This window comes from Urocitellus parryii, chromosome X (assembly GCF_045843805.1).
Source record: "Urocitellus parryii isolate mUroPar1 chromosome X, mUroPar1.hap1, whole genome shotgun sequence".
NCBI lineage: Eukaryota > Metazoa > Chordata > Mammalia > Rodentia > Sciuridae > Urocitellus > Urocitellus parryii.
Window position 1 is genome coordinate 89,838,368 of NC_135547.1, and position 72,089 is coordinate 89,910,456.

At 39.7% G+C, this 72,089-nt stretch overlaps 3 protein-coding genes across 11 annotated transcripts; 1 reads left to right on the plus strand and 2 right to left on the minus strand.

The window, feature by feature from the left end:
* Window positions 1-454: 454 nt before the first annotated feature.
* On the minus strand, window positions 455-36,682 carry Znf182 (zinc finger protein 182). 6 transcript variants are annotated; one of them, XM_077794041.1, is made up of 6 exons: window positions 36,624-36,660; window positions 36,178-36,323; window positions 35,298-35,356; window positions 15,813-15,939; window positions 15,471-15,563; window positions 455-3,276 (listed from the first exon to the last, which is right to left on the minus strand). In XM_077794041.1, exons 3-6 carry the CDS (start codon window positions 35,310-35,312, stop codon window positions 1,649-1,651), a joined length of 1,863 nt encoding a protein of 620 aa, XP_077650167.1. In that variant the 5' UTR covers window positions 35,313-35,356; window positions 36,178-36,323; window positions 36,624-36,660; the 3' UTR covers window positions 455-1,648. The 6 variants fall into 6 exon arrangements, with proteins under 6 accessions (XP_077650167.1, XP_077650166.1, XP_077650168.1 ...); XM_077794040.1 differs by lacking the exon at window positions 36,178-36,323 and having other exon boundaries at window positions 36,624-36,682; XM_077794042.1 differs by lacking the exon at window positions 36,178-36,323 and having other exon boundaries at window positions 36,593-36,681.
* A 5,077-nt stretch (window positions 36,683-41,759) lies between these two features.
* On the plus strand, window positions 41,760-44,336 carry LOC144250847 (sperm acrosome-associated protein 5-like). The gene is made up of 4 exons (XM_077794045.1): window positions 41,760-41,904; window positions 42,322-42,480; window positions 44,058-44,136; window positions 44,237-44,336. Exons 1-4 carry the CDS (start codon window positions 41,760-41,762, stop codon window positions 44,334-44,336), a joined length of 483 nt encoding a protein of 160 aa, XP_077650171.1.
* A 210-nt stretch (window positions 44,337-44,546) lies between these two features.
* LOC113195249 (uncharacterized) lies at window positions 44,547-54,280 on the minus strand. Of its 4 annotated transcripts, none has more exons than XR_013342597.1 (6): window positions 54,066-54,280; window positions 53,517-53,575; window positions 49,104-49,230; window positions 48,761-48,853; window positions 45,291-48,171; window positions 44,547-44,656 (listed from the first exon to the last, which is right to left on the minus strand). XR_013342597.1 is itself a non-coding variant. In XM_077794037.1 (6 exons), exons 4-6 carry the CDS (start codon window positions 49,135-49,137, stop codon window positions 46,466-46,468), a joined length of 1,833 nt encoding a protein of 610 aa, XP_077650163.1. In that variant the 5' UTR covers window positions 49,138-49,230; window positions 51,248-51,320; window positions 53,517-53,575; window positions 54,066-54,280; the 3' UTR covers window positions 45,002-46,465. The 4 variants fall into 4 exon arrangements, 3 of the variants coding, with proteins under 3 accessions (XP_077650163.1, XP_077650162.1, XP_077650164.1); XM_077794037.1 differs by lacking the exon at window positions 44,547-44,656 and adding an exon at window positions 51,248-51,320 and having other exon boundaries at window positions 45,002-48,171; XM_077794036.1 differs by lacking the exon at window positions 44,547-44,656 and having other exon boundaries at window positions 45,002-48,171.
* Window positions 54,281-72,089: the final 17,809 nt, after the last annotated feature.

Genomic DNA, 72,089 nt, shown 5'->3' on the forward strand with positions numbered 1-72,089 from the left:
AAAGTATGTGTGGGGGACAATTTAAATCATTTCAAGATATGGAAAGACTGTGGTGAGCATTAACACAGAACGTTTTCACAGATGTCACTGTGCATACTAAAGAAGAAATGTGTTCCAATCTCAATTACTTTAGGTTTAGGTAGTATGGTCTCAGCTGGCCTGAGAATTATTAATTATTTGGCACCCTCAGGAAAATAATGCTTATGTGCTTTAGGAATTTAATATTGTTCTGTCTGATTATTCTGTTTATCCACTCAAAACAACTGAATTTCACGGCTGGGAGCATAAATCAGTTAGAGCACTTGTCACATCATGCTTGTGGCCCTAGGTTTCACCTGCAATGTCACAAAAAGAAATTCCACATTGAGCTTATCGATATTAAATGTCAATAAGCTATGTCTTAACTCCAACTTCATTACAACAGAACAAAATTATGCTTTTTAAAATTTTATTTGTTCATTGAAAAGGCAGTACATCCACATAATACAGTTTTCTAAAACTATGAAAGGATACACAGCTATCTCCCTCCCAGTTCCCTGCCCTCAGCACCCACTGCCCCTTCCCCAAGGGAATCAAGGTTATCAGCATCTTGTATCTCTTTTCAGAAATGGTTTGTGTATATACAATTATGTACTTACCATTTTCCCTCTTTATATACACATCGTGACATACTATGCTGCACCTTGCTTTTCTTCCCTAATAATTTGGAGGTTGCTCCACATCAGTAACATAAATGATATCCAAGTTTCTTTATCATTTTTTTTCTACTTAGGAATCTGTTGTACAAATACATCACAATTTCGGGAAGCAGAATCTGGGGATTTCATTTGGACAGCTTCCAATATTTTCACAAACAGTGCATCAACAAACACCTCTGTGTGTTCATCATTTTGACAATCTTGAAGTTGAGTTGATGTCTTGGAAAACATTTGTGGTTTTGATTTTCTGGGAAATATTCTCTTTGAATGAAAAGTTTTTCCTGGACTTGCTATTCGCTGGAGGTTCATGTTGGGAAGATACCAGGAGTATATTCTAGGAAGATCAGTTTTTCTAACAAATGAGCTCCACACATACATTTGTTAGTTTTTTCCCTTTACTTTTCCCAAGTTACTAAACAGAAGATACTACAGGTTCTTCACAAGGAAAAGTCCCTTCTTTTCTCCAAGGTGCCCACAACTATTCCTCCTATCAGTACAGGCTACTTTCTGTAAATAAGGCTTGTCTGAGTATCTCCTTGTTGAGGCCCCTGCCTGTTTCTCCTCAGATACCAAATAGTCTAGGAAGCCTCCTACCTGCTCATGAACTCTGTTACCATGGTTACAGCTGCCTGTGGTGCTGTACCTTGGAGTGTATCGCGACCCTCTGCTAAGAGTCCTAACCCATGCTGCCTCTCATCTGTGGCCCTGCACTGGGTCTTGGTTTCCTCTGCCTCTGGAGGCCTCTGGTAGCAGTTGTCTCCTAATTTTAACACATATGGAGCTCACACTTTTGCTTCTTTTTCTCCTGTTGCTCTTGGGTGAAAAATGAGACGAAAAGAAGAAAGGCCATCTTTACTCCCTGTGTTTAAACCAGAAGTCAGAAGTACATTTAAAATATTAAATTGACACAACTTTCCTTTGGGGTACCTAACAGACACTCACTTTACTCCTTAGTGTGCCGTGAGCTTTGACTTCCGGGTCTGGCCTCTCCCGTGGGCCTTTTTTCCTGTATGGGTTCTCTGATGTACAATAAGGTTGGATTTTTGGGTAAAGGCTTTCCCACACTCTGTACACTTATAGGGCTTCTCTCCAGTGTGAGTCCTTTGATGGACAGTGAATGTTGACTTTTCCCTGAAGGCTTTGCCGCACTCTGTGCATGCATAGGGTTTCTCTCCTGTGTGTGTTCGCTGATGGATTATGAGCTGGGACTTCTGGCTAAAAGCTTTCCAACATACAGGACATTCATAGGGTTTTTCTCCTGTATGAATTCTTTGGTGTATAATGAGCTTTGACTTTTCTCGAAAGGCTTTGCCACACTCATTACATTTATAGGGTTTTTCTTCTGTATGAGTTCGTTGGTGTATAATGAGATAGGACTTCTGGGAAAATGCCTTTTCACATTCATTGCATTCATAGGGCTTTTCCCCTGTGTGACCTCTCTGATGTAGCATGAGATAGGACTTCTGGGAGAAGGCTTTCTCACATTCATTACACTCAAAGGGTTTCTCTCCAGAGTGAGTTCTCTGATGCACACCCAGATTTGACTTTTGGGTAAAGGTTTTTCCACACACGTCACATTCATAGGGCTTCTCTCCTGTATGTGTCCTCTGATGTACAATGAGAGTCGACTTCTCATTGAAAGACTTCCCACATTCCGTACATTTATGGGGCTTCTCTCCTGTGTGAGTTCTCTGGTGCGTAATGAGGGTGGACTTGTCACTGAATGTTTTCTTGCATTCATGGCATTCATGGGGTTTTTTCCCTGTGTGAGTGCTGTGGTGTATAATCAGATCAAGCTTCTGGATGAAAGATTCCCCACATTTAGTGCATTCATAGGTTTTCTCCCCTGTGTGGGTTTTCTGATGAACAATAAGGTTTGACTTCTGAGTGAAGGCTTTTCCACATTCATTGCATTCATAAGGTTTCTCTCCTGTATGAGTCCTGTAATGTATAATGACAGTTGACTTTTCTCTGAAGGCTTTCCCACACTCAGGACACTCAAAGGGTCTCTCTCCTGTATGAGTTCTGAGGTGTATAATTAGCTGAGATTTCTGGCTAAAAGCTTTTCCACATTCGGTGCATGCAAATGGTTTCTCCCCTGTATGAGTCCTCCAGTGGACAATGAGGTGTGACTTCTTGCTGAAGGTTTTCCGACATGCAGTACATTCAAATGGTTTCTCTCCATTTTTAATTCTCTGATGAAGACTAAGACCTTTCTTTCGCCTGAGGACTTTCCCGCATTCTTTATATCCATAGGGCTTCACTACAGGATTTGATTTCTCAAACTCGGTATGGAAGAATAATTTTGCACGCCTATTATCATGTTTCTTTTCCACAGCACTTCTAAATAAGTCTACATTATCTACCATATCATTTCCAAATGTTTCAAGTTTATGAGTTCTTTGTATTGGAATACCAAGGCTTGTACTCAGATGAAGAGTGTTTCCAAATTCATTACAGTCATGGCCATTCTTGGTAGTCATTATTTTCTTGTCAGGGAATCCAACTTGCATCAAGAGACATTGATCTTGGTCATCCTGATGCTGGCTCTCAATCTTTTCACCAACTTGGCAGACTTCTAGAAAGAAGTACAATAAATCATCTTGATACTCTGAAATTAGGGAATGGACCTTCTTTAGAAATACCCTGCTATATGACACTCTTACCTCATTTTAGCAAAGTCCCTAGCCTAGGAAAAAATCTTTTACTAAACTTCCACCTACTATCTTTTTTGTTGCCAATATCCATCTTAACCCTGATACCTCAGTTTCTTGCCTCAACTTTTACATCAGCTCTGGGGACATTATGGTCATGTGGACTATACCTGACTTATCCTGTTTCCACCTAGGAAGAAATGCAACAGTGCAATTCCTAGACTCAAGTCTTACAACAACACCGAATTCACATTCTCAGTGAATGACAGAAAAATCTTGAATAATTAGCCTGAAAAAAAAAACAAAACTCTAAAAAATCACTGCCCAATATGGGTTTGCCAGTATATCCATCCAAGCTTGTATTCACAGTCCTTCAACACAATTATCTCTACTCCTGTGTGAGCTACTGCCTCTTAAAATACTTACTATTAATGCCAAATCCTCATATTCCATACCCACATAACCCTGCTGTCCTCCATATTTTGCTATATTCAGAATCTAGATAACTTTCAAGAGGCAATTCTGTCTTTTCAAAAATTTTACTCCGATTCTTCTATATAACGTAAATTTTTAATAATTTCTAATGTATTTGGTTATCTTTACCACTCATTTAGGTAGTTAAAACTGCAAAGCTTTGCCTATATTTTCATATTTCATCAACTGCAAGATGCACAGTATTTCATATTTTAACGTGTCTAAACTCAGATAACCCAAGCTTGCAAGCAATAATTAATTACTGGCAATATTTCTTTCTTAGTCATGTGTATTAACATTAGTGGTATCTTGAAATCACTAAAATATGGTGATTTTTGCATACCTATATATTTTTAAATCATGTTTTGTAACGTACTTTTTTCTTTACACTTTTCCCAAAAAACATGAAAATTTTCAAGCATGGAAAAAAGTTGAAAGAGTACTATAACTGCTCATATTACTGCTCAGATTCCATAATCCTAACACTTTGTCATAATAGTCATGGATTTTAAAATGGTTCATGTAGCTGTGGTTCTCCTTCCTATGACTTCCTTTCTTTGGATAGCAAAGCACTAGTTTTTAGCCAGGGATTAATACAAAATCACAGAAGAGCCCTTTGTAAAATGTACTCACAAGGACCCAAGCTTCACCCAAGGTCTGCAGCATCTGAACCTCCTTATGCGTTCAGAAGCAGAATGCCATCATGGGCTTAAAACAGACTTTCTCTGAGGGGCTGGGGTTGTGGCTCAGTGGTGGAGCCCTTGGCTAGCAAGCATGAGGCACTGGGTTCGATCTTCAGCACCACATAAAAATAAATAAATAAAAACAAAAGTGTTAACAAAAACAGATTTCCTCTGAAATTAAAGGCAACTTCCTGATAACTTGTTTGTCTCCAAGATTCAAAACAGTCTCCTTTGATATTAAAGCTCCAAATTGTTATAACTTCTGAACTTCCTCATACAGAAAATAAAAACTCCCTCCAGCTGATGTCAGATTCTCTGGCTAACTAAATCTGCAGATGTATGTTTCCTGCCTTTTGTCCCACTTTGCCTCTTATAAAAGCTTTCCTTACCCTTGAGTTTTCTGAAAATGGAGATTTGAGATAGAAAATGTCTCTTCCTTCAGTGTTGGCTATTTACTCGCCAGCATGACTCTAAGCATTTGTGGAGCAGTGAACTGCCAGCAAGGATCATCCCTTGAGCAACATAGCTCAAGCTTGCAGTGATCCATAAGGATCCAAAAGGAGGAGGGAGCTCGAATTTCAAGGAAAATCCCAGAAGCCATCTAGAGACACTTTTATATCCTGGGATTCATGCCCCCCACAACCCCCCCAACTCACATTCTCCCATATATCTTGCTATAGCCTCAAGCACTAAAAATTATTTGTTGGTAAGGGAAAAAAGGTTAGTTTGGCAAATGCCAGGTTCCCACTGGTTGTCCTCATCAGGGTGCACACGGAGAATTTTATTTTCGCTCTTTGAGTCTTTGGACCTTGAGTGGGTCATTTTGTGTTGACGCTTAGATAAGCCATTTGGTTGCAGGGTATTGGTTGACGAGGTTAAATTTGAAGGATGAAAATTTCCCAGCAATTCTATTGGTTTGTTTGGAGAGCTCTTTTAGGTTGGGTTTTGGTTTGGAAAAAGATTATAGCATTGCTTATATATCTAAAAATGCATGCTGAGTTAATGTAACTGTTTTATATATTGGTTACTTGGTGATTGGCTTAACAGGCTAACACTGATGTCTGCAGCAACATATTAATCTACTAAAATAGGGAATTCCATTTCAGAAGAACATATACAATTCCTGGGTTGGAAGGAATTATGGGCAGCTCTTTTGGAAGGTGCATATAACGAAGGTCCTGATCACCTTGAGGGATGTGTAGAAGGGCATAGGCAGCCAGAGCAATATGGTAAGTGAGAAGACTGGGGGCAGGGCCAGAACAAAAGAGCAGGAAGAGAGTCTTCCAATGAGATCAACTTCCTGCTTGACAAAAGTGCTCCTGGACACAAGTGGGGGATCCATTCAGACAAATACTTCTGTAATCATGTTCCTAAGCAGGAGATCCAAAAGAAAAAAAATAAAGCAGACATGTGGACAGAGGGGGCAGTAATCAGAAATAGTGAGGAGTGCATGGATAAAGGAAGAGACAGGGAAAGGAGGAAATTCGAGAGACCATAAAAAGAACTGGCCAAAACTCCCCCACCAGATTCCCAGTTCTGGGGCCACTTTTCTTCAGAGAAGTCTATCTGTATCTCTGTCTCCTCCACTTCTTGCTTGCTTCTTCTGTGTCCTGTTCTTTGCTGAATGGAGACAATGAACCCAGCACCCCTAGACAGCAAGAACATCTGTACCTTTAACTGCCCCATTCACCCCTAGGTGTTTAGGAGCTTTTTTCCAAGTACACTTTACTGACCCAAAACATTTCCCAAGCTCCTTGTATCATTCACCAGATAAGCCTCTATCAAAATCTATCCAAACCGGGTATGGTGCACATGCCTGTAATCCCAGCAGCTGGAGAAGCTGAGGCAGGAGGATCGCAAGTTCAAAGCCAGCCTCAGCAGAAGCAAGGTGCTAAGCAACTCGATGAGACCCTGTCTCTAAATACAAAGTAGAGCTGGGGATGTGGCTCATTGGTCTAGTGCCCAGAATTCAATCCCTGGTACCCCCACCCAAAAAAAAGATCCACTTTAATTTGAACTCATGAGTTTACTTTTTAAAATTCTGCATGCTTAAGTTATAAATTTTTGTTTTGATTAAAGGTTTTTTTAATTTTATCTAAGGGTCCCTCCACCCCAGTAAGAAATTGGTTATTCCAGTTTGTTGGTCTGAGTCTTTGAGATGTAAATTTTCTACCTGGCCTCAACTGAAAATGCAAAATTAAGATTTGCAGACTGCTTAAAGCTATATCAGATAACAGTCAGACTTTTAAAATGGCAAATATAAATTTTAAATTTTGAGATTTTCTTGTGTGCACCTGCTTATATATTATTTATTTGCATGGTACTGAAGTGGCTTATAGATAAGTAACATAATTTATAACCTATAAGTTACCCCAAATTCTTTTGATTCACACTTTAGTAAATCTGTGACAAGTTAATTTGAACTTATTGATAGTAAGGCTTTTGTTAAGATTTGGATATGAGTTGTCTTCCAAAAGGTCCTCTGTTAATGCAGGAATATTCAGAGAAGAAATGTTTAGATTAGAATAGCTGTAACCTGATCAGTCCATCCTAATTTGAATGGACTAACTTCCTGGTAACCATGGGAAAGCAGGGCATGGCTGGAGTGGGTGCATTAGTGAGGGCATGCCCTGGAAGAGTTCATCTTCCCTTAAGCCCCTTCCTTTGCTCTCTCTGTATTCTGGCCATCATGAGAAGAGCAGTATTCCTAAACCAATCTCTTCAACCATGCCTCATCATGGTCCCAGAGCAATGGAGTCAGTCCACTATGAACTGAACCTCTGATACTATGAGCCAGGTATTTTGGTTATAGCAATGAAAACCTAACACAGAAGTGCATACCAAAAACTGGGGTTGTTGCTGTAAGTAACATGACCATGTGATTCAAAAGCCTTTGGAACTTGTTTGTAGAATAAATTTAGAAACATTTGGAGATGCAGGCTTGAGAATGTTTACTCTGACATTATATATTAGTCATATGTAACTTGCTTTCGCTTTTTACAGAGGCTCACAGCTGAGAGCATTTGAATGGACCAATTGCTTGGAAACTGTGGGCAGATGGTGTGTGGCTGGGATGGGGTGGTCAGTGGGGGTATGCCCTGGAAGAGTTTATCTTCCCTGAAGCCTCATCCCCTTGCTCTCTCTGCTTCCTAGCTGCCATGAGCCAAACAGCTTTCCTCTGGCTGGCCCCTTCTGCCAAAAAGTTCTGCCTCACATCGCCCAGAGCATGGAGTGGACTGACCATGAAACTGTGAACCAAAATAAAAGTTGTTACTGACAAGTATTTAAGTCACAGTGACAAAAAGCTAACTAACATAGATGTCTTTAAAATCTGATAAATCATTTTTTTTCTGGCCTCCTAATCAGTTGGGATATTTGCCTAAGGTTTTTTTATTAATCCTTTGTTTTGCTGTAAATCCATTAATGAAAGCTTTTCTAAGTAGAAGTGATGATTGACCAAAAATGTTTATGTGACCTAATGTCAACACTCCGACAAAAACTGGAAGAGCTTATCTGCTTCTTTGTAATAAATGAGCTATGCTATTTTCCTATCCTTTGCTTAGATTGAATTCTTTTAAAATGCAGCTTTTTAAATAGTTTTCTTTTTATAAGGAAACCCTGAATTAAGAATTTGAAATCTTAGGGTTTTCATACCTCAGAAATTTTGTTTGCTTTTGCTAAATATGGAACCCCTTTATCTCTGTATGATATCCATGGTTTATCTAAAATATTGTTCAATAGATTTGAAACTTCACAAGTGAGCCTAAGCATTAAAAATATCTAGATAGAGTTTGAACAGAGACCTAAAAGGTTTAAAATTAAGCATAAATAATTTTAAATAAAAATATATTGACAGAATTCTTAAAATTAAGGAATTTAACTTTATTTGGTAACACATGACTTAAAATGCTAATTATCTATGCATGGTTTCTAATTTCTGGAATAATATCATTTTATAAGGATAAATAAATCACGGGTGTTTATAAATCATGGAATATTTGTTGTTGTAAATTGATCATAAATTTTAGCAGCACTCCTTAAAAAGCTTCTTCCTAGTTGTAGATGAACAGGATGTCTTTATTTTAATTGTTTATTTTTATGCTGTGCTAAGGATTGAACCCAGTGCTTTACTCATACTAGGCAAGCACTCTTCCACAGCCCTTTAGCAGTAGTCTTAAAAATTAACTATTGGTCTGTCTGTACCTTCATTCAGTAACCTAAATGTTATATACATTTCCATAATTTATTATATTATTTATATTGGATATGAAACATTTAATGTTTATCAGTTTTTAGACATTTGCTTTTAAAACCTGTTTGTCTCTTTTCAGTTTCTTTTTACAACTTCCTCCTAAAGATTCATGTTGGTATCCAGGCCCTAAATTCAAGATTATTAAAAATAAAACTGATGTTAATTAGCCTCAGTAAAAACAGACTAAAAGCCTGTTTACAATTCTCTGAACTAACATTAGTCTCTTCACTAACCTAGAGTAAAAAATGAGTTTGTATGGTGTTGCATATAGAATACCTCAGGTAATTTCCATTTGTGTTTCTGTATTTTCTGTACAAATTGCCGGGGTTTTATAGTTCTCATCAGCAAGATTTTTTTTTACTGCCTTCTTCAAAAGTGTCCCTCAAAGCTGTGAAGTGGATTTTACACCATATTTTATGTTGAAAATCTAGTTTGTATTATTAAATGTTACAGAAATTTTTATTAAAAAGATATAACAATAAATGTAGATCTATATTTCTAATATGTCATCATACCTCTTTTCTTCAGGATCTCCATTATTTTGAATGTATTTTATTTTCTCCACTATTAATTATCTAAAGACACAGGATAATAATTTTACTTTCTAAGTCAGAATTTTAGCTTGGAAGATGTTTTAGGTTTGATGTATATATCTTCTATCAGTTACAAGATTTTTAAAACAATAAATATCTGGATGAAGTGGCGCATGCCTGTAATCCCAATGGCTCATGAGACTGAAGCAGGAGGATTATGAGTTCAAAGCTAACCTCAGCATCAAGCAAGGCCCTATGGCTGGGATGGGGTGGTCAGTGGGAGACCCTATCTCTAAATAAAATGTAAAAAGGGCTGGGGATATAGCTTAGTGGCTAAGCACCCCTGGGCTCATCCCTGGTACTCAAAACAAAACAAAAACAAAATGAATATTAGATTAAAATGTCTGCTATTTTTTCCAAAGTAATGTTCACTAGATGAAAACTTGTACTCTATTAGATAGTACCAGCAGTCAGAGCACACCTATTTTGTTACAAATGAGAATATTTGATATGAAAAATTTTTTTAAAATATTGTTCACTTTCTTGTTTGCTTGATTAATATTTAAATTCTAGAGGAACTTCAAGTATTTCTTAGAATAATAGTCCACTCTTAGCAAAGTTTACAAAGAACTGGCTTAAAGAACAAATATCCAAATAATCTTGGATAATTTCCAAGGTTTTCAGCTGATTTTGTTAGATTTCTGACTGCTTAAAAGAAAAAAAAATTAAGTCTTACAAGAATTTGAGTTTAATCAAATCTTTTTTTCCTAGTTGAGTTTTTTGTTATTGCTGTTGTTTTGTTTTTCATACCAGAAATTGAACCCAGGGACACGTAACCACTGAGCCACATCCCCATCCCTTTGTATTATTTTTATTTTGAGACAGAGTTTTGCTAATTTGCTTAGGGCCTCATTAAGTTGCTGAAGCTGGCTTTGAACTTGCCATCCTCCTGCCTCAGCCTCCTGAGCCACTGAGATTATAGGCATGCACCACTTTGCCTGGCTCCCAGTCTCTTCTTGCTTAAATGAACTAGTATTTTTATAATGATGGGATGTTATAAATCATGATATCTTTACATGTTATAAATAAAACTAAATTATTTTGCTAAGTACTCTAATAACACCTTATAGATTGCCTGTAGTCATAGTGAGCCATGATCTCTAAAGTTGATAAGGGGCAATCCTGCTTTATTCATCCTTCATTTTAAGACAAATTTAAGGTTGAATATTTTGATACAGGGTAAGTATGACTTCTGATTATTTTAATTTTTCAGTTGTACTGTTCACATTGTGAATTATTTTGCAAATAACATTTTAACATATATGTATTTTGAAATAATGACATGAATTCTTGTAGACTGTATTCAACATTCCTAGGATTCTATGGAATGTATCTAAATTCTAGAGATGTTATGAAATGTAATGTTAAATTTTACCTAGATAATGATTATCCTTTATTTAGATAAGTAAAACTATCTAATAGGCATTTTTCAGTGCAGATCTGACTGGACTGCTTTTGTTTTTCTACAGACAAGTTGGTTTTCTTTGATTGGATAAAAATTTTAGAACTAAAGAAATTGTGTTTATTAGTCCAAATTATATAAACTGGATTATTAATGTTTGGTATTTTTCCAGCCTAAGAGCTAATCTTTCCAAAAACCTTCCATTGCTTAAAATTGGCAAAAAGGGGTCTTGTGACACTGACTCATAAACTGTCATTTCCCCTCCTACATGAGACCACTCAGATCAAATGAGACAAGGCTTCTGCAGCGTGGGACAAAGATGCTTTGCAAGTAATCCACAGTGTCTTCAGAGAAAATTGTTCAGAGATGGTGGCAGGGGGCGGGTAGATCACATGGAGCTACTTGTCAAACCCTACCAAAAATAAATGGGGGAGGTTATGGAAAGGGAGTTCTTACACTCTTATGTGAGCTAACACTAAAGCCCTTCCCCCAAGTAGAACTATTAAATATTTCAGACTATTTCAGAAATAAGCATCTAACTCCTTATGTTCAAGTCCCTTGATGTGATTTGCACACCAATCCAACAATGGACTGCCAGCCAGATGGCATGGAGCCCCAATTCTCTCAAGATTAAGGGGATGAACTTAATGGGAGATTTGAAATAGACTCCTTCTAAAATTAAGGGAAACTTCCTGATAACTTGCTCTGCCTGCAGGAATTCAAATATCCTCCCCCTTTGGCAGGGTACTGGGGATTGAACTCAGGGGCACTCGACCACGGAGCAATATCCCCAGCCCTATTTTGTATTTCATTTAGAGACAGGGTCTCACTGAGTTGCTCAGCGCCTTATTATTGCTGAGGCTAGCTTTGAACTCTTGATCCTCCTACCTCAGCTTCCAGCACCTGGGATTGCAGGCATGTGCCACCACACCTAGCTGAAACAGCCCCCTGAAATAGCTGTTAAAACAGCTACAAACTATTTTAACTTCTGAACTTCCTCCCACAGAGGAAAGATGCCAAGGAAGTTGAGACTGACAGGTTCTATAGCTAACAATCTGCTTATATACATTTCCTGCCTTTTTCTTTGCCTCCTCTTATAAGAGCTTCCCTCGCCCTTGAGCTTTCTGAACATGGAGATTTGAGATGGGAAGTCTCCTCTAACTTCCTTGAGAGCTGGCCTATTTTCCTGCCAACTTAACTCTGCATGTTAAGCCTCGCTTCTTATCCCTGATAGTAATAAGCTCTCTAGTCAATGAACAAATCCTAGCTCAGACTTTCACTTAATGAGTGGCCTTAGGCAAGTGACCTAATCTATTTCTATCACTTTTCCACCTATTACAAATTGTAACAGTACCTACTCAAATGAATAATGGAAGGATCCAATTACATGTGAAATCTTGCACTGCACAAAGGAACTGTTTTAAAAGTTTTACTCCAGCCGGGCACGGTGGCACATGCCTGTAATCCCAGCGGCTGGGGGGCTGAGGCAGGAGGATCCCAAGTTCAAAGCCAGCCTCAGCAAAAGCAAGGCACTAAGCAACTCAGTGAGACCCTGTCTCTAAATAAAATAGAAAACAGGGCTTGGGATGTGGGTCAGTGGTCGAGTGCCCTTGAGTTCAATCTCTGGTACCAAAAAAAAAAAAAAAATAGCCTGACAACTGTTGTGATTATAAAGAGCCATTACATTACTATACAAAGAAATAAGGAGTATCTTTATATATTTATCATGTTCCTGAATGTGTGAAAAAGAAGGTAGACAAAACTACATAGTATGCTACCATTTTTTTAAAGAGAGAGAAAAAAATATTTAATATTTATTTTTTAGTTTTCAGCAGACACAACATCTTTCTTTGTATGTGGTGCTGAGGATCGAACCCAAGCTACACACATGCCAGGCGAGCGCACTACTGCTTGAGCCACATCCCCAGCCCAGTATGCTACCATTTTTTAAGGAAAGAAATGAATATGAATGTATATTAATATATGCTCATATTGTTAAAAATGATGGAAGGTTAATCCTTTAAATTTCACTAAAGGAAATGGAAGGAGGAAGGGAGGACGTAAGATGAAGAAAGAAGCTAGATTACTCTGAATATACTGTGTTTTCTAGATTTGACCTTGGAACTAAGTAAATATTTTTAAATGTTTTATAGAATCTTAAAGAAAAACAATATAAAATAATTCCTAATAACAGTAAACATCCTTTTTGTCTGCCTTTCCTAAAGACCAGACAGAAATGTCTTGATTCTCAGTTCATCAACATGAATTAATTTGACTCAGTATACACATACAACAGTCTCAGACTAATACTACAATAGTAACCATCAGATATAAAATGAATAAATTAAAATTTTAAGTCCAGAATTTCATTTGGAAGTATCATTTTTGAATATATGAGGTATTTTTTCTTTTAAAAAAACTTATAAATAGTTCTTAACTCTGTCAGTGAAAGGGCCTAGAAATGATTCCCTAACATCCATGCTGTGATATTAAAAACTAAAAAGATCCAGGGCTCCCTAGAGGAAATGGTCAATTCCAAATCAGAAACAGGGAATATACAGAATGAGCCATGAACTTGTAGCACCAGAAAGGAAGGACAATACCAAAGGCTTGGGGGCCAAGTTGAAAGAGTTTCTACCAGCCAAACACAGGATAGTTTTGACTCCTAATAAGGATAATAAGGCAATTGATTAAGAAATAAAAATATTTAAATCCTTAAGTCTGAGAATGATACATTAAAAAGGGCAAATTATTGTTTACCTTTGAATTAAGCTATAAAATCAACTCATTTCAAACTTAAAAAAAGTCACTTAGCCCATCTTTTCTGTATAATATGTAGCTCGTGGTATACAAATAATATATGCAGGGCAAAATCTCTATATAAGCATTCCATCAAGAAAATGACAGAATGAAAACATCACCATTTTGCAGCCATTAATGAACTAATGGGTCTAAGCAGTAATCACCAATAACTGGTAGTTACAGATAACCATGCATAACATGCCTCCTAGCAGAAATTTTTAAATCTTCCAAATATGATCCAGCTTCTAGATCTACCAACTGAAAGGAATAACTGGGGAGAGTAGATTATGTCAAATACCACCATGGGGTATTTAACAGAAAAATCCAGAATCCATAATACTAAAGGACAAATCACCTAGTTGCTTAAAACAACAAATGGAAAGAGATGAAGGGGAATCTATAGGTAAGAGAATGAATAACTATAAGCACACCCAGCTCCCGGTGCAGATTTTTAAGTACCAATCCCATTAAGAGGAACAAAAGATCCTTGCAGAAGTTGCTGATTCCAGGTTTAAAACAGAAAGGTGATGTAGAATGTGTATTTGTGCTAGAATGTAAGCAAGTGCTCCAAGAATGATAGGAACATGGGGAAAGGACAGGGGAACTACCCTGAAAAGAATTCTGCTAGCCAAACTGAGCACAGTTTGAACACAAAAATGAATAATGACAGTAATGGATGGTAATAGTGAAAAAAATAAACATTAATAACTGCTTCAGGCAAGAATCATCAGTGAATATTAAAGCTAATGGGCAAACATAAAATTATCACAGGGTACAACAGTTCCATTGCTATGTATCTGCTCAAATGAGAACATACGACACCACAAAAAAAAAACGTGCAAATAAATGTTACAAGCATTTTTCATAATAGCCAAAAAGTAGAAACCACAAAAATGTTCAACAAATGAATAAATAATGTGGTCCATACATACAATGGAATATTATTCTTGTGTAAAAAATAAAGTGCTGGTTCATGCTGTAATGTGAATGAACCTTAAAAACAGGTCACATGAAAGAAACCAGACATAAAAGGCCATATTTTATATGATTCCATTTATATGAAATATCCAGAGTAGGCAAAACCATAGAGGCAGAAAGTAGATTAGAGGTTACCAGCAAATGGGGAAAAGAGGGAATGGAGAGTAAGTGTTAAGAATAGGGGTTTCATGGGCTGAGGATATAGCTCAGTTGGTAGAGTGCTTGCCTCACATGCACAAGGCCCTGGGGTTCAATCCCCATGTACCACACATGAAAAAAGAAAGAAAAGGGTTTTTTTTTAGAGACAATGAAAATGTTCTAGCATTACTAGTGATGGTTGAACAATTCTGAATATACTAAAAACCACTGAACATTTGAAAAGGCTAAATTTTGTAATAGTGAATTATATCTTATTATTTTAACAAACAGATAATCAAGGAGCTCAGTGGTAAAGCACTTATCTAGCATGCACAAAACCCTTGGTTCAAACCCTAAATACCACAAAAAAAAAATCAAGATACTTTAGAATATCAAGTCTGACAGGAAATACCTAAGTCAAACAAGAAGTATGAACTGGAGAATCCAATATGGAATTAGCATTAGTATCCAGTCCTGTGACTAATGTGGGCCTGGCAGATAAGTCAGTGATGCGTGAGTATCATAGAAAAGGTAGTGCCAGGGAGTGACAGCATTTAAAAGATACTTACATATAAAAGGAATTGTGCAGAAACTTGCTGGGGAGTACCAACTTAACAAGAGCAATGTGGCGTGTGGGGACAGGGTTAGGGCTATCAATCTTATATCTGTGGTGTTCCTATCCCCATCCAACAGCATCAAATGGTCACAATTTTATCCTAGGACATTCTTGGAAGCCCTTTCATGAGAATTTATAGGCTAGGGCCTCGTACTCAGAGCCTTAGTCAATCTTATTTACCTGGAAAGCTCCAAATTGGAATTCTGTCTTCTGCTGGGCATAGCTCTTCCACCTCCAACTTGAGGATGAGGTCTGGTTTACAAACCTGTTGCCCTGTTAATGACAAATGACAGATAGCTTCTTGGTATAATTCTTCAGAGCCAAGACAAAAGAAGTTTCAGTTTGGTGACAGCACAAGGGAACCTGTTGCTTGACATAATGGTAATGTCAAACCATTTAACCTGGATTTTTAGTTCTCAAATACCTTTTCAGGAAAGAAAAGTGGGAAATTGAGAAACAAAATGTCCTTCATTTGATGCAGTAATCATAAACAGCAAAATTACCAGAGGAAGCCATTCTTACCCATGGAGACCAGGTTGCTGTAGGTCTCTAGCATCACATCTCGGTATAAGGTCCTCTGCAGAGGGTTCAGGTACTGCCACTCCTCCTGAGTGAAATCCACAGCCACATCCTCAAATGTCACTAGTCCCTGTAATGGCACATTCCTTTTATTCTAAAATGCTGACCACCAGGTGACAAGAACACAGGAGAACTTCTAATTGGGTTCCCCAGTCCTCATGATGACAATACACAATATCTACTTCATATCAAGTTAGTGATCTACTGTATGAAAATCACAAATCATGAGAGCAAAACTATTCCATTAAGAAATAGAGGGTTTTTTGTTTGTTTTTGTACTAGGGATTTGGCACCAGGAATGTAGCTTAACCAATGAGCTACATCCCCAGCCCCTTTTCTTTATTTTGAGATAGTCTCATTAAGTTGGTTAAGGCCTTGCTAAGTTGCTGAGGCTAGCTGTGAACTTGAGATCCTCCTGCCTCAGCCTCCTGAGCCACTGAGATTACAGGCATGCACTACCACATCTGGCAATAGAGTATTTAAGATGATGCAATATTAGCACAAGGATAGACAGTCTGGTGGGAAAAAAAAGAATCCAAACATGTACAGACAGCTGACTTATGACAGTTGGCATAGCAAAACAATGGAGAGAGTATGATCTTTTCTTTTTTTAATATTTAATTTTTTTAATTGTAAGTGGACACAACACCTTTATTTTATTTTTATGTGGTGCTGAGGATGGAACCCAGGGCCTCATGCATGCTAGCTGAGCACTCTACCTCTGAACAACAACCCCAGCCCAAGAGTATGATCTTTTCAATAAATGTAAATGGATTATTAGATATCTATATGGGGGAAAATGAAATTTATCCCCTAATACATGCAGGTAAAATATAAATCTAATGTAAAAAGTGACACAATAAAGTGTCCATAAAATAACTGTAGGGTCACCTAATCACCCCTCCCCTTTCTGTGTCTTGACTACTCTGTGACCCAGACAGCTGTAGGTATTTCCCTGCAGGTTTGAGCCCAAACTGGTGCCTTGAACATTCCCAGGCACTGACAAACTGGTTTAGGTGGTGGCCCAAATCCTTAAATCCTCATGTCCCCCTCACTGCAGACAAATCAAGCTAGGTAGGACATCCCTGTCTCTCATTGTCATGATGCTGAAGCCCACTCTGTAAGTTTTAATAGATGCTCAGGAATGATCATCTGGCTTTTTAGTGCTTCTTTCATTACAATCCCAACAGGCCCCATAGCAAGACAATTGGGGCACTCCCCTTGTAGGAATTCCCCTGCTGCCTTTTTTTTTTTTGTGGTGCTGAACATTGAACCCCCTTCCTTGCACATGCTAAGCAAGCACTCTGCTACTGAGCCACATCCCAGCACATGCTGCCTCTTTGGGGGCAACATCAGACTGGATTCAGCAAAATAAAACAATAATATAGAAAATGTGTTCATAAGTCTAGGTGACAAATTCTAAATCAAGACATGAAAAGCACTCATAAAAGGAGAGACTTGGAGTGTTACAAGATTGAAAGGGTAACAGTGAAAAGGCAAGCCATTAAGGGAGATCACCTGCAATATTCATGAAGAGAACAACCACTGTCCTATCTGTAAGAAATACACAACACAAAAGAGCAGACAAGAGAAGTGAGTAGGTACTTCCTTAAAAATGAGAACCAAGTGACCTATGAACAGAAGAAAATGTACTTGTCCTTGGCACTCAGATACATTGCAATGTATTCAATCTTATTAGCACTCGGGAAATGAAAATTTAAGCTACACTGAGACACCTGTATGTACTTGCCAGAAAAGGTATAATTAAGCAGACTAATGCACCATAATGTTACATTGAAATGGGAATTCTCATGTCCCATTAGTAGGAATGTAACCTGGTATAATCACTTGAAAAACACATGGCATGATTTACTAAAGTTAATGATTTGTATACACTATGACCCAGAAGCTCCTTCCCTAGGTACTCACAGAAAATTGTGCACATGTGCTCTAGGAAACAAGTCCAGGGATACTCAAAGAAGCACTGCTTCTAATACTAATTCATGGAAAAAATCCAAATGTCCATTACCAGTAGAATGAGTAAACTGTGGCACAGTCATTCAATGAAATGCTGTATGGTGACCAAAAGTAATGAAGTACACCTGCTTGTTGTAATGCAGGTTCACTCTTCACTTGTTACCAATTTGAATCATGTGCAACTGTTCACACAAGTTATATGGAGTGGGATTATTCTTTAGATAGGCATCAGGGGACAACAGAATCCTAGGATTCATTGTGAGTTGGTACCCCAAGTCTCAGGAAAGCTGATCAGGGCAGATGGAGTTTTCTGAATATGCCTCACTTGCACCATAGTGAACTGACCTCAGAAAACAGCCAGTCCTGTGTTTTCTATGTTGGGGGCAAATGAACCATTGAAAGACATCCTGTTTCTAGGAGGGGACTGGATCAGGGTTCAGGTTACTCTGGCTAGCTCCCTACTTATCTCAAATATTACATTCCCAGCACATTCTACAGTTATTCTTAAGAAATATAAATAAGAGTCAGTGTGATGGTGCACACCCATAATCCCAGCGGCTCAGGAGGCTGAGACAGGAAAACTGCAAGTTGGAGGTCAGCCTCAGCAACATAGTGAGATCCTGCCTCAAAAAATATGAAAGGCTGGGGATGCGACTCAGTGGTTAAATACCCCTGGGTTCAATTCCCAGTACAAGGGGAAAAAAAGAACTACAAATAACAAAGAGGTGAAAACTAGTCCATGGCCACCCAGAGGACCTTCCTGCACATATCCAACAAAGATTAATATAATAAATGTACTAATGAGAAAAAGAAGCCCCGAATATACTCCATATTTCTATTTATAAATTGTAAGAGAACAAGCTAGGCTAGTTAATCCATGATGTTAGCAGTGAGGATAATAATTACTTCTACATATGGCAAAAATTTAGGGAAGGGAATGAGAAGGGTGCTGAGGTCCTAATTATGTTCTTTCTACATCTTAGCCTAGGTGGTAGCTACAGAGTGTGTTTTCATGCTTGTGATAATACATCCAACTGTATACTTATGCACTTTATATCTTTATTCATAAGAATTATTTGCAGGGTTGGGGTTGTGGCTTAGTGGTAGAACACTGGCCCTGGGTTCAATCCTCAGCACCACATAAAAAAATAAATAAATAAAGGTATTGTGTCCATCTACAACTAAAAATATTTTTTAAAAGAATTACTTGCAATAGAGCTGGGAATGTGACTCAGTGGTAGAGCATTTTGTCTAGCATGTTTGAGGTCCTGGGTTCAATCCCTAGCATCAGACACAAAAAATATTTTCAACAAAAAGAGGCAAATCAATGGGAAAATGGGACTTTCTATGTCAACAAGTTATTCTGAAACAACCGGATATTCTTCTTTTTTTAAAAAAAAATGTTTATTTTTGAGTTGTAGTTGGACACAATACCTTTATTTCACTTATTTACTTTTATGTGGTACTGAGGATTGAACCCAGATCTCACACATGCGAGGCGAGTGCTCTACCACTGAGCCACAATCCCAACCACTGGATATTCTTTAAAAACCTCAATAACTCCAACATAAAATTAACTCAAAGTGCATTATAGATGTAAATGTAAAAACTAAACCTATAATATTTCTTAGAAGAAAATACAAGAGAAATTCTTTGAACCTTCAGTTAGCCAAAAATTTCTTAGATGTGACACCAAAATTCAAAAGACACTGTTAGAGATTGAAAAGTCAGAGAATGAAAGAAAGTATTTATAGATCAAACATCTGGCAAAAAACTTGTATTGAGAATACAAACAAGAACTATCAAAATGTGAGGGGAGGGCTGGGGTTGTGGCTCAGCAGTGGCACACTCACCTAGCACGTGCGAGGCCCTAGATTTGATCCTCAGCACCACATAAAAATAAGTAAACAAAATAAAGGTATTGTGTCCAACTACAACTAAAAAATAAATATTTTTTTAAAAAGTGAGGGGGGTTACTGGGGAATTTGTCAAATTACATTATGTGCATGTATAAATATGACACAATGAATCCCACCATTATGAATAATCATAATGCACCAATAAAATGGGGAAAAACCTAAAAAGTGAAGCAAAAGCTAGATACCTCACCAAAGAAGAAATATAGTTAGCAAATAAATACATAAAAATTTTCTCAACACCATTAATCATAAGGGAACTGCAAATTAAAACAACCATGATACACCAGTGTACACTTATTATAATGTGGGGGATGACAATACATAGGGCTGGTAAGGATATGGAGCAACCAGACTTCTACTGGCAGGAATGTAAAATGGCATAGCCCCTTTGGAAATGGTTTTCCAGTTGTTCATGAAGTTAAGCGTGTACTACTACATAATCTGGCAATCCCACTCCCAGGTATATTTACCTGGGTGAAATGAAATCTATATAAATCTCAAACCCTATAAAGGAACATATATATGTACACATGTATGTGTATATATACGTGTGTGTGTGTGTGTGTGTGTGTGTGTGTGTAGATAGATAGATAGAGAGAGAGAGAGAGAGAGATTGAACTCAGGGCCTTGTGCATGCTAGGCAAGTGCTCTACCACTGAGCTATACCTGCTAGCCCCTAGCAGCTATATTTTTTATTTTTAATCACCAAAACATGGAAATAACCTAAATGTTTTTCAACCAATTGATAAACAACCTGGATTACACACAATATAATATTACTCAGCAATAAAAATGAAAGAACTACCAGGCATGGTGGTACACACCTGTAATCCCAGCACCTCAGGAGGCTGAGGCAGGAGGATCCCATGTTTGAGGCTAGTCTGGGCAGCTTGGCAAAACCCTGCCCAAAATAAAAAATAAAAAGGGCTGGGGACATAGCTCAGTGGTAGGGCGCTCCTGGGTTCAATCTTCAGTACCACACACAAACACACAAAAGAACTAATAACAGTCAACAATATGGATGAACCTCAATGTATTCTGCTACATCAAAGAAGCCAAACTCAAAATGACACTTTGAATGATTCCATTTATATATGGAGTAAAAGCAAAAGTGCAGAATGGAAATACAGTATTGACTAGGAGACACGGTGCAGGAAGGGGCTGACTACAAATATGATACATTGGGAGGTGACAGAACTCTTCTTCAGTCTACCACTGATGGTGTTGGTAACATAACTATGGGTTTTTAAAAATTCATAGAACTGTATACTTTTTAAAAGGGCTCATTTTATTATACATAAGTCATACCTTAATTTTTTAATTTTAAAAATAAGGAGCCTCCAGGTAATCTAGAATAACACCTCTGTATAAATCCAAATCTCTCTATATATCCTTCAAAAGACTATATAAATCAACCCAAAGAGTATATAAAATCACACATAATCAATACCTTTAGTATAACTTATAGTACAAAATAGAGACTACTACAGAGTTTTCATTGCCTATAAGTAAAAAAAAAAAATCAGAAAAACAAGTATCAAACCATTCCTGTAGTGTGAGGAGGATATGAACAAAACGGAACAGAGGAAGGGAATGGAGAGACTAAGAGTGAGCTGAAATCGTGCTTAGAGAAAATCCACTGTAAGTAGGAAAATGCAGAAAAGCTGGCCAGAGATATGAGAGTACCAGCTACAGGAAAGGTAGGTGGGACCCAAGGAGGCAGTCACAGAGCGTGCATCTAAGGGAGAAAAGGATAAAAAGAAATAAGGAAATATTATTCCGAGATTGGGTGGTGATCTAAAAACAAAAAGAGAGAGGGAAATTTAGGATCATGTAAGACAAAAAATGGCTAAAACAAAATCAGACCACACACAATCCTTCTCCACAGTGCCAAAAGAAAAAGTCATCCATTGGGGGTGCTGTACTCCATCTCACTGTGAAAACATAAGTGCTCTTGAACTAAAAATCTCAAGCAACCTCAACCCCTAAACCTGTCCTCAGAACAAATAGACGAAACAGTCTGCATCAATTCAAAGCTTTCAATTTTCTGCATCAATTCAAAGCTTTCTCATTTTCAAAGGAAAATGAGAAAACATTTCAGGTGACTGGGACTGGGGGGCAGCTTAGTAACAGAGCACTAGACTAGCATGTGTGAGGCCCAGAGTTCTGTCCCCAGTGCAACAAAACCAAAAAAAATCCAGGTGACAAAAAATTCACTCCACAATGAGAGCACAGGGAGGCTAAGCAGCTTCAAGCTCTCATCCTCTCACAGAAATATAAAAACAAAAAGAAACTATCAGAATCATCTTTGCTAGAACTCTGGAAAACAGCCAAAGATTTGTAGTAACCAAGCAAAGATGGAATAAAGAAAAAGGCAATTTGAAGACGGTAAAAAAGCTTTGTGGCACTTTTATTTGCCCTTCTCTTCCAATAACAGTGTGATGAAACAAGAAATTAGTAACAGAAATGGATAATTTCTGTTATAATTTCTGTTATAATTGAACACAACTTATCCCAGCAAAGACAGTAAGCTTGGGCTGAGGATGTGGCTCAAGCGGTAGTGCGCTCGCCTGGCATGCATGCGGCCCGGGTTCGATCCTCAGCACCACATACCAACAAAGATGTTGTGTCCGCCGATAACTAAAAAATAAATATTAAAATTCTTTCTCTCTCCCTCTCTCTCTCTTTAAAAAAAAAAAAAAGACAGTAAGCTTAAGCAGCTCTGATTACATTCAAAGTAATCAAAGAACTAATCTCTAAAAGTTTCACATGGAAATTTTATTAAACCATCAAGGAGCAGACAATCCGAACACTACAAAAATTCTTCTGGGCTGGGTTGTGGCTCAGAGGTAGAGCACTTGCTTTGCATGTGTGAGGCACTGGGTTTGATCCTCACCACCACATAAAAATAAAATAAAGATATTGTACCCACCTATAACTAAAAAATATTTTTTAAAAAATCTTCTTGAAGACACAAAATGAAAAACTTCCAAATTCTCTACATAAATCTGTTAGAGTAGGTAGGTAGGTAGGTAGGTAGATGTGAGCAGGGGGTGGAGGAGGAAGAGGGACAACAAGGCTCATTCCATCTTAAGTGATGAAAATTCATTCCACCATAGATAACAGAAACACTGTCCATAAACTCACTTCCCTCACAGTCAGATACTACCTTCTTAAATTAAAAGAATTGGGTGTAACCAGCTTAAGAAACTTTCCAACTTCTAAGCATGCACAGAGCACTGAGGCACTGTCATTTAAGTGACTCCAATTCATTGTAACTATTACATCAAAGCTTAAAACCCCCATCCCCTGTAGATTTCCCTTAGATATTGATGGGAAATTTTCAACATATTGAAACCAGTCATCTATCTATGGTTTGTTGAATCCACAGATATGAAATCCATGCATACCAAAGGCTGACTATATTCAGACACTGATATTCTGTTGCACTCTCGATGAGAAGGTGACCTTGTTAACATTTTTAGAAGGGAATTTGGCAATTCCTCAAAAATTGAATATTTTTTAGTCTGGTTATTTCACTGAAAATGATGCTCTTCAATTCTATCTGTTTTCCACAAATGGAAGTCAAAGGTTATATGTTTTATCTAAGATAGAAAGGAAAAAGCAGGAAATGGAGTTCATAAACATAGAAGGGAGAACAGTAGCATAGAAGAAGAGGACCAGGGAGTGAGAAAGGGAGGGCAAGGGGAGGTGCTATGGAATGAAATTGATCAAAGTATGTTTTGTGTATGTATGAATATGCTATAATGAAACCCACTATTCTGCATAATTACCATGTATCACTAAAATTAAAACAATATCATTATTTCAGAAATGTCAGTTATAGAAATCTGTCCTACAGGAATGTCCCCTCAAGAATACAGGCATTATGGGGCTGGGGTTGTGGCTCAGGGGTAGAGCACTCACTTAGCATGCTTGAGGCACTGAGTTTGTTCCTCAGCACCATATAAAATGCAAAATAAAGATATTGTGTCTACTTAAAACTAAAAAATAAATATTTTTTTAAAAAAAGAAAACAGGCATTATGGGGCTGGGGTTGTGGCTCAGTAGTAAAGTGCTCACCTAGCATGCATGAGGCACTGGGTTTGATCCTCAGCACCATATAAAAATAAAATAAAGATAAAGTGTCCACCTAAAACTAAAAAAAAAAAAATATTAAAAAAGAATATAAGCATTACAGATATTCATTCACTTCCTAACTTTCTAGATAGGATAAAATTGGAAGTAACACAAAATTAAGGTACATATTGAATATTAATTGTTATAGGCTAAATGTCCTCCCAATTCCCCAAGGTACTGACAGGGCCTTTAAAGGTAATTAAAATTAAGTGAGATCTTATAAGGGTAGGACCTAATCCAACAGGACTAGTGTCCTTAAAAAGAAGAGAAAGAGTCACCAGAAACCAGCAACTTCCCCCTCCCACTTTCTAGGTAAATACACAAACTAAAGGTCATGTCTTCACATGTTAATACCAACCATTAGCAAGGCAAGGAGAAAGTCTTCACCAGAGAACAACCTTGCTGGCACCTTGATCTTAGACTTCCAGCCTTTAGTACTGTGAGAAAATAAGTTTCACTGGTTAAGCCATCCAGCCTGTCATATTCTGTTATGGCAGCCTGAAATGACTAATACAGGCTGAATACCCTTCTCCAAAATGCTTATGACAAGAAGTGTTTCGGATTTTAGATTTTTTTTTCAGATTTTGGAATATTTGAAATGATATCTTGGGGACAGGACCCTAGTTTAACCATGAAATATTTATGCTTCATAAATACCTTATATACCAGCCTGAAGGTGATTTTAAATAATAATGTTAGTTCATCTGCATTTTGACTGCAAATGAGGTCAGGTGTGGAATTTTCCATTTGTGGCATCAATGCTGCACTCAAAAAAGTTTTACATTCTAGAACATTTTCAGAGTTCAGATTTTTGGATTAGGGAAGAAAATGGTAGTTTTCTAATCTGATGTGGAAAAAAAATCACTTTAGTTACTCATTCAAGAAGTATTTGTAAATCATCACAATAAGTGAAAACCATAAACTGGCAATCTGTATATTACATGCTTACTTTGTTTCAAAAGAAAGAAAAAGGGCTGGGGATACAGCTCAGTGGTACAGTGCTGGCCTAACATGTGTGAGGGCCTAGGTTTGATCCCCAGTACCACAAAAAAATTTTTAAAAGATATTAGATACCAATAATGGCATAGACTCCTCTGTCCCTGTTCTTCCCCACTAAGTACAAGTGGAAGCCCTGGAATTAATACAAGAGATGACCAAAAGAGGATCCTGAAAGGAGGAAAAAGGCAAGAACTCTGATTAGGGTCCTAAGGACTTAAAAATAATAGTAGAGGGGGCTGGAGTTGTGGCTCAGTGGCAGAATACTCACCTAGCATGTGTGAGGTACTGGGTTCAATCCTCAGCACCACATAAAAATAAATAAAATAAAGGTTAAAAAATAATAGCAGAGCATCTTACAACCCAACAACAGAGAGCCACACAGATGATGTCTCTCTAAACTCATAACCTAGCAACAGAAAGCAGCCTAGGTGGTCTCAGCCTGCCCCCAAATCAACAAGGGTCCCTCTAACAATACCAGACAAGCCTGGGACACCAGCAAAGAAGATTAGTCAGGAACTGGGAACTGTGCTGACAATAAGCAGGATGGAAAGTGGTCTTGTTCTCCACTGAGCCACAGAGACTTTCTAGGAGTCAGAAAGCACTGACGGGGGAATCCCCATATAACAATCACTCAGCCTGGAAAAGCTCTTCATCCCTGCTGGCCAAGAACTCCTTCTCCCTCCAGGAGATCAGGTACCATGCAAATTCAGCAAAGGGGAAACTGACACAAGAGGCACCATTTTAAATATAAATTGGAACTACTCTAATCATAAGCACCTTTGATGCTGTTTCCAGTTATCCACCTCCTCCAGGTTCTTCAAAGTTGTCAATTCAGATATCTACCTTATACAACCACCTGCTAGTGACCACTCCCTGTGGGACAGCTAGATACAACCTCCACATCCTACACAGACTGCACATATGCCACAGTGACCACCTCTCAGTTACAGTGCGACTGCGGGGAACCATGCCTGCTTGCTTTAAACACCCTACTTAGAACTCTCCTGAAGAAAACCCACTTAGGTGATGTACTAGACCCTAGTAAAGGCTTCAGCTCACAGCTTATTCCCTCTTTCTTTTACCCCTCACCCTAGTTGAGCATGTTGTATCATAGATGGCTCATCCCTTCCTGAGAGGCATGCTGCACTCCTCTCTGGGGTCTGTAAGTAGTAAACCACTTCTGATAGATGGGAGGAGGAAGACGCGCCAGGTGCCCAGCCAGACCTTAGGAGGAAGACGCACCAGGCGCCCAGCCAGACCGGAGGAGGAAGACGAAGTCCGGCCCAGCCCCAAGTAAACCACTTCTGATATTTTGTGGGTTTTGTCAAGTTGTCCTTTCTGTATCAACTGAGATACTTGAACATGACTACTTTCCCACTCTCCTAAGAGTGACTATCTTAGCAGAAATAAACTGGACATAGGACAGATAAGAACTACAGAGAATCTGCAGTATAAAGTTTCCTCTAAGAGGGTCACCTGGTCACAGCACAAACACCAGGTCTGGCATTAAGCCATCCACCAGCATAAAGAAAAATCCCAGGAAAGGCACACTGTAAACATCCACCACAATATTCCCCAGACCCCCCTCACTGGAGGGCCGGAGTTTATAACCACTCTTGTAAGAGATCTCAAAACCAAATTAGAGAGCTAAGTATATAGTTCAGTAGGTAGAGTGCTTGCCTTGCATGCACAAGGCCCTGGGTTCAATCCCCAGCACCAAAAACAAAACAAATTTTAAAAAAAGCAAAAATACAATACCCCATGACATAATAAAAGTAAACATTTCCCACAGTTGCAAAGGACTCCCCAAACTCTTAGAATTTACTGTCCTTTGTAGCTCGTGAGATGACTCATAAGTGGCCCTAGAAAGCTTCATGACAGTCACCAGAAAAACTAAGCACATGTCAGGAGGGTTGAAACTTTCAGCCCCACCCTCAGATCTCTGGGAAGAAAAGATAAGCTAGAGATTCAGTTGGTCTCCAACGGCCAATGATTTAATCTTTCATGTCTATGTAATAAAACTTCCATGAAAATTTCTGAATGATGGAGTTAGCAGAGCTTCTGAGTTGGTAAACACACTGAGTTGCTAGGAGAGTGGCACACCAGGAAGGAAGCTCTGTACCTCCTCCTAACTAGCTTTATATAACTCTCCCATTTGGTTCCTGAGTTGTATACTTTATAACAAACCAGTAATCATAATTATAGTGATTTCCTGAGTTTTGTGAATTGTTCTAGTAAATTACTAAACCTATAGAGAATATTATATGGGAACCCCCAAATTTGTAGTTAGCTGAGCAGAAGGGCAGGTAGCCTAGGCACCCCACTTATGGTTGGCATCTAAATTGGGTCAGTTTTATGGGACTAAGACCATAACTTATAGGGCCTACACTAATGCTGGTGTATACATATGAGTTTTGGGTAGACATAATTTAGCCCATAACACCTTAACAAGATTTAAAGCAGCTAACAAAAAATGCTTCAACAATTAAAATTTCTCCTGCAACAAATAAAAACAGGAAATATCAACAAATAAATAGAAGTTACAAAAGAGAGAACCAAACAGAGATTATAGAGCTGAAAAATACAATAAACAAATTACAAACTCACTAAATAGGGTTGGGGGTGTAGCTCAGTGGGAGGGCACTTGCCTATCATTCACAGGCCCTGGGTTCAATCCCCAGCACCTGAAAAAAAGTCAAAAAAACTGTTTAGTGAAGATGGAGATGAAAAAGGACAGAATCTGTGAATCTGAGGATGAATATCAATAGAATTTACTCAATCTATTTTTTTTTTTTTTTTTTTTTTGGTAATGAGGATTGAGCCCAGGGACACTTAACCACTGTGTCACATCCCCAGCCTTTTTAATTTTTTTCTTTAATTTTGAGACAAGTTCTTACAAAGTTGCTTAGGGCCTCATTAAGTTGCCTAAGCTAGCCTTGAATTTGCAATCCTCCTGCCTCAGCCTCCCAAGCCACAGGGATTAGAGGCTAGTACCACCATGCCCAGCCAGTTTATTTTTTTAATATTTTTAGTTGTAGATGGACACAATACCTTTATTTTATTTATTTGCTTTTATGTGGTACTGAGGATTGAACCCAGTGCCTCACATATACTAGGCAAGCAAGCACTCTACCACTGAAACAGATTGAGCTAGGTGCAGTGGTACATACCTCCTATAATCTCAGTGACTCAGGAGGCTGAGGTAGAAGGATCTCTAGTTTAAGGCAGCCTCAGAATCTGAGTGAAACCCTGTCCCTAAATTTAAAAAAAATGAAAATAACTGGGATGTAGCTTAATGGTAAAATGCCCCCATAGTTTAAACCTCAAGACCACAAAAAAATAAATAGAATGAAAAAAAAATGAGCAGAATCTCAGAGGCCCACAGGATTATAACAAAATATCTAATATTCATATTATTGACATCCTAGAAGGAGACTAGAATGTGACTAAAAGGGTATTCAAAGCAATAATGACTGAAAACTTTCCAAATTTGACAAAAGTCATAAACCTACAGATTTAAGAAAATGAGAAAACCTATGGGTTTAGGAGAAATCCAAAGAAATCCTTGCCAACATATGTCCAAACTAAATTTCCGAAAACTAAGTACAAAGAAAAAGAATCTTAAAGACAGCCAGAGAGAAACAACCCTGTAGAGGTTAAAAAATGTGAATGATAGATTTCTCACAGGAAACCAAGGAGGTCAGAAAGAAATGGCTTAATACTTTTCAAGTGCTGAAAACAAAAGCACAGTTAACCAGTTTTGTATCTGGCAAAGTTATCCTTCAGGAAATAAGGAGAAATCAAGACATACTCAGAAGAAGGAAAACAAAGAATTTGTCACTGACAGACCTATTAAAAAAAAAAAACTACCTATAACAGGCATGATAGCATGTGCCTATAATCCTAGCAATTGGGGAGGCCAAGGTAACTTACCAAAACACTGTCTCAAAAAAATAAATAAGGGCTGGGGATGTGGCTCAAGTGGTAGCGCGCTCGCCTGGCGTGCGTGCGGCCCGGGTTCGATCCTCAGCACCACGTACCAACAAAGATGTTGTGTCCGCCAAGAACTAAAAAATAAATATTAAAAAATTCTCTCTCTCTCTCTCTCTCTCTCTCTCCCCTCTCTCACTCTCTCTCTTTAAAAAAAAAATAAATAAATAAATAAATAAATAAATAAAAGAAGAAGAAACATAAAGGAAGTTGTCCAAACATAAAAGAAGTGATAAAAGAATGAATTTCTGAGCATTAGGTAGGAAGAATAATAGAAAGAGCAGAAAGATGATTGACTAATTATAAATACATGCAGAGGAGAGAGGGAATTAGAGGCAAAAATGGAGTGGAGGGGAATTAAATCAATCAACATTTTGCTATTCACATCCTTTTTATATTCTTCACTATTTTAGATTTTTGTAGAGTACATCTGTTCCATTGTAAATGAGAAAATTTATATTTCTTTTATAAAGAGCAGCAGAAGAGAAAATGCTTGGGATCAGTGTCATTTCACAATGAAAATAGAATTTAAAAAGATTCCTAAGCACATGGCCAACCCACCCACTGCTTGCCACATCTGCCTGGCAGCTCAGAGATTGGCAACTGCAGAAGTAAGGAGAAGCTGAGGTAACAGCATAGTACAGTGCTGTCTGGTTGATCTGGAACATACAGGCATGTACACAGGGACAGTGGGCAGCAAAGTACAGCACAGCATTGGGGTATGTGGTCCCAAGTAAGATGAAGTAAGTACATTCCACACTGTCTCTCTCTCACTGAATACAAGCATAAAACCTGGACAGAATGCATTAAGTGGCAATCTGGTAATTCTGAAAAGTAAAAACAAAAACACAAAGTAGAGGAAAGAAGCCATATGTGCCATATGTGGTGATGTACATCTGTAATCCTAGAGACTCAGGAGGCGGAGGCAGGAGAATCACAAGTTCAAGGCCAGACTCAATTAAGGGAAAAGCCTAGACTTTGAAGTGCTACCAAATTCATTTCGAGTTTGCCACTGATTCTGTGGTTTTTCCCTGGCCCAAGATAAAGTCAGCATGGAGCCAAGAAGATAGTAAAGAATCAGAAAGAGCTCAAGAACCAGGCATGGTGGTGCACTCCTATAATCCCAGTGACTTGGGAGATTGAGGCAGGAAGATCACGAGTTCAAAGCCAGCCTCAGCAACTTAGCAAGGCTCTGAGGAACCCAGTGAGACCCTGTCTCAAAATAAAACATAAAAAGGGCTGGGGATGTGGCTCAGTAGTTAAGCACCCCTGGGTTCAACCTCTGGTAGAAAGAAAAGAAAAGAAAAGGGAAAAGAAAAGAAAAGAAATCTCATGAAGCAACTCTCTAGATCGGCTTGAAGAGTGGTAAGGAAGCTCCTAATGCTCAAAGAGTGGGGGAGGAAATCCATTTTTCTTTTTTCCCTCCTTTCTCTCACACCCTAGGCAGCAGAAAATCCAGCAGTAGCAGCAGCAATAATAGCTACAACAGGACCTGCAGTACCAGTAGACTCTGACCATCATCTAAAACCCAGACTCTGATTTGAAGCTCTTAGTCCCAAGAGAAACTTCATTATTTTTTGTCTTCTGTATCTGCAACTTGTGTCCATCCATGGGCATAGCTGGGGTAAGTGTGCAGTCTAGTAAAAAACAAAAACAAAAAACATTTCTCTATAAGATGGACAAAAAGGGGGAAAACAGGGAACTAGAAAATTCACAGGAAATCATGGGGAGGAAGAATTCAGGAAAGAAACCCCATAACATCATGTATCAACTCCTGGGCTCATTCTCAAACTGTGCATTTGTGGATCTACTCTAAAACAAAAAAGTAAACACTTTTGAGAACTGAACTAAGGGACAAACCACTGCCTACATCCCAGAATGTCTGTTATGAGGTTTAAAAACTAAATAAACATGGAAACCACAAACTACAGAAGACTGATTAGAACTTGTAGCCTGAACTCAACTGGGTCAACTGCCTATGGCAAATCAAAATATCAACATTCTCCATATGACTTAAACAAACCCAGTGTCTCATAATATCACATTAAAATATGTAGGACATATTCCAAAATTACATGGCACACAAGAAAATCTCAACAGTCATGAGAAAAAAAAAACAGATACCAACATCAAGCAGATATAAGTGTTGGAATCATTTGAGAAAGTCTTTAAAGCAGCTATTATAAAAAACACCCAGGCTGGGGATATAGCTCAATGGTCGAGCAGTTTCCTACCCTGCATGAGGCCCTGGGTTTGATCCCCAGTAACATACATACATACACACACACACACACACACACACACACTACCCAAGAAGTTAGACCAACCTTCTGGGAACCACAAGAAAACTAGAAAGTCTCATCAAAGACACAGAAGATCTAAAGAAGAACCAAATGGAAATTTTGAAACTGAAAAAGATAATAACCAAAATAACCTCCTACTAGAAAGGGCTTAATAGCCCAATGGAGATAACAGATAAAAGAGTGAATAAGCCTCAAAGTAATCAATACAATTTAACCAATCTGGAAAACAAAAATACTGGAAAAATGAATAGTGCTTCTAAGACCTGTGAGATAACACCAAATTTAGGTTATTAGAGTTCCAGAAGAAGAGAAAGGATAGTTCAGAAAAATACTTGAAAAAAAATTTCCTGACCACTTTCCATATTTGGCAAAAACCTGCATCTGTAGGTTCAAGAGGCTCAGCAATCCCCAAACGGAAAAAACCCACAAGAAATGCACAACCAGACACATCATCAAACTGCTAAAAACTAAGGACAAAGGACTACATATATAGTAACAGAAAGATAACAGGAAGACTAGACACTTGGAAATTAAACATCATTCTTCCAGGCTGGGGTTGTGGCTTAGTGGTAGAGTACTCACCTGGCATGTGTGAGGCATTGGGTTTGATCCTCAGCACCACATTAAATAAATAAATAAATAAATAAATAAATAAAGTTGTGTCCATCTACAACTAAAAAAAATTTTTTTAATTATTCTTCCAAATAACACATATAATCAAAGAGGAAGTATTATTGAAAATTTGAAAGTAATCTGAACTGAACAAAAATGAAAATATACAAAACTTTGTGGGACACAGTTAAACCACTGCTTAGAGAAAATCTTATAGCATTAAATGCATGCATTGAGAAAAGTTTTAAACCAATAAAGTAGCCAAGATATATGGGCTGGAGTTGTGGCTCAGCGGTAGAGTGCTCGCCTAGCATGGGTTCAATCCTCAGCACCACATAAATGTAAAATAAAGATATTGTGTCCACCTAAAACTTAAAAAATAAATATTAAAAAATAGCCAAGATAATAGAATTAGCCTAGGTATCTGCCAATAGATAAATGAATAAATCATAAATAAATATATAAGTGTGTATACATATGTGTGTGTATATATAGACATATAAGTATACACACATATGTATATATAGATACATAAAGTATAAAGGTATATAAAGTATATATTAATGCAAAATGGATCATAGAACAAAATATAAAACCAAAAACTAGTAAACTTACAGAATAGGAGAAAATCTTCATGACATTAAGTAAGGAAAAAGTGTTCTTAGATCTGATACCAAAAGCACACTCCATATAATAAATAATTTATACACTGGACACTTTCAAAATAAAAAAAAAATCTTGCTCTGCAAATAACACTCTTAAGAGAATTGAAAGGACAGGCCACACATTTGGAGAAAAGACTTACAAACCATGGGACTGACAAAGGGCTTGAATAAGGAATATATAAAGAACTCTCAAACCTCAACAGTAAGAAAACAATCCAATTTTCAAAAGGACAAAACCTTTTGAACAGATACATTATCAAAGAGGACATACAAAAAAGTAAATAAGCATATATAAAATGTTCAATATACTTGGCTATTAGGGAAATGCAAATTAAAACCATAATAAGATACTACTACATGCCTTCTAAAATGACTGAAACTTTTTTAAAATACTGAATATACCAACTGCTGACAAAAATGTGCCAACTGAAATTCTTGCATACTGCTTATGGAAATGAAAAATGGGTCAATGGCTCCAGAAACCCCTTTGGCAGATTCTCAAAAGCTAAACATACACTTACTATATGACCCAGCAATTCATATTTACTCTAGAGAAATGAAAACATGTTTACACAAAATCTGAATGTTTAAGTAGCTCTACTTATAACTGCTCCAATCTGGAAATAGCCCAAATGTATTTCAAAAGATGAATGGATAAGTAAGCCATAGAACATCTATACCATGAATTCAGCAATAATAAAAAAAAGAACAATTAATAACACACACAACAATTTGGGTGAATCTCCAGAGAACTGTGTTGAGTAAAAAGAAAAAAAAAGTCCAATCCCAAAATATTATGTACTATATGATTCCATTCAATTCTTTTTCTTTATTTTTATGTTACTGGGGATAGAACCCAAGGAAGTTTTACCACTGAGCTACATCCCCAGTCTTTTTCATTTTTTTTTTTATTTTGAGACAGGGTCTCAGTAAGTTGCTGAGGGTATTGCTAAATTGACTTTGGCCTCAATCTCACAATTCTCCTGCCTCAGCTGCCAAGTTGCTGGAATTACAGGAATAAGCCACTGCACCTGGTTTGTATGATTCCATTTAAATCATGTTCTTGAAATAACAAAGCTTCTGAAATAGAAAACATACTAGTAGTTGCCAGGAGATTAAGAATGGGTGTGAGGAGAAAAGCTCTGAATGTAGCCTTGAGGGAGCCTTGAAGTAATGAACTATTCTGTGCCTGATCATATTTTTAAAAATTTTTTTAGCTGTTGATAAACCTTTATTTTATTTATTTTTAAGTGGTGCTGAGGATCCAACCCAGTGCCTCCCACATGCTAGGCAAGTGCTCTGCCACTAAACCACAACCCCAGCCCATGCCTAATCATATTAATATAATATCCTGATTGTGATATTATACTTGTTTTGAAATATGTTATCATTGGGGGAAATGGGAAAAGGTACACGGGACCTATCTATATTATTCTTCAAATTATATGTAAATCAATCACCTCAAAAGGAAAAGTTTAATTTTTAAAAAAAGGTTGCACTAAGCTGGGCATGGTGGCATACAACTTTCATCCCAGCTAATCCAGAAGATGATGGAAGACAATCATTTGAGTTTAGGTGTTCAAGACCAGCCTGGACAATATAGTGGTATCCACCTCAAAAAAAAAAAAAAAAGGAAACAAAGAAAGGTTACAGAGCATATGGCCCCATTTAAATGACACTCTTGAAAAGACAAAACTATAGTGACACAGAATGGATCTGTGGTTGGCTAAGGTTATAGGCAGGGGGAGGATATGACTATAAATAAGTAGCATGAGGCAGTTTTTGTGGTGAAGAAACTAGAACCTGTAGATTAGTTACACCAATCTGCATGTATTAACACTTATCAACTGACACAAATGCAAAATCAATGTTAAGTTAATTTAAAAGATAAAAAAATGAAAGAAAAAAAGATGGTAGACTATGGCTATCTGTAGACTTTGTGTCTTGGCCAAAAGAGAACTGAAAGTCCAACTGAGAAAATTACTTCAGGAAAGTCATTTGAAAGGCAGGTTCCTTAAGAGATTTCATTCCTAATTTATAATATGACCATATCTCCAGCTCACTTAGAAATGGGAAATATCTACAGGAAATCAGGAACGTTATTTATCACCAGGTTGTGGTTAAAGATAATTCCACATGACAACTGAACCAAAAAATGCCCTGAAAAGCAATTCCAGGAAACCCTGGCTTCTCCTGAGGCCTTTCTATGCTCTCTCCTGATGAATAAGGTGAATCAAGGAACTGGTTATATTTCCCTTTGGCTGCCCGAAGACTCAAAGAGAAACCAGCAGCTCAACACTAATACAGATGGCCCCTGACTAAACATGATCTGACTTGTGATTTTTCAACTTTACAGTGATGCTAAATCAATACATAATCAGTAGAAACCATACTTAGAATTTTTAATTTTAATAATTTCCTGGGCTAACAATATGTAAAACAATACTCTCTTCTGATGCTGAGCAGCAGCAGTGAGCCATAACTCCCAGTCATGTGATCAAAAGGGGAAGCAACGAATACTCCACAGTGTACCATGTTGCCAAGCTATGACGCTGAGTAGATTAGAAGTATTAAATGAATTTTCAGCTTTATTATGAGTTTATCAGGATGTAACCCCATCACAAGTCAAGGGACATGTCTGTATCTGTTACCCTGAAGTCCTCCAAGTATATACATTCTAATTAGCCTTGATCTTCTGTCTCTCATTTTCCCTGATCCTAGTCCTCATTCACAAATAATTTTCTATTTCATGGTAAAGATTCCTATAAATCTCATCATATCTATAGTTAAAAAGAGAATGGAACAAACAGATAACATACTTACCTGGGGTTTGGCCATTTCCTGCTGTTCTTGGGAAAAGGCAGAGATGTGTGAAAATTGAGCTGGAAGAAGTAGAGAAGGGTAGAGCATATGAGGACCCCATTAGGCTTGGAGTAGCAGAATTATCCTCCTAGAAATCCCCTCACATAAGCTAGCAATGAAGCTGCTCTGTGGAAGAGTATATGGTTTTAATAATGACCAGTATATTTTTGACTTTTTGTGTGAACATTGAGCACAAAGGCTTTTATTACATATAATAAATTGTACCCCAATCCAGAACTTGTATTCACTTAATGAGATAATTTATCATAATGTATAATTTCTCTGTAAGTAACTTCATTTGGGCATTGAGTTTAATAATGCCAAACTTAAAACAATCCCATGTGACCCATAAGAGAATAATAAGTAAATATTAGCAACAAAATTTAAAATGGAAGTATTCACTTTTCTGTGTATGTTGCGGTAGACATATCTCAAAAGTTTAAAAGAATGTTATAGAAGAAATCTAAAGCTGCATTACAATAAATTTCTAAATAAAAATAGATTATAAAACTGCAGAAACCTATCTTAAAACTATAAAAGTTTAAAAAGGCATACACATATATGTTTAAGAACAGACATAAATGTGATGGGGGGGGCAAATCAGTTCTTTTTTTCCTTTCCTCTATTTCCCAATTAATCTGTAATTCAAAAGTATTATTTATTAAATGTCACAAAAAAAACACTGAACTTTAGAACTACCTATTATCCAAATGACATTTTACCCCTAGCCCCCTCAGATCCTGCAGCACCAGGCCCCGCCCACCCCTCCCAGCCCCCAAACTGTGGAGAAGGCCCACTGTTAGGTAAGTCTTCTCAGGTGGCTCTTCTTCCTTCTCCTCACCTCACTGGGATAGTCTTGCCCAGGACCCGAAAAGAGGCCTTCAGGTGCAGGTCACTTCTCCTGGCGCTTTCACACCAGGCCCCTACTCAGGGTTTGGGCGAGGGGAGAGGGACAGAGGGAGAGGCAGGGCGCACCTAACGAGGGGCCTGAGGGATACGCAAGAACCCTAAGTATAGGTCACTATGCTGGAAAATGTGTAAATGTCAAAGTTTAATAGGCCCCACTCTATCCTAACTAGCCCCATAACTTTGTCCACCAATGAGCCCCCAGACCCTCATTCACTGACTTCTCGGTTCCCCATCACTCAACCTATAAACCCCCGTATCAATGACCCTCATAAACCTCCCTTCACTCGTCCCCCAGAATCCCCCATCACTTAGCCCAAGACCCCCAGCAAACGTCCGCTCAACCTCACTGTCTTTCTCGTCAACTGATTTTCTGCTTACTGTTGAAGAGACCGTTACAAGAACTGGCCCCGACAAGCACTTCCGCTTCTGAACCAGCTCTCCGGCACCGTAGCCTATAAAATCTACAGCGAACGGTTCTGCGCACGCTCAGTAATGCCTTTGAGACCACATCTGCCAATAGTCAACATGGGGCCGCGAAGGTGTTGGGGTCACAGCGCAAGCGCAGAGGAAAGGCGGCTGTACAGGTGACGTCACCGTTCCAAGGCGAGATATTTATGCCTACAGCGTCTCTTCTCCAGGTTCGCTGTGCAGAGGTGTTTACTTTGTTCTGCGGAGGCCAGCATTCCAAGATTTCAGACACCAATACACTTATGGAAGGGCAGGGAGGACAAGTGCCCAATTAAGGAAAAGATTTTAGCGGCCGGGAATTTTGTGTCTTGAATTCAAAGGTCAGCAACGGTGTTGCCGGTGTAATTGCAGGATATGGGGCGGAATGTTCTGCGTACACAAAGACTAAGAGGGTAGGGAAAAGCCACTGGCTCCATCCAGTGGCTAGGGCTGGAGTTTACATATTAGCTTTTGAAGAAGATAGGAAAGTACACAGACCACAAGCTGAAGAATGAACAGTGTTGTGGGACGCAAACAAACACACACCGTTGGTGAATGGGCTGTATTAGTGACTGACAGGTTCCTTTCTCTGAATGGGCAGAGGCATTGTTAGTGTGTTGGGAGTTAGGAATAGGGTTTATAATCTCATTCTCTAGATAATGGGGAAACTGTTAAGAGGGATCGGATTTTTAAAAGACCAATATGAAGCAATCTAGTCTTGTATTTTAAGGCTAAAATTACATGTGTATATTTCATTCATTTTTTTTTTGCCCTATTAGAATGTGACCTCCGCAGGGATATGCCTAAACACCTCCTCTGTGCCCAATAGTGTTCTAGATATTGGGAATGAAGCCAGGAAAAAAGATAATAACATGATGTGGACACCTTGAGTTCAAACCCCCACCCACCAGCTGTGTGATATAAGGCACGACTGTTTACTTCCCTGTACTGTGTCCTCATCTATAAAATAAGGATAATGACAGTGCCTATCTCATTAGGGTTGAGGTGACAAATGAGTTGATATTGTAAAGGGTTTAAAACAACACCTGGCACATAGCAAGTGCTATGTCGGTGTTTATTATTATATAAATAAAATCAGATGTGTATATATATAAACTTCTTAATAAGAAAAAATAAAATAAGATGAATGGCAAACTGCTTTGTGAGCAGACTGTAAAGAGCAAGGGTGGAAACAGTGAGATCAATGAGGAGGCTCCTAGCAATAGGCATAGGAAATGACTAACTCATCTCTTGCATGGTGGGCACTGTGTGACGTGCATGACATGAACTCAATTATCACAACAGTCCCATGGCCCCCACTTGTGAGATAAGGCAAAGGTCACACAAATTCTCAAAGTCAGATTTATAACCTCCACGTAGTAATATTATTCTTTTGTTTATTCAATATTTTGTTTATTCAATATTTCATAGAAGGTATCTGAGGAGCTTCACTCTAAAATCAGTAAAACCAGCCTGGAAATGAAGCTTCCTAGCAAACAAGGCAAAGAGGAAGCAGGAGTAAAACTCAGATTTCTTGTTCTCTGAAGTATCAGCACCTCCAGTATAAACATTGTCCACTCTTTAACACATTCAGGGGTGGAAAATAGGAAGCGCTGAACCTTTAGGATCATCATAGTTTGGTCTCTTTCAGCCTTGCACTTTTATCCCTTACCACCTTGCACTCATGAGAGTGTATACACACACACACACACACACACACACACACACACCTATGAAAGCAGGGAAATCCTTTGGGGTTGGTGGAAATTGAGATGTGCTGATTGTGGGCTCCAGAAATGTTTATGAGCCAGTGATATTGCCCCTCAGAAACTTTCCCAAGGTCCACAGCACACATCCATAAGCTACGTGAGGCCAGATTTCCTGCTGCAGAGCCAGAACTCCCACTCTCTATTCAGGGCATCCTCTACCATCAGTCCCTACAGGTGCAACCTCCTCATACAGTAGTCTAGGCAGCAGGTGGCCAAGTGAAAGGGTATGGGAGATTGACCGGTAAGTGGTCCCACTACAGGCTCTGTATGGTGTGGTACCCTCACCCAAAGATAAGGGAAAAGGCCCCCCACCTGGCTGTTGAGCTCTTAAGATATATCTTATCAAAACCATGAAAGTGTTGCCAATTTTTAAAAAAAAATTTGTAGTTGTAGATGGACAGAATACCTTTATTTTATTTGTTTATGTGGTGCTAAGGCTCGAACCCACTACCTCACGTATGCTAGGCATGCACTCTGCCTCTGAGCTACAGCTACAGTCTGCTATTGCCAATATTTAATAGTTGTTTAGGACCAAAAGGAAGCAGTGAAGTTGGCAGAAAAATAGCACAGAAGGAGTCATGTCTCTGGTGACATTGAAGTCAACACATTAGCATTGAACTGCCTTGCCTCCAAGAAAGTAATCCCCTTACCTCCTCTTGAAGTCAAGGACATTTTTAATGGTGTTGATTCGTGCAGCCAAACTAATCCTGAACAATATATCAGACTTTTCTGTTCAGCCAACGTGAGTCAGTAAACAGGATACATGGCACTGGTGAGCCAATATGAATAATGGCGAATGAAAGTCAAATTGGGAGTGAATTGGGTCAAGGAGAGAGGCAAAGTGTAATGGAATGAAAGTGAATGAGCAGCAGAGAAGAGTGCATGAGGAGAGATGTGCATGGGCAGAGTAAAGGAATGACCATGGACTAGATTTTGAATTACATTGATATTATGGATGAGACTGAATATGTGATGAAAAAGTGAAACACAGTCTAATTAAAGAAAGGTAATAGTGGATGTAGACTGAGTGAATAGGGCAAAGAAAGTTGGTAAATGCGAATAGAATTGATAGAAATGCTAAGGATTAGAGTGTGACTAATGGTTTATGAGACACAATATGATTGGAGAGGTGAATTTAGAGGGAAAGTAGGAGAGAATTGGGGTAATATGGAACTCAGAGAGAAGAGTGGGGTGCACAAATGGAAAAAACAAGAGTGATTAGAGTCCAGTTTGAACAGAGATACTATAAGGGAGAAGGAAAGTGACTAGAGGTGAGTGGGGCAGGCTGAAATTGGATAGGGGTAATGCAGGGTAGTGACCTGGATCCCAGTGTGAATCAACAGATGTGAATATACATGAATGGTGGGCAGAATGAGAAGGATTGGAAGTAAAGAGCAGAAGGTAAGTAAATGTGGATATTGTGAGGCAAAAAGAGAGGAGATAAGGGCTGGGGTTGTGGCTCAGTGGTAGAGTGCTTGCCTAGCATGTATGAGGCACTGGGTTCAATCCTCAGCACCACATAAAAATAAATAAATAAATAATAAAGGTATCGTGTCCATCTGCAACTAAAAAAAATTTCTTTAAAAAAGAAGAGGAGATAAAAGTCACATGGTCCACCCAGGATAAGTAATCAGTGTAACATCAGGCCCAATATGGGCAAAAAGTGGTGAATTCAAGGCAAAGTATGACTGAATAGGGTTACTGGGGCAGAGAAGGAGCAACTAGACATGAATCAGGAGCAGAAGTGAGAAGAGGGTAATAGGGGTTACATTGGAAATGAATTTAAATGAATGAGGCATTTAGGAAAAATGAAAGTAAGGGGAGCTAATGAAGAGGAAATTGAAAAACAATGGAGATGACTGAGCATAGAGTGAGTTCAAATGGGTAACATGAGCTAGTGTTTGGGAATGATACTTCACAGAGTTCCAGGAAAGGGGGCCGATGGGGGTAGCATCTTGGAGAATACAGGTAAGGAAAGGGCAGAAAGGGATTGAGTGAGTGGAGGAGATAATGAGGCCGGGAGTCAATGAACAAAGCTGAAGGATGGGGCACCAAAGTGAATAGGAGTCAGTTGGTGCAGTGCCAGGAAGTAGAGGTGAAAGTAGGAAATGAGTCTGAGTGAGAGTGAATGGAGGTGAAGAAAGAATGTGATTTGAGAACATTTGGACAATGATAAATAAATGGGTCAGGGAATTGTGGTAAAAGGAAGCCCAGTGTGAGTGAACATAATTAGATGAGAGTATAAGTGAACTGGGAAATAAAAGACCAAGAATGAAGGTGAAAAAACAGTTGAATGTGAGTATGTGTGCGTAAGATATCATTTGTAATATGTGATGTGGGACAGAGTGTGATTATAATTGGAGAAGATTCTAGTAAGTTAAGATGGAACCACACAGTGAATACAGAGAGGTATAGGAAGTGCCAAAGATGAGTGTTATGGTTTAAATGTGTCCCCTCCAAAATTCAGGTGTTAGAAACTTAATCCCCAAGGCAACAGTGTTGGAAAGGAGGTCATTTGAGGAGGTGTTTAGGTCATAAGGGCTTTGCCCTCATGAATGAATTAATGCAGCTCTGAAAAGGGCTTTCAGGAACTCTTTCTGGAGACTACAGCAAGAAAACTGTCACAAAATATCATTGCCTTGATCTTAGAATTTCCCAGCTGATAGAATTGTGAATTTCTATTCTTTTTAAATTCTCCAGTCTCAGGTATTATGTTATAGCAGCACAAACAGACTAAGATAATGAGTAAATGGAGGTAATGGGGGCAGAGCATATTCTGTAGAGGATGAGAAATCAGAGGTGGTAATAGGCACAGCGTGATGAATACCACTGATCAGTCAGCAGACTGGGAAATAGTGGTGAATGGGACTAGAATGAATGGAAATGGAGGTAACCAAGTTATAACACATAGGTGTTGAGAGTAGAGTGGTACAGCATTAAGAAATTTAGGGGAATGTGGGTCCAGTGTGAGGCTTAGTATTCAAGTTAGACTGTCTGTATTTGGTGTGTTGCCAACCCTTCTCTCCCTGCATCTTTCTGACACCACTGGGTTTCTCTTTTTGTCTCCTTCCATCTCTGTCAGTATCTTTATTTTTCTTTGTGTGTCTCTTGGTCTCTAGGAGAATTGGCATTGGGGAAAGTAGTGAGGTGCCCAGACCTCTAGCTTCTATGTTCCAGAATATATCACTTAGACCAGTCAGTGCTCATAGAGCTCAGAGTTCCAGAATGCCCCTAGTTCTGAACACCACAGGGTGAATCTGGAGCAAGGCATCAGCTACAAGGGCTTGCGGGTGTCATAATGTTGGCTTGGGGCACTGTGTTAGTGATCTGGGCCACACTGATCGTTGCCAGTGTGGATGCCAAGATTTATGAACGTTGCGAGCTGGCAAAGAAGCTGGAGAAGGCAGGCCTTGATGGCTACAGAGGCTACCAAATTGGAGACTGTGAGACTCTATTTGCCCCAAGTCCCTTCCATACCCCAAGCCATTAACCACACTCAGACCCAGGCTTCTCTTGTCATTTTTCACCTCTCTGGGTCAGGGCCTGACCTCTAGTTACTTTCTAACTGTGATGAGTGGTTTAACTCAACTCTAATGTCATAAACTCAGTCTCTATCATAAACACCATTATTACTGACCATATCATCACCACTGTTGTCACCATGAATACCATCACTACCACCATCACTGATATCTCACCCAGAATCATCAGCATCAACACCCCACCACCAAACCAAGATCATCAGTCTCACAACTAAGATGACAATCATCCCCATTGTCACACCCATCCTAGCCATTCTTATTCCTGGACCCTATGTCTGCCTCCTACTTCTTATCTCTCTCTTTCTCTCTCTGTCCCAGGGTTGTGCATGGCACACTACGAGAGCGGCTTTGACACCTCTTTCGTGGATCACAATCCCGATGGCAGTAGTGAATATGGCATTTTCCAGCTGAACTCTGCCTGGTGGTGTGACAACGGTGTCACACCCACCCAGAACCTCTGCCATATGGATTGTAGTGGTAAGGCAAAAGTATGAATACAAGATCCCTAGTGCCTGGCCCTACATGCCACACACAAAAAAAGGCAAGATTATCTAAACTGTAATCTCCTACAAATGTAGAAAAATTATGGGAAAAGGAAGAAAGTTGCCTGTGTTGTTTGAGACACCATCCTAAATCCTTAACCAGACTACAATGACATGTTGCCTAGGTCTAGAGAATGCAGAGCCCTTGAATCTGACCCAGAGTGGAGGCTACAGTTTTTTGAGACTCTGGAAACAGACAATTCAGTGTCATGTGAAATAGATGGGGAGACTGTTCTGATTTGGAGTTGAGGTTGTATAGGCCCCAAGGGAAGAAGCAGATGATTGGAAGTAGGAACAAAAACAAACTACCAGGGCTGAGGATGTAGCTCAGTTGGTAGAGTGGTTGCCTCACATGCACAAGGTCCTGAGTTCAATCCCCAGCACTGCAAAAAAAAAAAAAAAAAAAAAAAAAAAAAAAAAACAACAACAAAAAAAAAAACTACCAATGTGTAGAAATGAGAGAACTTTCCAGATGAGAGTGTTGTGATGGTCAGGACAAAATAGAATAGCAATGAAGTTGTTTGAGGATTGTCCTGAATGATGGATGAAGTTGTCCAAGACAGGCCAAAATGGAGACTAACTTATTTGGAGCCAACCCAAATGAAGGTTTAGATTGTGTAAATCCAGTCAACATAGCAGAAGAGGTCACCGATGATTGGCCAGATTGAAGGTTGAGATGATCCAGGACTGGCTACCATAGAGCTTGAGGTTGTCTAAGAGTAAATGAATAATGAATTTTTTTCAAAGCTGAATAAAATTAAGGTTAAGGTTGTTCAGTGTGACAACATGGAAATTGCAATAATCCAGGATAACTAAAAGGGAGGTTGAAGTTATTTATAACTAGTCAAAATGGTAATTGAGATTGTTTAGGATGGTCAACATGGCAGTTGAGATCATTAACAACTAGCTAAATGACAATTAAAAGTCATCCTGGTCCAGCCAACATGGAAGTTGAGATTATCTAGGACAAGGTACTATGGTGGCTGTGGTTGAACAGAACTAGCCAGTATGGAGGTTGGGGTCATTCATAACCAGTCAAAATAGGAATTGGATGTATCTAGGACCTGAAAACATACTGTTTGAAGTCACTAGGAATGACCAATATGACAGTTAATTATCTTCCCAATCAGCTGGTTCAGGTGATGCTAGACCAGCCAGTATTACAGTTGAGAACATTGTTAACTGAATATAATGACAGTTGAAGTCATCCAGACTTGGCCAACGAGGAATTTGAGGGAGTCTGGGATGAGCCAATAATGGTGACTGAGGTTACTCATAACCTGTCAATGTGATACTTAAAGCCAACCAGAGTTAAGGTTGTACAGAACCAGTCAACAGGGCACTTGAAGTAATTTATAACCAGCTAACAAAAGAGTGGAGGTCATCCACAATCAGCCAATGTAGTGGTTGATGTAATTCAGGCCCCAAGGAATCTAGAAACCCTGGGCCCTCCATATGCTGTCACCCTCTGCCAAGTGCACCAGATCATCATGTTCCTCTCTCACCCCCTAGACCTGCTCAACCGCCATATTCTGGATGACATCTTGTGTGCCAAGCGGGTTGTGAGTGCACCAGGAAGTATGAAGGCCTGGTAAGTTCATGGGACTGTCTGGACCCTGCACAGCCAGAGATAGGGGTATTGCCTCATCAAGTTATCCACTTCATCTTTCCTCCCTCCCTTCATCTCCCAGGGATTCTTGGACCCGGCATTGCTCTGGCCATGATTTATCTGAATGGCTCAAGGGGTGTGAAATATATGTAAAAGAGAACCCAAGGAAACCTGAATCATGACTGGAATTCACAGGGATAGAGATTATCCTTTCCTGTCTTTTTTTTCTTTTGTGGATTTAATAAAGATGATATCTACAAACAGTACAAAAGCCTTTGCCTGATTCTTCATTTTTCCAATCCCTGAAGGTACCACCTTTCAGTCACTTCCCCCATATCTTCACAACTGTAATCAAGAGACACCAGATGACTTGGGGTAGGAGAAAGGACAGTGTAGTGATTAAGAGCATAGGTGCTCCTTGAATCAAATACCATCTCTACCACTTACTGGATGTATTGCCTTAAACGAGGCACTTAATTTCTCTGTGCCTCAGTCTTCTGATCTGGAAAATGAGAATAATGGTATTAGTGACCCTATGAGGTTATTGGGAGGATTAAGTGAATTAACATATGTAAAGCATATAAAGTGCTTGGTGCAAAAGACAGTTATAGGGGCTGTGGTTGTGGCTCAGCAGTAGAGAGCTCGCCTAGCACCTGCGAGGCCCTAGGTTCAATCCTCAGCACCACATAAAAAATAAATAAATAAAGGCATCGTGTCCAACTACAACTAAAAAAATAAATAAATATTTTAAAAAGACAATTACAGGTATAGAGATAGAGCCAGGATGGAAGTATATGAAAGTTGGCTTCCCCGAAGAAGTATCAGTCTCAGTTGAGGTCACTACAGAATCTTTATTTTCGACAGATACAGTCTCATCAGGGGAGAATGGGATTAAACTCAGTTTACACAGGAAGCTCAGTGGGAACTGGGAGTTTAAAATATTCACATTCTCCCACATGTCATCATTCTAATTCTCAGCCCCCCATCATCTCTTTCAAAATCAAAACCTAAATTGCAAATGACACACTGGGAATTTAAGAAGGAATTCAATGAGTGCACAGGTAATAATTTCTTTTTACACAATGCCCAGGGTTCAGTCTGTGTCTTCAGCAGAGCATTTAGGAATTTGAACTTACCATTCTTTTCTTTTCATTGGCCAGCCCCACTGGAAGCAGCCACTCCCACGAAGAAGCAGTTAATCATGTCCTTTGTATTCTTTGGTTGAGGGTGGATTCTCAACTACTCAAAGCCTTGATTTCAATATTCACTACATCCAGAGCAGATGATCATTGAAACAGCTAGTGGCCACTGCATGCCAAAGAAAACTCAAGCTCCCTTCCTTTAAAGGATTTCCCCTGTGCTCAGCCCCAAACAACATAGATAACCAAAGTTCACATTTCCCTGGGTGTCCATAAAAGGTGCTTTTACTCTGGGTACTGACTTCTGAATGTGATAGTTATTCATCAAAAGCAGCAGAAATAAACGCCGGTGAATTTGAGTCAAAAACGGATCTTCTAAAAACCTGTCGTGCAGCTTATAGTCTTTTGGGGAAGGCTATAGGATGAGTCTCAGAGAAGAGGAAGTTCCACACAGAGAAACATAGCCAAAAATCTTACCCAACAGGCTGTGGTGAAAATGCAAGCATTATCAACTGTTGCTACTTCTGGAAACTGGATTTGATGCTGTAGTGTTGTTTTCTTTACATTGTTCTGCTTAAATGTCCTTTCTAATATCTGAACATTTATAGTATATTCTTCATTGTTTTTCCTTTTGTGGTTATCTTTAATTATGTAATTTCATATCATTTGGTGAACTCTGTTTTTCTTGGAGATAACATTTATTACCCATGATGAAAGATGACAAAATGAGTGTTCTTAATAATAGCTTTTCTGAATTTTTTGTGAGAGTTGGATATTAAATTTGGAAACATGTTTCCCTTATTTCATTTCCAAGGGACTATGATTATTGAAATTAATTAAATTGGGCTTCCCTTGATATCTTTGCCCAGATTTATGGTGAGGTTTGGCTTCCTAATGACATCTCTCATAGATTCAAAACTTTAAAAGATTTTAATGTTGAACAACCTTTTTGGTGTAAAGTCATTCAATATACATCCATGATATAAGCATGAAAGGCCCAGTTTTTTGCTTCAGAACCTTGGCCCTTGCTATTTCTTCTGCCTGGAATGCTCTTCCCCCAGTATGGCTGGTGCTTTGTTTTCAGATCTAAGATCAAATGTCATGTCCTCAGAAAAGCCATCCCTGATCACCCTAAAGCAGGATTCCCCCACCTCACTTTTTCTTTGACTTTCCTACAAAGGATTTTCCATTTTCAGTTCTTTGGTCTCTTCTCTCTCAGAGTTCTCTAATTCTTGCTGATCTTTGACTTCTAGAAGGTTTCTCTCATATTCAGGACAGTCATAGGGCTTCTCTCCTATGTGAGTTCTCTGATGTACAGTGAGTTTAGACTTTTCTCTGAAGGCTCTATTACACTTATCACATTTATAGGGTTTCTCTCCTGTATGAGTTCGTTGATGTATAATGAGATATGATTTTTGGGAGAAAGCTTTCTCACATACATTACACTCGTAGGGTTTCTCCCCTGTGTGAACTCTCTGGTGAATAATGAGATATGATTTCTGGAAGAATGCTTTATCACATTCATTGCATTCATAGGATTTCTCAAATTTTTCTCCTGTATGAGCTCTCTGATGTAGCATAAGATATGACTTCCGGGAGAAGACTTTTCCACATACAGTACATCCATCAGTTTTTTCTCCTGTATGAATTCTCTGATGAGCACTGAGGCTCAGCTTAAGGGTGAATGCTCTTCCACAGTCTGAACACACATAAGGTTTCTCTCCTGTATGGATTCTTTGATGTCTACGCAGTGTTGATTTCTCTCTGAAAGATTTGCCACATTCATTACATTCAAAAGGTTTCTCACCTGTGTGTGTCCTCTGATGTACACTGAGGTGTGCCTTTTGATTGAAGGCTCTCCCACATTCTAAACATTCATAGGGTTTCTCTCCTGTGTGAGTTCTCTGATGTATGATGAGCTTTGTCTTCTCTCGGAAGGCTTTGCCACACTCATTGCATAAATACGGCTTCTCTCCTGTATGAGTTCTTTGATGTATATTCAGTGTTGATTTCTCTCTGAAGTATTTGCCACAATCACTGCATTCAAAAGGTTTCTCTCCTGTGTGTGTTCTCTGATGAACACTGAGGTGCGCCTTCTGGTTGAAGGTTTTCTCACATTCTGAACATTTATAGGGTTTCTCTCCTTTGTGAGTTCGTCGATGTATGATGAGCTTTGTCTTTTCTTGGAAAGCTTTGCCACACTCAGTGCATACATACGGTTTTTCACCTGTATGAGTTCTTTGATGTATATGCAGGGTTGATTCCTCTCTGAAGGATTTGCCACATTCATTACACTCAAAAAGTTTGTCTCCTGTGTGCATGGTCTGATGTATACTGAGGTGTGCAGTCTTGTTGAATACCTCTCTGCATTCTGTATATTCATAAGGTTTCTCTCCTATGTGAGTGATCTGATGAACAATAAGGAGTGAATTCGTGCTGAGGGGTATTCTACACTCAGGACATTCATAGGTTGGTTCTGCAACTTGAGTCAGATTATGCTGAACAAAGTTAAGACTATGACCTTTCTCATATGTATTATAGTCAAGGGGTATCATTCCATTAGTTTTTTCATGCCTGCCATGAATTAATAATTTCCCACATCGATTACATTCGTAACATTTCTGAGCTGTCAAGCTCAGACTATTAGGACTGAGTAAGCCAAAATTATCTTTAAAACTTTTCCCATATGAGTCAGTTATATAGGGTGTGTGTCCTGAAGAAACTACCCATGTGCTCTGAGGAAGTGGGTTTACAAAGCCATCAAATTCATGAGCTCTTTCCTTAGACACATTTTTCTCATCAATGGATATAGCTTGCCTCAGGTGTCTGTTTTGGTTTTCCTGGTGGTTCTCCAGCTGGTCTTCAGCTTGCTGATCTTCTAGAAAGAATAATAAACCATACTCTGTGAATACACCTTTGAAAGATGCAGGCCTCTGATGGGGTTGAATTTTAATTTCTTTTAAGTCTGGATACCAGTCAGAAAGAAATTCCAAGTATATGTCTGTGCTACACTCAGAGCTCAAGGAGTAAAAAAAAAAAAAAAAAGAAAGAAAAACAAGTTGATCCAATAGACATTGAGACAGAAGTAACAATAAGTGACAAGATTGTTTAAGAAAATAGCTTAAAACTGGGAAGAGAATGTAAAAATAGGCTAGGGAGTCATGAATAGGAAAATGGATATTGGAAGGTAGCAGATCCAGGATTTGGGGGAAAAAAGACTCTAATTGCAAAGGGCTTTTCAGAAAGGCTAAAAACAATTGAGGTTATTGAGAGAAGCAGAAGGACAAAGCTAGAGTATAATCCAGCTCCTTGCCATCTTATTCCAAGATTATTTTGAGACAATATCTCACAAGACTAATAATATGGAATAAGCAACAATAGTGTGTATTCTTTAGGAAGATATTTCAGAGCATTCAAAAGTGGTCAGCATTCAGAGATCCTAAAGAGTATCATCTCCCACTTCTTACCTGTACAACTTGAACTTGGGATTTCTCTCTTTATGATCTCAAGAACTCCATTCTCCAAAGAGGCAATCACATCTGGTTTGGTAATAGGATACCCTGTAATGGGAAATGATACAAGATTTGGGAGCCTCTGTGTGGCTTTCAGGGCTTCAAAAAATTAGGAAGGTACATTTTAATGAGGGTAAATTTCACATGGGAGATGAAAATACAAACGCCTTGATCAGTTTAAAGGGAATAAGAACCTTTAACCCCTACCACTTGAGTTCAAAGAATTGAAGTACTTCATTCAGAGATGGAAAGTTATTCTGCTAGGGACACTGTGATTACTAAGGGAAGCCATCCTCACCCAGAGAAACAAGATGGCTATAATTCTCTAGCATCACATCTCTGTATAGGGTCCTCTGAGTAGGGTCCAGTCGATTCCATTCTTCCTGGGTGAAGTCCACAGCCACATCCTCGAATGACACTGATCCCTGTAATTGCATACTTTTGTTCAATCAGTTTGATAAAAATTAAAGTGATGGTACTTTCCCAAAATATCAGTAAATCTATTTTTAATATTTTTTAATTGACACATATTAATTATACATATTTATGGGGTACAGTATGATATATCAATATATGTATACAATACGTACTGATCAGACAAGGGTGATTGGAGTGATGGTTTTTTAAGGTAAGGGGAATATTCTTCAGAGACAAGCTACTGTTTAAAATTGAATCATTTCAAAAAAGACTTCTTGGGGGCTGACCATGTAGGTCAGTGGTAAAACATTTGCCTAGTATCTGAAAAGACCTGAATTCAATCCCTAGCACTGCCAAAAAAAAAATCTTATACAAGATATCTGCAATACCTAAGGACTTTTATACTATATGAACTATAAACAACTCCTATTAATCAATAAGACAACAGAAAAACTAGAGAAAAAAATTTTGAATAGATACTTCACAAAAGAGGCTCTCCCAATGGTCAAAACACAAATGAAAAGGTGGTCAATATCATTAGTCATCAGAGAAATGCAAACTTAAACCACAAGGAGATACAAATGTATACAAACAGAATGGATAAAGTAAAGACCAACAACCCAAATGGTGGCAGGGATGTAGAGCAACTGAAATTCTCATACATTGTTGGTGGGAGTAAAGTGGTATAGCCACTTTGGAAAACAACTTGATAGAATATAGTAAAGCTACTAATTAGAACAAATAAAAAAGTTTAAAAAAGAAGAAAAAGATGTAGTAAAGCTAAAAATAACCCTAGCCTAGGACCTAGCAACCCGACTCTCAAATATATATATCCAGTGGAAATGCACATATGTTCACCAAGACATGTATAAAAATATTCATACAAGTATTATTTGTAAGTATCTAAAATATTATTTATAGAATCCAAAATGGTCATATCCATTAGCAGTAGAATAGATGAACAATTGTGATCTATTTATACAATGGAATAGTATACAGTAACAGAAAGAGAACACACTACTGATAAAATAACAAGGGTTAATCTTAAAAATATTATAATGGGATTGGGGTATACCTCAGTGTCAGAAACACTTGCCTAGCATGTGTAAGGCCCTAGGTTTGATCCTTTGAACTACAAAAACAAAACAATAAATTTTAAAAAATTACAATGAGTGAAAGAAGCTGGGCCCAAAAGAGTAATAATGTATGATTCCATTTATATAACATCCAAGAACAGGTCAAAATAATCTAGAGTGACACAAATCAGCAAGTGATTACCAGTAAGTCAAGAGACCATGATTGGAAGTAGAATGGAGGCTAATGGGAGGCCTGTCATTCCTTCCTTTTTGTTACAGGTACTGGTTCCACAGGGGTTTTCAATATGCAGACTTTTTTTAAAAAAAAAACTGTATGATATATATCTCCTCTAAATATTGTGTTTTAATAAATCTACCACCAAAGATTTTTTCTGGGTCATATTTCCATAAAATGTTTTAAAAATAGTAAGACAGGGCCAGGGATATGTAGCTCTGTGATAGAGGTTTTGCCTAGCATGCATGAGACCCTGGGTTTGATCCCCAGCACTGTAAAAAATAAAAATAAAAAATATAAGACAAAGGTGCTAAGGTTGTAGCTCAGTGGTAGAGTGCATGCCTAGCACGTTTGAAGTACTGGGTTTGATCCTCAGCACCACATAAAAATAAATTAAAATAAAGGTATAATTTTTTTAAAAAAATGTAACACAAAGATTCAAAAACTTCAAAGGAAAAAGAGCAGTGTATATAAAGGAACAATTCACATAAGAAATGTAAAAAAGAGAAAAAATTATGAAAATATGCTCAAAAACATTGATAATTAAATAAACATAAATGAAAAAATACTTTCAACTGTCAAATGGCAAGGCTTAAAATTATGACAAGAGAATTCAAAAGGGTATTTTCATTCATTGTTAGTAGAGGTATCAACTTGTACTAACATTTCAAAAGGCAACTTGGCAATGTCTATGCAAGTTCAAAACGTGCCCACCTTTTGAACCAGACATTCTAGAAATGGTCATCACTGAATACAAAGATAGATGACAAGAGAGATCACTGCCACACTGAAACAGAAATTACACAGAAGTCCTTCAATATGGAGCTGATTAATAAATCATGGTACATGCATTCAAGAGAAAAATGCAGCTGTTAAAAATATCTCTGTGACCTGGGGTGATAGCTCAGTGGTACAGCACTTGCCTAGCATGCACAAGGCCCTGGGTTCTATCCCCAGCACTGCAAAAAAACACAAAACAACAACACCAAAAACATCCTCTACCAACAAGGCACTATCCCAGCTGTAGCAGTAATCAGCTGTGCCAGTGATCAACTGTGCAATCCCATGCCACTTGTTTATCCACTCTGGTACTCAGTTCCCCATCTGTAGGATGTGAATAATAATGGTACCTACTTCATACAGTTATTGTGAATTAAAGATGGCCATGCATATAAAGTGCTTAGTACAGTATCATGCATAGTGTAAGCTCACTACAAATTGGCTCTTGTTTTAAGATATTTTAGAGATGAGATCCAAGTCTAAACACAAAATCCATTTATGTTTCATATAATACCCTATAATCATACCCTGGATGCAATTTTATGCAATAGTTTTACTGTGCCTGCATTTTGACTGTGACCCATCACACAAGATCAGGTGTGGAATTTTCCACTTGTGACATTATACCTCTAACACAAAAAGTTTCATATTTTAGAGCTTTGTGGATCTCAGATTTTCAGATTAGGGATGTTCAACTTGCATTATATCATTCTGTAAAGGGAAAGCAGAAAGTTGCAAAACAGTATTACCTAATGAGCAAATTGCAGCAAAAGAATATATGTGCCAGGTGCAGTGGCACAAGCCTATAATCTCAGCAACTCAGGAGACTAAGGCAGGAGGATTGAAAGTTTGAGGCCAACCTCAGCAATTTAATGAGACCCTGTCTCAAAATAAAAATTAAAAAGGGCTAGGGATGTAGTTCAGTGGTAAAGTGCCACTGGGTTCAATCCCCAGTACCAAAAATAAATAAATAAAAAGAAGACATACCTTAACTATATGTTTTAAATGTATGTAAATATAAAGAACAAGGACAAGGAAGAGAGGGGGGTATATAGGCACAAATTAATCAAATTCATCATAGAATTGTTATCTGAAATGAATGGTGATATGAGATCCTGAGATAGTTCCCCTTTTGGGATTGTACATTCCTCAAGAGTTTGAATTTTGGGTGCCATTCCTATCTCACTTCTGTAGGAAGAGGGGGAAAAAATGACAAAATTATTTCAGATTTTCAGACTTTTAAAGAAGGGCAGAAAGGAAAGAACTGAAAATGGTCAGGGACATTATGATTTCTGAGCCTAAAAAGGGAAAGGGCAAGGATTCTCAGGCTGTACTGAAATCACAGATGAGAGAAAATGTATTCAAAAAGAATTTGAAGGGCATGAGGTTTATTGATTGTTCTTAACCATCAAAGTTTTAATCCAGTGTTGATCCAGAACATAAGAGAGTTCATTGTGCAGAGATGGCTTTGGTTTCCTGAAAAATTGCATTCCTTACTTCTGTTCTGGCAGGACACATTTGGCTAACATGAGGATATATTCTAAGTCACAGCAGAGCAATCCCAACCCTGTATTTATCAAAAGATTGCTGATGGGGACTTGGATGATTGATCAGAGAACTATCTGATCAACATCAGGAAAACTTTACTTCTCAGGAAGTAGCTCACTTTCTCTGATGGGTGAGATAAATAAAGCAAGTGTGTTTACTTCCCTCTGTGTTGTGGCTTTTAGGAAGCTAGAAAGGTAACTGTAGCTTAACATAAATGTGTAGAATCCTAGGATCTATGCATACACATTTCAAACTTGCTTTGGACTTGCTCTACTTCTCTAACCCTAACTGTATATTTTTATACATATCCATTTTATGGTATAAATATTAATACAATAATTAACATCAAGCTCATATATAATGCATACTATGTATATACCAGGAATTGTTCTAAACACATGTTAATTCAATTGATCTTCACAACAACCATACAAGGTAAGTATTATTATTGTTATTGTTAGCATCATCATCACCCCCATTTTATATTTAGGAAAACTAAGGCACAGAGAGGTTAAATGGCTTGCCTAAGCTCATAAAGCTGTTAAGAGGAGTTTAATCTCAAAGTCTTTAGTCTTAACCACTGTACAATAGTGCTTCCTTGCTTTTAAGTATCCTAACAAGGGGAGGGGGAGGGGAGAAGCAAGTAAGAACTTACCCGGAACTTAGTCATGTCTGACTGTTGTGGAGAGAAGGCAAAGGCCTAAAAAGGCAGAGCTGTTGAGAGGGAGGAGAAGAAAAGAAAAGAGTTGCAGATGGCAAGGAACACCCAGATTGAAAGTTCACCAAATCACCAGATCAGAAATATACAAATGCCAGCTGGTAAAATGGCCACGAAATTGCTAAGAAAAAAAAAGGGAAAGGACATTTGTTTTCCCCAAGGATCCCCATCACTCAACAACACATCCCTATCATGGATCTCATAGGCCATCCAACATTCACTACCACAAATTCCCCATCGCTGACCCGAGACCCTCATTACACATTTCACAGTACCCCCTCCCCAACATTTACACTACAATTCTCATCACTCATTATACAGATCCCCTCATCTCATACCCCAAATACACCCATCATTCACCCCACAGTCCCTCCGTCACCGACTCCACAGACTCCATCACTCATTCCACAGACTCCCATCACTCCGTTTACAGCTCCCTCCCCAGACACTCATGTCTCATCTCAGAGCCCCTCCCCAAGTACTCACCGACTAAATCGCGGCTTTAGAGAGTCCACACTCGCTGGTGTCACTCCGCCTGCAGACTATCAGCCCTTTCACTTCCGCTCTGAGTGAACTCTGCCCTCCTTCATCCCCTGCTCTGATCTTAAAATTCGAATTCTTATTCTGGTAAAGTCCCCTTGATGTTTCTAAAATCAGTCATAACTTCCTCCGACAGCCACTTTTTAGTCCTTTACCCCGCCTTGGTTACTGTCAGTCACTATACTTGCTCATGCGCAGTAGCCTTTCCTGAAGCCATCAGCGCTAGTAGCCAAAATTATTTTGGTTACCACAATGATCATTATTTGGCTGGCAAAAAAAAATGGCCGCGCCAGTGAGCCGGTTTGCCAAGGGAGCAGACATCTTTACAACGTTTATCGTTCCGTACAGCGGGGAAAATGATCCTCTTAAAGTTTGGAAGAGATGGAATTTCGGGAGGAATATGGAAACCTGACGATAAGAGTGGGGCCCTTTGTGCAAAAGCAGGCTAATGATGAGTGAATCATATGCATGTTTTTTACAAATTTAGAGCTGAGAACCACAGCCCCCGCCGCTACTGCGCCTCCGCGGGGAGATACCACTGCTAAAAAGGAGTAGGGCCTGGAATAGTACAGTTCTCCCTGGGAAATATTGCCGGTCAGAAGAGAATCGAAGAAGAGAACAATACATTCCTCTACAGTGTGAAAATGCGGAGTAAGTGTGGAGGAGACTTCTAGAGGAAGTAACGCTAGGGGAATAGGTACTGTTGGGCTAGCTATGAAGAAGACACGAGTTGGTATAGTCCTCTGTGGAAGATACCAAAGTGCAAATGCGGGGAAGACCAGCGGTGGTACAATTCTGGTCCCAGAAAAAAAAAAAAAAAAAAGACTTTTGAAGAAAGTGACACCGATAAACACGGGTACAGGGAGAGATAGAGACAGAAGCGTAGGGAGAGATGAGACTGGGCAAGAAGGGATATTAGTCGGAGACTAGAGGAGAATTCACACAGCCCTGACAGTAACCCCGCCCTGCCCACATTCCTGGGAAGGCCGAGATGCCGAGGTCCCACTCCTATCAGGCTCTGATCAGAATCTCTTTGAGGTGTGGAGGAACGAACAGGAGACGGAAAGTGCTCAGGTTCTGGACTTCCAAACACCCTACGCCATGAGTCACACTCTATCACTTGATGATGTGAAAGACAAACTAAGGAGATGCTTCTTTTCAGGCTATTGCAATTGGGAAAACTTTCATTAATAAGAAACATCCCTAAGACAAGGAAGGGGACCAGGAGTTTATAGAGGCAATTCAACAAAGGAGTCATTCTTGAGTCATGAAAGAGTATGGACACAGGTCTTTTCTCAGAATGTGCAAAAACACTGGGAACTACATGGAATTCTGTCCTCTCCCAAAATTTTTATGTTGAAACTCTAAACCTAATGTAGTGGTATTTGGAGATGAGGCATTTAGGAAGTGATTAGGGTTACATGAGGTCATGAGGGTAAAACCCAGATCCCATAGAATCAGTGCCCTAATAAGAAAAGACACTCAAGTGCTTGTTCACTCTCCATGTGCACAAAAAAGAAGTCAGGTGAGTATAATGCTAGAAGGCAGTTGTCTGCAAGCCAGAAAGAGATCCTTCACAGAAATAAAAGCAGCAGATTTTTTTTAATATTTATTTTTCAGCGGACACAACATCTTTGTTTGTATGTGGTGCTGAGAATCAAACCCGGGCCACACGCATGCCAGGCGAGCGCGCTACCGCTTGAGCCACATCCCCAGCCCCAGCAGCAGGCATCTTGATCTTGGATTTCCCAGCCTCCAGAACTGTGAGGAATGAATTTCCTGATGTTTAAACCAACCAATCTAGTAGTTTGCTATGGCAGCCAGAGCTGACTAAGACAGGCACCTATGCAGGTAGCCTTTTGCAGAACCCAAGAGTGGGGTTGCCGGGTTCATTACCATTACTGGTTTCCAGGAACACAGGCTCACTCAGATATAAATAACACTGTCACTTCCATTTCAGCTTACTCTGCTCCTCATGACTCTCATTCCTTTCTACTCTACCAAACACTCAAATTAGTTCTCTTCCACTGAGCCCCATGTGTATCCCCATTTGATCACACTGTTATTACCTTTCATTGCCTCAGCTTCATGCTCACCATTCATACATACTCTACCCCATATAAAAACTTGGGGCAGGGGCTAAGGTAGAATTCCTTCCTGTCATGTGCAATGCCCTGGGTTTGATCCCCAGCACTTGGGGGGGGGGAGACTTTTCTTTTTTATTGTAGTAAAACACATGTAGTATGAAAGTTACTATTTTAACCATTTTAAAGTTACAATTCAGTGTCATCTACTACATTCACAATGTTGTGCAACTATTACCACTATGTAGTTCCAGACCATTTTCATCACCTTAAAAAGGAAACTACATAGCCATTAAGTAATCATTCCCCATTCCCTTCTGTTCTGAAGTGCTGGCCACCACTTAATATGCTGTCACTGTGGATTTGCCTATTGGGGATATTTCACATAAATAGAATCAAACACTGTGTGGCTTTGGGACTGGGGATGTAGTTCAATGGTAGTATGCTTTCCCAGTATTCACAAAGCCCTGTGTTCTATCCCCAATATCACCAAAAAAAAAAAAACCTGAAAAATATTATGTGACGTTTTATGTCTAGCTTCATTTACTTATTACATTGTTTTAATCCTTGTTGTGCTGCTATACCAGAATACCATAAACTGGATAATTTTTTTTATGAAGAGTGACACTCTTTTTTGATATATATATATATATATATATATATATATATATATATATATATAGAGAGAGAGAGAGAGAGAGAGAGAATTTTTAATATTCATTTTTTAGTTTTCAGTGGACACAACATCTTTATTTTATTTTTATGTGGTGCTGAGGATCAAACCCAGGCAAGCGCGCTACCGCTTGAGCCACATCCCCAACCCATGGATAATTTTTAAACAATAGAATTTTATTTGACTTACAGTTGTGGAGACTGGAAAACCCCAGAATCTTTCCAGGGCCTTCATGCTGCATTATAACATGGCAAGAAGACAAGCAAGCATGCTCAATTCAGACCTAGAGAAATTAGAAAAACGCATCCTTTTTGTAAAATCAGGAACTCATTCCCAAGAATAACCCATTTTCTCAATAATGGCACTAATCCATTGACATAGCCCTTCTGACCTAATCACCCATTAAAAGATCCACAAACACCACACCTCTCTATCTCTATCGATATCTCTATCTCTCTCCCCCAGTGCTAAGGATGGAACCCAAAGCCCTCAGCATGCCAGACAGGTGTTCCACCACTAACCTACACACCCAACTCCTGAAAGTCCCATCTCTTAATATGGTCATGATAGCAATTAAATTACAGAGAGCACAGTCAAACCACAGCAGTCTTCAAGGATCATTCATGTGGTAACATGTATTAATATTTCCTTCCTTTCATGACTGAATAAGACTCCATTATATGAATATACCACATTTGGCTTATGCATTCTTCAGTTACTAGATTAGATGTGGATTGTTTCTACCTTTTTTTTCTTTTTTTTTTTTTTTTTTTTTGGCACTCAGGGGCACTCAGCCACTGAGCCACATCCTTGGCCATACTTTGTATTTTATTTAGAGACAGGGTCTAACCAAGTGGCTTAGTGCCTTGCCATTGCTGAGGCTGACTTTGAACTTGCAATCCTCCTGCCTCAGCCTCCCGAGCCGTTGGGATTACAGGCATGTGCCACCGCACCAGGCTGTTTCTACCTTTTTGGTCCACTGTAAATAGTGCTGCTAATACTAAATTTTTTGTTTGAACCTTTGTTCTCAATTTTATTGGGTCTAAACCTAGGAGTGGAATTGCCAGCTCATATGGTATTTCTGTGTTTGACTTTTTGAGGAACCACCAAACTATTTTCTATGGGGACTGCACCATTCTACTTCCCCAGAGTAATGTGTGAGTGTTTCCACTGCTGCACATATTCAACATTTGTTATTTTCTGTTTGTTTTTATGGTGGCCATCAAGTAGGTATGAAGTGAGATCTCATTGTGTTTTTTGTTTTGGTTTTGGTACCAGGGATTGAAACCAGTGGAGTTTAACCACTGAACCACATCCCCATCCCTTTTATTTATTCATTCATTTATTTTGAGGCAGGGTCTTGCTAAGTTACTGAGGCTGATTTTGAACTTGCTATCTCCTGTCTCAGCCTCCCAAGCTGTTAGGATTACAGGTGTGTGCCACAGCACCCAACTCTCATTGTGATTTTGAATGCATTTCTCCGATGACTAATAACGTGAGACTCTCTTTTCATGCTTATTAGCATGTATCTATCTTCTTTGAAGAAATGTCTATTCAAGTCCTTTGCCCATTATTACGTGGGATTTTGTCTTTTTGTTGTTAGGTTGTAAGAGTTCTTTATATATTTTGGATACAAAACCCTTTTTAGATATGCAATTTCTAAACCTTAATCAGATTATGATTTCCCATTCTCCAGGTGGTCTTTTCATTCTCCTAATAATGTCTTTTAATGAACAAAAGTTTTCAGTTTTGATGAAGTCCAATTTTGATGAAGTGTAATCAGTTTTTTCTTTTGGTCTTTATGCTTTTGGCATCATATCTAAGATACCATTGCCAAATGAAGTCCTAACAGGGATTTCAGTTTGATATGGAAGATAGAAGGATGCATTAGTTAATACAGTAGTCCTGGGACCAGGATACAACAGCAGGTGCCAGAAGTAGAGATGATCCATACAGAATGACAGTGACTATACCTTCAATCCTTTATGCATAATTCCTAAGAAAAAGATAGAATGGATTCTGCCTTCATTTGTTATAAATGTCAGCCAAAAATAGCCTCCACTTGTTTACTTCTTCACTACAGGATAAGCCCCCTTAACTCAAAAGTGTAACACCAAATAAATTCTTATACATCCAATTATTTTATAAATAGCAAAGATAATCAGATTCATAGCCTTTTTAAGAATCTGCCTGATTTGCATACCCTATAAAACTTGAGCCTACATCTTTTTGTGGATAGATGAAGTCCTCCCCAAGCCACAAACTGCTACCTATGGAAGCTCTCTGATCCAGAAACTCCAAACTTTGCTGATAGTGACATCATCTAGACAAAAGAGCCTCCTCTCTGTTCCCCCTGCAGTTCCCTTGTGCTTCACCTCTTCTGAATAGCTGGTACTTGGCCTTGTTCAGACTCCACTGTGAGGGACATCCCCTGCCTGAAAACCTGTCAAAACATCACCAATAAAGCCTCTTGTGCTGCCACCTTGTGGTCAAGTTTTTTTTTCATGGGCTTGCAAATCATTCAAGAGGCAACAACAAAAAAGTGGAGGATATCTGGAAATGTTCCTGAAATAGAAAAAGGACCAACAAATCAGTAGGACAATCAATTACCAAAACAATCCTGGAAAACCTTGAGTGGTGAGATTCAGAATCTAGAATCCCATTGTGACAGTTTGACATGTTATTGCTTTCTTCTGTGTTGCATTCTAATTTTGTGGTCTCCAGCTGTGCATCACCAGCCTGGACAAGCAGTAACTCTAGAATTTGAGTGAACCCACTTCATTATGACTGACTTTTGGGAGTTCAGAGGTTACCAATTTCCTGAAGAAAGAAGTCAACATTTACCTGTGTACAAAGGTGGGCTACCCTGACCCCTGAAAAGACTATAGTTGGAAGAGCTCCATGCATAGGCCACTAATTTGGGAGACCCTAAGACAATATGGTAGATAAACAAAATTATAAGGAAGAGACAGTTGGAAGAGGTGCTTTTGTAAATAACTAGCATGGCTCTGTTGTAAATCTGCTGTGACAGATGGCATCTTTCTAGTCCCTTCTCATAGACATATCCAGATCTCAGATTTGGGCTGGAATGGATAAATCATTACTTAAAGTGACTAAATAAAAACAAGGAAGCTGGGCTTGGGGCATAGCTCAGTGGTAGAGCACTTGTCCAGCATGTGTGAGGCTCGGGGTTCCATTCCTAGTCCCACACCAAAAATAGGAAGTTTATGTTCCTGCTTCTCCCAGGACCATAAAGGAGATGGCTGCCCTATTGGGAGACCAATCCAAGAGACCCAAATTTGGGACTAGCTCACCCTTGCCTCTTAACTGTGAGGCCATCCAGAAACCAGATGTAGGAAGAGGATTCTGGAGCAGAAAAATGGTGCCCTCTAGAGGAAGAGTGAAAGCAGCACAGTACGACCCTGAAACTGGCCAGGGTAATTTACCTACTCCTTTGCTGGTAACCATGAGGAAAGTCAAAAAGACAAAAGTAGAGGGTCACAAAGAAGGGGCAATTTCTGATCTGGAGGAGGAGATGCCCTATCTCTTGCACTGAAGTCCAGTGTCTCCTTAAGAACCTAGTCCAGGAGCCAAAAAGAAAAATGGAGCTTCCTAGCTAGGGAGCCCGGATCTAAAAATATAGGACGAGCTCTACCTGACAGATACTGAAACTACACCTTTGGCTATCACAGTATGGTATAGTGACATCCCCACTGAAACATTCAGTATGGAAAGTGGGCCCAGCACTCCACCCCAGGAGGCTTTGGACTGAAGTCTGCCTGCATTTCCCTCACTGGTGCAGATCCCTATGGCTTGCAGAGCTCCCACAATCCATGAGGCCTCATTACCTCCTGGGCGGACTGTCCACAGGAAATGCTACCTGACAACAAAGATTTGCTCCATCATCAGGGATATCCAGGTGGCCCTATCAGGTGACAGATGGCAGGTGGCATAATGACTTGGAGAGTCTAAGTGGGCCAAGTGAATCCAGAGTCAGCATATTTGGTTTTCAGCATCCGTCTTGGTTACTGTCCATGGTGGCTAATGCTGAAACATTTTCAGAGGCAAGAGCTGCCCGGAAATTCACAGAAACACAGGAAAGATAAATGTACAGCCAAGTGTTGCCTGGAACTCTGTGAACCATGCCCTATGGGGCCTGAATCAAAATCACTAGCAAGAGCTGGTCCACCTGCCTGCTTGTCCAGACAAATTGGCCACAGCCAGCCCCTGCTTCAGCATGAGCCCATAGAGGAAAAGCAGGTGGATTATTAGGCACCAGTCTCCGGGGCAACAACCAACAGGATGGAGACATAGGGCTTAAAGATCTACATGATTTCCTGTAAGGAACTGGTGCAAGCTGTGACAGAGGTGGACAAGTCCCAAGACCTGCAGGTGGAGACCCTTGTCATCTTGGGTTCATGCTTCAGAAGGGCCTGGCTGGAGATGGTTGATGTGTTGATGGCTCACTTCCAGTTGGAAGGCCAGCAGCCTGGGGACCCAGGCACGGGTCTTGCTTTAGTTTGAGTTCTGAGGCCATAAAAAGCAACATCCTGGCTCAAGCAGTGAGGCAGGAGGAGTCCCTTTGCTCAAGGCAGGGTCAGCCTTCTGTCCTAGTCAGCCTGAGACTCACTTAGTGACCCCCACATGAGAGAGCCAGATTCTTCCTTCCATTTCAAATGCTAATCTCATCCACACACCCTCAGAGACACACCCAGAATAGGGTTTGACCAAATGTGTGGGCACCTCATGGCCCAGGCACGTGGTATGTAAAATTAACCATCCCAGGTTATATTGAATCCTAAGGAGCAGGAGGGTCCAAAACTCGATGTTCTCTGGTAAATCACTGGTACAGCACAATACTTTGTAGCGTTGTATCACAGCCCTGGCAGGCTCCCTCTTCAGAGGCAACACCTGCCCCTGACCCCTGCCAGTGACAAGGTCCAGCCCCCATGGAGGGATCCTGTAGCCACAGAGGCAGGCACCCTCCCTCTCCCCATAGTAAGTGTGGTTTGAGTTCCAGAAAATAAATCACACTGGCTGTTCTGTTGGTCACAGGTGTTGAGATCTCATCCCAGCAAGTGTTCATGAACTAAAGGGACCTCTCTGGGGGTGACCAGAATAGGAGTTTCAGAGGGGTAGTTACCCACTTAACTATTAAACTTGACTCCGTTTTGCTAAAAGATATTTTCTGTCCTAGTTGTTGTCCCCAATGACCCTTTTCTCATCAATGGAACAGACCCACTCAGTCAGCAGGACACTTCATGGAACCAACCTGAGGCTTCAACACTACTGGGGACACTTCCCAGCATGGGGGTAAATGCAGGCAGCACCAGCTGGGCACAGCCTGTTACAGATGATTTATTCAAAGAAGGAGGACATTTCCTAGCATGTCACCTTGCAATTCTCCAGTGTGGTCTGTGCCTAAAGCCCCTGATGAGGGGGAGCAAAATACAGATGATGGCAGGTGAAACACGAATTCCCTTCACTGCCAGACCTTGTCATCCTACGTGTGAAATGCAAGATGACCTGAGGAGATGGAGATCAGATACGGCTGACCTGTTCTGTTCAGTGACAGATTTACAGGAGGCCACCACAACCTCGTTCCCCTTGGAGGGTCAACAGCTGTGTGGTAGGGACCTCCACAGCACGTGGGCTCTGCCATAGGCTGGCTGCTGGCCCCACCACCACCAGGAACTTGACTGTCTCCTAAGGTACACAGCCCCACCAGCTCTGTTAACTCACGGGCTTCATGTGGAACTCAGTGGGCAACCTGTTCAGATCCTGCCAAAGACAGGCTCTCTGGGCTCCAACTCCCACGTGGCTAAGGAGGCCACCAGGTGGCAATGATGTTGAATTTGGGCCAAAACTTCCTCTGACCACTTCCCAGCCCGCAAACCTGTTAACCCCATCCACTAAGTCACCATAAGTCTTGCCCTTTACAGTGGGGACATGAACAACAGGCACTACATACAAGGTTATCACTCCTTCCTCCTGCTAGCTCCCCAAGAGCACGACTTGTAATCCGAATCTTCCACCCCCGCAAAGTTCGCTTGCTGGAACCTCTAGAGGAAAGGACAGAGCCTAACCATGGACTTCACCTTAAGCAGCAATCAGGCTCCACCCACAGGCGCCCCCTGGTGGTCTGCTGGGCACTAATAGAAACTGAAGGCACTCCTTGGAGGAGCTAGTTGCCCCTACATGCCAAGATTCCGCTTTTACCTTGTGCTAGGGAAGAGTGCCCCCCCCCACATACCCCGGTATCAGCTCACCCACAGAGGCCCCCCTCATTAAAACAAATGTTAACCCAGGATCCAGCTACACCTGGCTCTACGGGGAGAAGGCACATACTCTGCCAGTGGAGCTAATTCCCCAAGAACTATAGAAATGCCTCTACCCGGTGCAATGGGCCAAAGGGAGGGTGGGCAGCACCCCAAAATAAGAGAAGCGATGGCCTTTCTTTAGGCCCTCAGTAAATTCCAGGCACAAGGGGGCCAGAGAATGGACAACGCAGCCTGACACTCTGAATCAGACAGTGCAATTTCGATATGGGGGACTGAACAAAGTGACCAATGGGCTGAACCATTCTCCTTCTAGAAATAGAATATGCCCCTGACAGACATTTTCTCACAGTCTTGTACTGACTCCTGGTCAGTGACCAAAAAGCTGGGGCTTTGGTGAAAACAGGCCTGGAAAATACAAGACTCAGGTATATGGGGGAAAATATCACCAAATCTCATGAGAAAAAAATCAGCAAACTGGACCTTGCTCTGTCCATCCTGATGCACTACATATCTGCTGACATGAAGGTGGGAGTATACAATGCCAAAAATGAACTAACCAAACTCCCAAGGTAGGGGAAGCTTTGAAGGAGAGGGAGTCACCAGACCACGGGGACAAGTACTTTATCCCTCCTATCACTTGAGAAGTGAGGGCATTTGGGCATCATGGGGCTTTCACAATGGATCTCTATTAGAGGAGTTGACCCAGCAGAGAGACACTTACACAAAGCCATTAGAGGCTGTACCAGGTGCTAGACATCTCAACACTAGGGCCACCACATGGGAGGGAAAGTTGAGAGAAGAGGGGGGGCCTCAGAACGGGCAAGTCAATCTCACTGGGCTTCTTCCTGCAGCAGTAGGAGCCATTAAGCAGCCTTAACAGAGGCCTATCAGCTTGTCCTCTTCTAATATCAGCAAGGGGTTCTGACAGATGGTCTTTGCATGTGCCCCAAGGTCTCATCACATCCAAGCTCCTGATGAACCTCAAAGCAGATGCAGCAATGGGCATCACAAAATCCCTTGGCTTGGGTTTCACACCTAGGCTGTTGTAATATAGCAGCAAGTATCATAGAAAGTAGGTTACACTCTTTCAAAACAAGGGTTATTTGAGAATCTTGCAGAACAGACACTGTAGTGGTCAAAAATTCTTCTATAATATTGATTACAGTAATTTAAATCCCTATGGAATGAATGCACCATACTGAGATTCACAACAAACGAGGAGACAAACAGACATGCAGTGACACACCACAGCAGACACTCACCACTGCCATTCTTCATAGACAGGGGAACCCTGACTTTGGCATCCAAGGCAAAGGAACTTCCACCTGTGACTTTCACCTTTCCCTCCTCCCTCACAGACACTCCAGAGCCTAGCCACATCTTGATCCTGAAGGAGAACTGACATGGACCACCCATTCTGCGACCATCCCCAGCCTGGGCGCAATGTTATTCAGCACAGGCCAAGAAACCACACAACCATTTCTGCAGAGAGGTGTCCTCACTGCCACCCACATGCTGTGCACCACCAAAGGCTCTGTGCAACCAAGGTGGACCTGATCCTGACACCCAGGACTTGGAGCTGTTACCCCTGCACCAGGTGACACTATCTGTCCCTGATTATCAGGACATTGCTCTGCTTCAGTGGGGACCATAAGCTCCATTGCAGAACAGCCACTCTAATGGTCTAAAGTGGGGTCCGTAGTTTGATAACAGTAATTCAAATCCCTATGGAATGAATGCACCATATTGAGATTCACAACAAACGAGGAGACGAACAGACATGCTGTGACACACCCACAGCAGACACACACCACTGCCATTCTTCATAGCATGGGAACTATCATCCCTTGCTCTTGAGCACAGATGATCTGCAACTTTAAGCCTCCTCTATGGCTGTGCCCATCCTCATCTGAGAGACTCCTTTCCTCATCAGTGAGGGCTACATGTGCATCGGTGAGTCACCCTACCCTGGTGATCCACATTCTAATGCTGACTGGGAGTTTCTTGGAACACTGTGCCACATCTATACCCACAGAGAGACACAGGACATGGGCCAGAGCAGGACAGCAGGAACCATACTGCAGACCCTGGTTGGTCATTCCTACTTACACGATCAGACACCGAGGCCTGCTCTCCTCCTCCATCTCTGCTACCACACCAGCTCCCATCCGGGCTCAGCCCCAGCCCTACTCTAGGATACAGCCTGTGACACTCGGGGCCTATGAGGTCCTGTGGGCCAACTCTGACCACACATAGGATAAAACTGATTACTGTAAATCAATCAGTGCCATCAAACAGAGCAATAGGCCACACCCATGGAGTCCCATTTAAGGCATGCCCAGAGTGGCCACAGGTAGGATATGCCCAGCATTGCAACCAGGATGCTCTTGATTGGTACAATTAAAATAAAAATCCAGAGTCAATCCCAGCAAATCTGTGGGATTATTACAGAGATAACATTATAGCTCTTATGAGTCCCTATGGTGATGGTAAATGTGAACCCTGCCAATATACACCCTTAGGATGACTGGCCTCACTTCCTGTTTATTAGAATGCTGTCTCCCGCTCCAGTTCAATTATTGAGGCAGAAAGAAGCCACAGTAACCAAGTGGCCAGAGGCTGCTTTCCATCAACCTCCTGACCTCCTCAATATATCCAAGGAAAGCAATGGCACGTCATATCATGTGGACCAAGGCATATGCGAAACATCAGGGATTACAACCAGCTTGGGAATTCTTCCCTAACTCATCTTCACCACAGCAAGGGTGGCTCTTATATCCTGCTCCCTGGAAGTGAGATCTATATTCTCAATTATGGTTGCCTACAGAAAGCCAAGCTCTTAGGTGCTTATCATAAGCTTCCTATCATTCAAAACTGGAAATATTTCCTACATTGAGTTGACTCAAAATTATTTTCTTTCTTTCCTTCTCTTTTTCTTTTTGTACTGGGGATTGAACCCAAGGGCACTTTAACACTGAGCTACATCTTTAGCCTTTTTATTTAATTTGTTTATTTTTGAGATAGGGTCTCAATAAGTTGCTTAGGGCCTCACTAAATTTCTGAGTTTGGCCTCAAATTTGCAATCCCCCTGCCTCAGACTCCCAAGTCTCTGGGATAATAAGTGTGCATACTATGCCCTGCTAGGACCTTTTTATTATCCCTACTCACATGGCTGGCTCAATATTCTAGTAGATTTTCACTCAGTAGCAGAATCCCCCAAGGACTTTCCCTTTAAAGCACACTAGCTATAACTCTAATGACACAAACAAACTTTCCAGACATCTCCCTGGTACTAATCACATTAGAATTACAAATTGAGATAAGAGAGCAAGCAGTGGGAACAGCATATATTCAGGACACCACACAGCAATTTATAAAGAATTGCAGGAGCTGGGGGTATAGCTCAGCGGTAGAGCTCTGGTTTAGCATGAGCAAACGTTAAGACCTGGGTTCCATCCCCAGCAACACAAAATAATAATAATAATAATAATAATAATAATGGAAAAGAAAAGAAATACAGATAACCATGTTGAAACAGTTATCTACACAAATTAAACAAAAAGCCCAATACTGGAAATGTTGGCCAAATCTCAACAAACTTTAGGGCCATGATGTTAGGTAGCAGCATAGCCCTAATTTACATACTGGCTGCCGGGGTAGAAGCATCTGTGCATTTGTGAACATATCCTGCCGCATGAGAGTTATTCAAGACCAACAAATCATGACTTAGAAGAAACTTTATTTTTTTAGTACTGGGGACTGAACCCAGGGGCAATTTATGACTGAACTATATTGCCAGTCCTTTTTTTTCTTTTTCTTTTCTTTTCTTTTTTTTCTTTTTTTCTTTTCTTTTCTTTTCTTTTTTTTTTTTTTTTGAGATAGAGTCTCACTAAGTTGCTGAGGCTGGCCTTGGACTTAAAATCTTCCCCCCACCTCACCTTTCCAAGTCTCTGAGATTACAGGCATGCACCACCACATCCAGCATGGTGAAACTTTCATGTAAAAGATCATTGTAAGCCTGGTGCCATGGCACACACCTGTAATCCCAGCAACTCAGGAGGTTGAGGCAGGAGAATCACAAATTTGAGACTAGCCTCAGCAACTTCAAGAGGCCCTAAGCTATTTAGTGAAACCTTGTCTCAAAATTTAAAAAAATAAATAAATAAAAAGAGTTGGGGATATAGTTCAGTGGTAAAGAGCCCCTGGGTTAAATCCCCAGTGCCAAAAGGAAAAAGAAAACCAAAAAAAGATCACTGTAAGACAAGGGTGATTGCAATGAGAATGCTCTGATTATAAGGTCTTCAAGGGTCTCAAAATCTAATAGAAAAAAAGGCATTTCTTTTATATAGTAAATAAGAGGCAAGCAGAGATCAACAAAATCTTCAGAAAGGAAGCTGGACAAGTAAGGAGAAATAACCAGTGGCATCTGATAGGACGGCATCCCATTGTGGTCAACTGATTCGCAGGAGAATCTGGGAACAGGACATGTTTCACTTACTGGTGTGTTTTCTCAGGCTTCAGAGGCAAGCAGGCCCAGAGGCCTATAGGAAAGAAAGAAACCTGGCTCATGTTTGGCTAAAACCAAGCAGAGGGTGTGCAATGAGCAACTGTGAGTATTTGGTCTGTTTTCCCTGTTTCTATTTTTGTTTGGGGCAGTTAATTATTTTTTCACTTAAAATTTTAATTAGCATATCTAGCATATACCTTAAAATTTGGAGGCTTCTTTTGTGATGCTGGGATGGAACCCAAGGCCTGGCACATTCTATGCAAGTGCTCTGCCACAGCCCCAGCCTCTATTGTTTAAAACACATGATGTCTGCCCTGACACACTGTTAGGTGCGGAACTGAAGTAACTACGAGATTGAACTTGCTTTAAATCATTTTCATGGGCATGTTAGCCTTCATGTTCTTGTATCTAAAGGAGCACTGTGCCAGCCGTTGAGCATGTTGCCAGACTGATAGCAGTCAGTGACCCTTAGAGATTACATATTTTTCCAGATATATATATATATATATATATATATATATATATGAATCAAATAAAAATAATAGCTATTAAAAATTGAATAAGAGGGTAAAACCAAGATTTGAGGTTTGGAAAGAGCCAGCCAAGATGACATTGGCCCGATGCATATACAGATAGTGGAATAAGGTAACAGTGGCAATCTGAAGGATTTCCTAGTTTGTAGTCTGAATTTTAGTGATGACATTGACATCAGGGAGGTTTCTAGGAACTTATGCATAGCGGTCACTTCTAACTATTCCACAAGTACCCCATCAAGAATGTAGGATCAGGCCAGGTGCAGTGGTGCATGCCTCTAATCCCAGCAGTTTGGGAGGCTGAGGCAAGAGGATCACAAGTTCAAAGCTAGCCTCAGCAACAATGAGGCAGTAAGCAACTTGATAAGATCTTGTCTCTTAAAAAAAAATACAAAATAGGGCTGGGGATGTGGCTCAATGGTCAAGTGCCCCTGAATTCAATCCCCGGTACCCCTCCCCACCAAAAAAGAAGTTAGGATCAGGGTTTGGGATGATGTAGCTCAGTGGTAGAGCACTTGCCTAACATGATCCCTGCATTCAATCCCCAGTATTCCTCACCTCCAACCCCCGAAAAAAGAAGCTCAGAAGCTAGGATTATGTCCTGTAGTAGATGATATTGAAGGACTGCTAGCAGGAGTTCCTGTAGTCCTCTGGCAATGATGTTGGTGGTTTTGATGAAATTTGTCCAAAGTCATGGTTATTTCCTGTACCCGAACATGGAAGATGTAGGAGTTGCAGTGACCTTCTGAATGGCCCACACAGCAGCAGCTCAGTTAAGAAGATTGCTATGAGCTGGGGCTGCAGATCAGTGGTAGAGTGCTTGCCTCGCATGTGTGAGGCACTGGGTTCGATCCTCAGTAGCACATTAAAAATCAACAAATAAATAAAGGGAAAAAAAGATTGTTACATGTGATCTACTGTAGCAGTCAAGTTGTTTAGGTTTATTCCCAATCTCTTAGCCTTTTGTTCTAAGGATTCTTGAAAGCCTGATGAAAAGGGAATGTCAGTCTTCCTCTAGGGCTGGGATTTGTCCTAAACTTGTAGTTGTACCATGTTTTTATGACCTTTTGGATCATTTAGAGTCTGTAAATTTTAAATCAGAGTTATTGAACTAAATAAGATTTTAAAAAAGAAAGCAGTGTATGTAAGCATATATTGTCATTTTGGAAAGGTTTTGAACTTGAGATTCTTTTTGAAGTCTAGGGAGAAAAGCTAGAGTCCCTGTGCAATAACAAAAGGATGCCTTTACATCTCAAACAGGTACAGGAATTTTGCTGAAACCAGAGGCCTCCAAATGAAATGGAGGATATAACCAGCAATTGAAAGTAGGACTGTGGGCTCGGGGTGTAGCTCAGGAGTACGGCACTTGACCGGCATGTACAAGTTCCTGGTTTCAACCCCCAGCTCCCAGAACCACAGACAAGCACAGAAAACTAGCTTTGAGAGACTGAGACTGTGAGTTGAATTCAATGAAGAAATGCTATAAATTGGACTGGGGATATAGCTTAGTTGCTAGGGTGCTTGCCTCACATGCATAAAACCCTGGGTTCAATCCCCAGCACCACAAAAGAAATGCCATAAATTCTGGGGTCCTTGCAAAGATGGTAGAATTGTTAAGAGAAAGAACAATTTGAATCAAAGAAAGAAGAGATGATACAAAGCAATGCTTATTATGGAAAACTTTGGTTATGTGAACAGCGTGAATGATGCTGAAGGAGGTACAGAAAAGGAGGACACAGTAAAGGACAGTAAAATTTGTGAGAATTAGGGCTGGGCATGGTGGCACACACCTGTAATCCCAGTGGCTCAGGAGGCATGAGTTCAAAGCCAGCCTCACAACTTAGTGAGGCCCTAAGCAACTCAGTGAGACTCTGTCTCTAAATAAAATACAAAAAAAAAGAGCTGGGGATGTGGCTCAGTGGTTAATTGCCCCTGGCTTCCATCCTTAGTGCGGGGGGGGGGGGGGGGGGGATTCTGTGAGAATAGGAAGCATGCAAGGGAATCCTATAAGTAGTGTTTCATCATCACCTCATGATGTCATCTTCTTGGTCTGAAGTTCCTGGGAAAGCTGTCTACCTAGTGCACTGTTTGTTTCCAAGGACTCTTGAGATACCAACAGTTGGAAGTCTCCCATTGGGACAGACTTCTGCTTAGAGTAGCTTTTAATATTTTTTCAGTTGAGAAACATCAATCTAGGGTTGGATCCTCTGGAGTTTGACCACAATGGTAGTGAGATAAAGAGGAACATGCAGGGGCCTTTTAACAGGATTCAACATTAGTTTTCTTGTGAGTAGCCTTTAGAGAATTAATTCTCCAGTGTTCAGGTTGTACTGTGGTTTGGATGACAGAACTAGAGGAATGTCAATCTTGACCCGTAAAAGGTAATTAGGGTATGATTAATAATTCCCTTGCAGTATTTTAGAATGTTTGCATTGACAGAGTTAGAAGTTTTGAAAGCCCAGTCAGAATAGAGAATTTTCTTGGGCTGCCTAGGTATTATTTATTTAGGCACATTTCGTGTGACCTAGCAGGCGAGAATCAGAAAATATTCAGGACTGTGAGTAAAATCTTAGGCTCTGGGACACTGAGTCCTGCCATCAGTTTATCAAGCTTTGACTTTAATAGCCATTAGCCCTATCATTTCAAATGAGTGAAGGGATGTTAAGGACAATGTATCGTTTTCAAGATAGAATCAAAAGGTATATTATTAAAAATGCTGTAGGGAAATGGCTGAGAATAATATATAAACAAATTTTAAGAAAAAAATTCCAGTACATTGGTATCTATTCAACTGAGGAAAATAAAATCCTATCCATTTCTCTTAATGGAGCTTCAGCAATAACAAATCCCAGAATTTTCTTCTTTTTTAGAAATCACTGAAATTTAAGCATAAGGCAGTCTCCCTTCCAAGACATATGGCTCACAAAAAAAATTTTTTTTTGGTGTTGTTGGTGATGGAACCCAGGGCCTCACACATGTTAAGCATGCATTCTACCACTGAACTACACCCCCAGCTCTTGTGCAACAAATTTTGACATTTAAATGTTAACATTCAGAGGGAGCTGTTTCATTTAGACAAAAATTATATTAAAATATCCTCTCCTCCAAGGCACAATAAGAAACAAATGGTTCACATTAACTAAGAGAGACAAAAGATGGTTTCATTTTAATGGTGAAAGTATGCATGAACAAAACACTCCCAAAAGTGCACATCAGGAGAAAATTCCAGACATTTCAGAGTTTGGGAATCACTTTGTATTCATTATGTACAACCAACTCTAGTGAAGAACTTGCAAAGCTACATACAAATTTTTTTATAAAATACAAGACCCTAATTTTAAGAGCCCAAATGACAGCTTAGTATCATTTAGCAAGTGGGGTATGTTCTCACTCCAAAAAAGTTAATTTTTAAAATATAAGCATCAAAAGTTGCAATGTGTAAACAGCAATTTCATGGGATGTGAAAAGATTATAGTTACTTTCCTTAAAAAATAGTACATTTCAGAAAAAAAATGGATTGAAGCCTGTATTGTATTTAACCCTAAATACAATAAAAACAAAATACTTTGAGTTTATTCACAAATATCAAAGCAACACTTAAAGACTTCCTAAGTACAATGTATTGTTTTGTGATAAAGGTAGAATTAGTTAGATTTCTAGGATGGCTTTGCTGGTGAAATGGATCCCTCAGTCACTTAAAATTGCCAATACAATTCTCCACGTGCAAAATACTTGTCCTGAAAAAGTGAAACAACAATAGTGGCAGCAGCCCTCTTACAGAAGGAAGTTTTAAGCTGGAGAGAGAATATGTAAGTGATAGAAAGAAAAATATTTATGCCAGGAGAGGTGGTGCACATCTGTACTCCCAGAGGCTAAATAAGCTGAGATAGGA

What these genes read in the sequence shown, in the direction of transcription:
- Znf182 (XM_077794040.1), bottom strand. An exon ending in CAGCAACCTGGTCTCCATGG is followed by an intron (nt 15,564 to 15,812) that starts GTAAGAATGGCT and finishes TGTCATTAACAG; the next exon opens with GGCAACAGGTTTGTAAACCA. An exon ending in TCCAATTTGGAGCTTTCCAG is followed by an intron (nt 3,277 to 15,470) that starts GTAAATAAGATT and finishes ACTTCTTTCTAG; the next exon opens with AAGTCTGCCAAGTTGGTGAA.
- LOC144250847 (XM_077794045.1), top strand. Translation starts at nt 41,760, where the DNA reads ATGTTGGCTTGGGGCACTGTGTTAGTGATCTGGGCCACACTGATCGTT. An exon ending in AGGCTACCAAATTGGAGACT is followed by an intron (nt 41,905 to 42,321) that starts GTGAGACTCTAT and finishes TCTCTGTCCCAG; the next exon opens with GGTTGTGCATGGCACACTAC. An exon ending in CTGCCATATGGATTGTAGTG is followed by an intron (nt 42,481 to 44,057) that starts GTAAGGCAAAAG and finishes CTCACCCCCTAG; the next exon opens with ACCTGCTCAACCGCCATATT.
- LOC113195249 (XM_077794036.1), bottom strand. An exon ending in TAGCCATCTTGTTTCTCTGG is followed by an intron (nt 48,854 to 49,103) that starts GTGAGGATGGCT and finishes TTCCCATTACAG; the next exon opens with GGTATCCTATTACCAAACCA. An exon ending in CCCAAGTTCAAGTTGTACAG is followed by an intron (nt 48,172 to 48,760) that starts GTAAGAAGTGGG and finishes TATTCTTTCTAG; the next exon opens with AAGATCAGCAAGCTGAAGAC.